The sequence below is a fragment of the Microtus pennsylvanicus genome, chromosome X, assembly GCF_037038515.1.
Source record: "Microtus pennsylvanicus isolate mMicPen1 chromosome X, mMicPen1.hap1, whole genome shotgun sequence".
In the NCBI taxonomy this organism is placed as follows: Eukaryota; Metazoa; Chordata; class Mammalia; order Rodentia; family Cricetidae; genus Microtus; species Microtus pennsylvanicus.
The window spans coordinates 53,886,185-53,958,273 of record NC_134601.1 but is presented as its reverse complement, the minus strand read 5'-3'; the positions used below and the strand labels follow the sequence as shown (position 1 = coordinate 53,958,273).

Below are 72,089 nucleotides of genomic sequence, written 5' to 3'. Positions count from 1 at the left end.
AAAATATGCCAGAGTAGATTCAGAAGTACTGGAAGAGAAGGAGAAGATGCTGGAGGGAGAAAAAGGGGAGGACAATAACAGGGAAGAGGAGAAGGTGGAGGAGGAGGAAGAGGAGTAGGAGGAGGAAGAGGAGGAGGAGGAGGAGGAGGAAGAGGTGGAGGAAGAGCCTGGGAAAGAAGGAGATTGTTTTCTTACAGTTAAGGGGAGGTAGGAAGCAGGTATCCCATTATCCTAAGTGGTGAATCTCACAGCACCCCTTGTCCTTCGTGATAAAGACCCCTTTGAGGAGCGTCAGTAGGAGTTAGGATTGAGGTGTCTTTCCAAGGCTGCACAAGAGAGTGTATTGTTGAATTGCATTGATTTCATTTTGATTTTTGGCCTTTTGGACAGAAAATAGATTTTGTTCCTTTAGAGTCATCCAGCACCTTTGGATCTTCCAGCTTTCTGCTTGCTCTTCTGCTATGTTTCCTGAGGCTTGAAGGGAGGAGGTTATGAACACATTCCAATTAGGATAGAGCACTCCATAGTTGTGAGCAGAGATGACCACTCACACGGTCTATAGCTAATAGAAAGTCTTTATTCCAGCTGAAAAGGAAGACACCCAGGTATCTGGGAACGTAGGCGTGGCCGCAGGTGTCCAGAACATGGGGGTTTTAAGGGCATCTTAAAACCTAGATGTCCTAACATCTAGCTCAGCAGATGCAGATGCCTGTGCAGAAGTAAGCAGTTTGAATCAAGCTGTTTACTGAAGCTAAGATAGCAGCTAGCTGAAGGAGGGGTTCATACAAACAGGAAGTTTAAGCACAGCTAAGTTAGATAGAATATCCCTGATCTTTGGTCCCTAGAATAGAATTAATTAATTTCCCGTGTATTCTCCATGACAGATATAAAAGTATATTTCTATTTGAAATGGCCTCAGCAAGAATAGAAAATTGAGGAACCTCTTCACTGGCTTAAACTCTCACATTTCCGACTAGGTCAGAGGGCTTGAGTCAAATCATTGACTCGTCCTGTTCTAGGACGGCATAATTGTTTCTAGGGACTAGCAACTTTAATGGGTTTATTTTCTGTTTGAGGAAGTTGGCCTTGCAGGTGAAGAGGCCGGGTGCCACTGTTATTCTGAGCAGGACAAGAATCAATGTTCCAGTTAATGCTGAAACTAAGGTATAGAAGTCCGGTCACCAGAGACTGTTAACAATATAATGATCTATATCTTCTTTCTTTCCTTCCTTTGAGCTTTTCTCTCTCCCTTTCTTTTCCTCCTGCCCTTCTCTTATCTTCTGCTTTCTTTCTTCTTTCTATCTACTATTCTTGTCCCCTAATTTACCCTTTCCACCTTTCTTCCTCATCATCCCCCAGTCCTTTCTCCTCTACTTATTTAAAAAGCAGTTACTCATGTATGCACTCCAGGGAATGGCAGCTAGTTCCCACCACCTCATCTTCAGTCTTCTTTGTGACCATAGACCAATAGGCTGCAGAATTTACAGGAAGCCTGCTGAAAACCAGACTTATCCAGGTAATGACACATCCACTTTCTTGCAGCTTCCTTTCCTGTGCATAGGAGATAAGAGGCCTCTATGGGAGGCCACAGAAACCTCCACAGTCACCCAGCAAGGGCCCTGCATTTTTGTAGATCTTTAATGGATAAAAGAGTAGAGGGTCATCCAGAAAAAGAAATTAGTAATACATTCAGCTTTCTGGCTCTTCAACTTAGATCAGAAATCTTGGGATCATCTAAAACAATCAAATTTGAGGAATCTATGGCAATTATTTCAGCTATTCCTGCACCTATTTAATCAGAACCAGAATTGGGACGTGTTGTGCCTTTGTTAACATTGATTCAAGGCCAAATATGAGCTCTCCCATCCTTTCTATTATAGGCATATATCATGAGGATTACATAGGCATGAATTGATGTAGTGGTGTGTGACTTTCCAGAGAGTCAGAGGAGATAACTTTTTTATTTATTTATTTATTTATTATGTATACAATATTCTGTCTGTGTGTATGCCTGCAGGCCAGAAGAGAGCACCAGACCCCATTACAGATGGTTGTGAGCCACCATGTGGTTGCTGGGAATTGAACTCAGGACCTTTGGAAGAGCAGGCAGTGCTCCTAACCTCTGAGCCATCTCTCCAGCCCCAGAGGAGATAACTTAATTCTAAGCAGTAGTTCAAGTAAACCAAATAATTCAAGGGCATGATGAGTTACCTTGTCCTTGGCAGAGAGTGTGTAGATTGTAATCCCTGAAGACCCTTTGATATCGGGTCTTCTCCATATCCTGATTTACTGATCCCCATTCTCTTTGTTAGAGTCATATTTTCCCATTTCCTTAAAAGGACATGAGACAGGAAAGGTACTAGCTAACGGATTTACCATTTCCGGTTGTTCTGAATTCTGACTTCCTGGGCTGGCGTTGCTAAGGGTTTTGTGTGTCCTTGGTTAGAAAAGTCTGGTCAATCTAAAGCCTCACCGGCATTTACTGTTACACAGAGTTGTGTTTTCCACTTGTGATACTGACTGTTAAATACACTAAAGCCATCTCTTTCACCATGTTATTGCAGAGCTGGTTTAAGAAAAGAAGAGCCCAATACAGGAAACATCAGCAGACTCAGATTCTCCAGTGTGCATCTGCTGATGGCCAGGACACATTTCAGTAAAGCTTTTGTAGGAGTGCTGAAGCATCATCCTGTCCAGGCACCAGATGAATACAGGATCTTCAGGTGTCACTGACACCTTCTGATGGCTGTGACACCTTATCCCTTCAGCAATAAAGAGTTATGTATTCAAAATATTTCAGGTCCTCTTTGGGGGTCAGAAGGGGGGGATGTCTATTATTGAGAAAATATCTAACAGAAGATAAAAGGAAGGGATCAAACCCTGAGTTCACCCTTGTACTACAACAAATACAAAAGACTACTTTCTGAGCATTCATCTGAGGGTAGACTGACCAGTCACCTAGGCTGCCCCCAGGTCTGTTCACTGTCCCTCCTTTCAATGGCACAGTTATGGTACTAGGAGTCCTCCTGACACAGGTCCTACTGTTTCGAATGAAACACAAGAGCCCATCCCATGCCCATTAGAAAGAGGCTTCCTCTTTGCTCCCACACCTAGCCTGAGATGCACAAGAGGCATATTGATCGATCTTCCCAGTTCAGGCAGGAGAGGAGAAGGATTCTCAGCAGATACACTAGGCCAGGTTAGTGGAAGACATAGGATGCAGACTTCAGAGCATGCAGGGAGCAATGGGCTGTGTTATACCAAGGGTGATTGGAGAAGAGGCAGTGTGGAAAACCTATAGAGACGGTTATGCCTAAGTTCTGGCAGGGAGGACTCATAAGGGTGGCATTAACATGGTGCTGTATGTCGTGGGGTTAGAACACATGACCTGTGAGAAATTGGCCAAGGCATGATCTGGTTTTGATGCTGTGACTACTTGTGACATATGGCAGACTCTAGAAAAGGGGGTGCAGCAGGATGTGTTAAAGCCTCTTTCTAAACTGAGTACCAGTAAAGTGGGAATCCGGACTTTGTAATAGAGAAGATGCATAAACAGGTATGTGTACCGAGGAAACACATCTAGTAGTTTGGTGTGACATAGGAGGCACAGATAGACTGGTTGTAGTACAGCCTTGTATTTAGTAATGTTTGTGGATTTTACAGGCACTGCAGAGAGATGGAGGATGTGAATCCCCATAGCAAGAGTGTCCAGAGGACAGATAACATGTGTACTGAGTGTTTTGTGTGTCATCTTGACACAGGCTAGAGTCATCAGAGAGGAAGAAGCCACTGTTGAGGAAATGCCTTCACTAGGTTCAACTCAAAGTCATTTTCTCAATTATTCATCAACAGGCAAGAGCCCAGCTTACAGTATAAGGTGACATTCCTGGGCTGGTGGTCCTGGGCTCTATAAGAAAGCAGACTGAGTAAGCCATGGGAAGCAAGCCAATAAGCAGCTCTCCTCCATAGCATCCTCATAAGATCCTGCTTCTGTGAACCTTCCCTGTTTGATTTCCTGTTCTGATTCCATGAGTAATGAACAGCAATGCTGAAGTGTACATAAAATAAAACCCTTCTTCCCCAACTTCCATTTTTCATGGTGTTTTGTCAAAGTGACAGAAACCTTGAGACAACATCCTTCTACTCAAAGAGGAACTGGGAACTCTGGTGCTGGGATTATAAGCACCAAGGTAGATGCTGTATTAGGGACATATACAGGACCTAGAAGGAAGGTAGATTCATTGGGGTGTGTGTGAGGTGGAGCTGGTGAGAAAGACTGCCTGGGATACTACCACAGATTGCAGTCAGGCTCTTAGTATAGTCCTGAGAAACTGACAGGGTCTGGCTACACAAAGTAGGCCTGTGGATCAGAGCCCTACAAATGTAGAGGAAGTTTCCTCTGTAGAGACCTAAGAACAGTGAGGGAAGGGCCCATTGCTCCTAATTAGGTCCTGGTGTGGGGCCAGAGAGAGGACCTGCAGCTTCACATTCCAGGAGAGGAGGGCACATATGTGTCTAATATACACATAAGGTGATGACCCCAATTGGGATCTGTGTTCTTATCCCATGACTGTCATTCCCACAACAAAACGTTCCAAACCAACACACATCTCTTGGGGCCAAACAAATCCCAGAATAAGGGCATAGAAAGATGGCACAGCAAATATGTGATGATGTGGGATTCCCCTCTCGATGTTGTTAAAAAGGAACTATAAGGGCCTATAGCAAGTTATTGGCAACAGAGCTAGGTGGGGAAAACTAAACTGAATGCTGGGAGAAAGAAGAGCAAACCCAGAGAGAAGCTATGTAGCTCCTCCAGAGAGGGATGCCAGAACTTTAGCTGTTAATCCAAAGCCACATGGCGATACACAGATTAATAGAGATGGGTTAGATAAGGATGTGAGTTAGCCACGAATATGATCTGGCTATTGGCCCCAAAGCATTGCAAATCATATGGTTTCTGTATGATTATTTCTGGGCTGAGCAGTCAGGAGACAGACAAGTGGCCTTCTTGCAACAGCTATGTACCAGTCATGCTCTTTCATGGTACATTTTTCAGAACCTATGGTGTCTTGCATTGTAGTGGCGTAATTGAATGCAGGCAGATTGTAAAGAATATATACAGCTTTAATGAAGAAATGATCTTACAGGACCAGGGTTCCAGAAGAGCACAGGAAGCAGAAGGAGTGTGCATGCTCCCATGTGCCCGATTTATAATTAAACTTTCGCCCAAGGCAAGCGTGCCCCCTAAGGGGCTGGCTTAACCCTACATTGCATCTTCCTGTAACTCCAGCTCCAGGGAAGAGGACACCCTCCTCTGGCCTATACAGGCCCTGGCATGCATACATGTACAGACTCATACACATTATGAAAAATAACATAAGATTTCAAAAAGAAGGCCCAGATTGACAATTCTAGGAAACAGATTTTCGTCCATGGGTCTTTGTGTACCAGGATCCTTCCAGCTCCTGCCACCATCAGCAGGTGCCTAGTGCACCATGGTTTTGATGTATGTATCTGGACATGGGCACGGCTGTTGTGGAAGTTCAGAAGGTAATTCAATTCTTTTGTATTATTTCAGCTCAACATTCCACATCACACACCATTCTAGCAAGGAACTTGAGGCAACAGGACTGTAAAATAGCTGGACACACTAGTTTCATATTCAGGTGTAGAGAGAGGGAAGTACATTCATGCTTACTACTTGGCTTCGCTGACTGAAATTTATTCAGTTCTATACAGTTCAAGATGCCCTAGCTAGGGAATGTTGTCTCCAAGGTGGGGCAGATCCTCCTATAACAACTAACTCAGAAGACTTGAATCAGATCATCCAGTGTAGATAATCTCTCATTGAGACTCACTTCCCAGGTACTTTGTCTAAAGATGACAATTAAAACCAACTATCGCAGAAGGTAAAGGTGCTTGTCACCAAGACAGCAGACCTGAAATTCATCCACAGGATTTACACGGTGGAGGAAAAATCAGCCCATGAATACTGTCCTCTTCTGTCCACACTGGGAAGGGGGAGGTCCCAATAACCAGCAACAATAATAAAATAGTAATGACTAATAATGCTACTCCACACTACAATTCATGTGCTGTATGACAGAGCTTGCCTAGTTTGCAACAGGTCCTGATTTAATGTCTAGTCCCTCAAGAAAGCTGAAATATTGCCATTGGCAGGCATAGGTTTCAAACGTTAAAGAAGGTATCAAGGAAAAGTATCGATGTTTCTGATGTTCACAGGCTCTGTATCTGCCTCTAGCCCCAAGCTTTGTCAAGACCCACATAGCAGCAAAGCATAGGGCCTGCCTGGATTCTAGGGATCACAATTCCAGCAGGTTACCTTCCTTCCCATTTGATCTAGGCAGCTCAAAGCACTTCAGACAGTGGCCCCCTAATATATAGAAACCCATAAATGGTTTGATCTTGGATATTTAGAAGCATGCGTGAAATAGTCATCTGTATAGCAACTCGATATTGCACACAGTTGCCCAGTTATTACTAGGGAGGTATTTGGTTCCCTCTGGGTCTTGGAAGATGTAAGTCTCCACCTGTCCATTGCCTGGTTATTTAGGACATGGACTACAGGAATATAAAATGGACCCCAAAGCAGCCATCAGCTTAAGAAAGGGCCTGGAGTGTGTAATATAAGAATTAATTTTCCTGCTGAGTGCTTTTCAGTCTGTCCACTTTTACAAGCATTGCATGTAGTTTGGAGCTAGTTGAGTCCATCCCACTATCATCTCTGGACTGACTCCTTTATCTAACGTTCACGCTGTACAAGTCAATGTGTGAGGGAGGCTGTGATGAGATTAGTTTTTGCAGCAGGCAGTGGCAATCATGTCCAATAATAGAACAGACATTTCGGGTTCAGGAAGTAGTCCTTGGTGTTCCCCCTCTCACAGCTACTATGCAAGGGGTGGAGCACTAAAGTTTTCAGGAAGTTCAAAATCACATCCTAACCCAGACTAGAAACGGCCTCTCAAGGCAGCATGCAACTCAAACAAATTGGAAATTCAATCTCCGACATGCATGTATATGAGCCCTTGAAATGTGCTTTTGCAAAAATAAATGGAATGTCTAGACCACAGTGTTCAGGTACCACCAGTCTTGGAGCAAAACTGGTCTCCAGGGCCCCTTGTTGGAGGGTTCAAGTACCAGCAGCTGCTCTCCTGTCTGGGAAAGTTTCTCCAACTCCCTCTGGCCAGCTCCAAGACCCAACCTGCATGTTTGTGTGATTTCCCCACCTTAAGGTCACCCCAAACATCTCCTGCAGCAGTTGTCCCCAAGTATGGGCCCTGAACCAAAGAAAAGCTAAGCTACAACCTGATTTTGGCCATGGCTGCTTTCAGGCCCGTACATCCTGCTGCATCTATACCTAACTTCCAAGAGGAGCCGGCCCCATGAAGTGGCTGAGCCTGGAGCAAATCTGCATGAGGCCTGGAACAGGACATCTGACTGCATGGCACCCACAGAAACAGGAATAAGAGCTGAAGCCAGAGGCATTTGTCTCCCCCGGGAGGACCAGATGTGATACAACAAGGCCAAGAAGAACAAATACAAATCTCCTGGTTGGAGCCAGACAGCCTCAGGGGGTTTCCTGTTTTAGTCATGCCCTTCCTCCCCAGTCATATGGCACATTACCTGAGCCACAGAGCAAACAGTGGTGTCCTCTGGTACAGCATCAGAGAACACATGCCTCTCTGCAGTATTCCTTCCGCAGCCCCCATTGGAGCCTGCCAGCCTGAGACTGTTCTTACAGATGAGTGGAACTAAATGGAGATCCTGTACCTGGGCTGGGCCGGGTTCTGAATGTCCAGCGCCTTTTCCCACTTCTAGTGACTCTGAGCCATTGTCGTCCCCTCTGACTCCATGGATGGGAAGCCTGAACAGGAAGAGAAGCTGCCAGTGTTGCTGAACTCCAAAGCCTAGTTTTACTATCTTTGTCCTGCTGCAGTTCAGGGCTGTGATCATCCATGGGAGGGTGTGTCCCATCCTTTCCCATGAGTACCCTGTCCACTAGTGGTGTACCCCAGTGCAGTGAACCCTGTTTTATAAGGAGAACAGCTTGGAGATGGTAGGGGGACTGCCAATCCTGATATACAGGTTCTTGTCCCGACAGCTTCAGTTAGGGGTCACTGTCATCCGAGAAGTTACCTTCTGCCTTGTGGTATGGGCTTCCTGGGCAGCAGATCCCCCTGCCCAAGTTTTCCTGGATTGCCAGTGTTATCTGTCCCTCACTGTGACTTTCACAGGTGTGAAGGTGGCCTGGGACATGATTTTAGGAATCTTGTTCTCTTTTCCTCCTGCATCCTATAGTTCCCATAGTTTCCTTGTCACCTGCCTGTCCCTGCTTTTTTCTCTTGATTAACAGAAATAAATATTCTAAATCTCCATTGAAACTTCAGGGCAAGAAGAGGGACTGAACAGAAAAAATGTTCCAGGACAATGTCCACCACGGAGATTGGTCAAGTTCAGAAGAGAGGATACACAGAAAATTCCTGGGAGGCCTTTTCCGAGGAGCAAGTCTCTGCTGTTTAATCTCTGAACTCCATGAAATTTTAGTCATGCAAAAGAAGCCAGAAGATCATTCAGGCAGGGGGTACATTAGAGAAGCAAACACCACTATAAATAGTGGAAAGCTGGAAGGCACCTGAAAGAAAACTGAACTTGAAAACTGAATACATTATTGGATGTGAGACATCATTTTTATGTGTAGTCACATGGTCGTGTGCACGGATACACATTGTTGGTGTGAGTTCATGTATGTGTATGCTTCATGGATGTGGAGAGGAAGGGCAGCTTTTAGTATCACCCTTCTGGTGCAATCCACATTGAAAACGTTTTATTGAAAATAGATTCTTCTCTCATACAGTACATCCTGACCACAGATTCTCCTTCCTCCACTCCCTAACTCGTTGATGTCCTGTGTCCCCCAGATCAGCTATCCTCCATTTCCTCTTCAGAGAAGAGCAGGCCTCTAAGATAGAAGAGCCAGACAGAATAAAACAAGATATAATAAGACTAGGCAAAAGCCGTCATACAGATAATGGACAAGACAGCCCAACAAAAGGAAAACATTCACAAAAGCAGGTCAAACAGTTTCCCACTCATAGGAGCCCCATCAAGAACACTAAGCTAACACCCACAACATTCACACAGAGGATCTATTACAGACCCTTGCAGGCCCTATGCTTGCGTTTTGGTATCCATGAGTCCATGTGAGCTATGCTTAGTTGATTCAATGAGCCATGTTCTCCTGGTGTCGGCCATCTTCTCTGAGAGTCCACATTCTTTTCAGACAGGGTTTCTTACAGGCCTCCTGCTGTGTTTCCTTCTCAGCTTGCTGTGTGATTTTGGAAACGTCACTTGACTCTCTGTTTTATTCTCCTCATGCATAAGATGAGTGTATGAAGGCATCATTCTCATGCCTGGCTACATGATACTAGTCAGGGCTTCAGCCAGGCTTACTGCTCCATCCCCTAATATTCCTTGGCACTCTGACAAGGCTGGCCTTTACCTGTTCACTCGATATACCCTTATAGCTCTCAAGCAGAGCTACATGTACAGACTGAGGCTAATTTTGAGCTTACTATGTGTTTCACTTCTGGAAACAACGGATGCAGGTGCAGGAAATAGGTCTACACACATCTGTCCACTGTAATCATGACCTTGCCTCTGTTGAAAACTCACCTGACTTTGGTGATCAAGTGCTGTCTCTTGGCCCTTGTTACTCTAAAGTCCAAGTAGATTCATTTCCTTTGACTTATTCTCTTGAGACCCCTGAATTCTTCTGGGAACTGTGACATGTGGGAAAGAGCCATGTTGGTGCTCTTCTGTCATGGGGATTCACAAGTCTGTAGTATTCCAGAAGAACGATCCTCTGGGTCTTCCCTGCCTGCAGACCTCTGTTATAGGACAGACTGATGCCAGCATTCCAATTTCCCTTCACCATTGATTCCCTTTATCAACATGGAGTAAGCCATGCTCATTCACAGTGACCATCTCCATACACTTGTTTCTAAATCAATGAATCAACACCAGCGCCTTCTTTTAAGGATTTGTTTCTTTTCATGTGTCTGAGTGTTTTGTGTGTAGGTGTGTGTGCCATGTGTCTGCCTTGTGTCTCTGGAGATCAGAAGAGGGTGTCAAGTCCCTTGGAACTTGAGCCTAACTGGAGCAAAAGCTCACTGTAAGTAACCATGTGAGTGGTGGGAATGAGCCTGAGTCCTCTGCAAGAGCAGTTATTAACCACAGAGCCATCTCTCCAGTCCATCATATCGTTTACAAAGATGTGTAAACTGCGACATGAAATCCAGGACAATTGCTCAAGGACCATTGATGATTCCTTTACTTTGGTGTAGTTTTTTTGTTCCCATCCGAATTATTCCCTCTCCTCCAAGTCCATAGCCTATAATGTGGGCCTGTTCTCTGCTACTATGCATGAGGAAACTTCAGGATTTCTTTACAACTTCACCTGCCTATTGTGGAACAATCCTTTTCACTGTGGACATGTGTCACTCTCACAGGTTCAATAAAAATCAAAGTGACCAGTCTCTGGGCAGGATTTTCAGGGTAGAGAGAATGCTAGAAGAAGAAGGGCAGAGACATGTGAGTCACCAGTCAGATGCATAGGAGGCATCATGGGCACTACAATGCACAGGCAATTGAGCCACATCAAAACGGTAGATTAAAAGGAGTGGGTTAATTTAAGTTGTAAGCGCTAGTTAGAAATAAGCATAAGCTATTGGCTGGGGTTTCATAATTAATAATAATTCTCAGTGTTGTGATTCAGGAGCTAGCAGCAGAGACAGGAAAATATTCCTACACCTACATGCCTTTTCTGTTTCTTCTCAGTACTGTCATACTGGATCAGAGCAGTGTGGATGAGGATGCTGATATTAGAGAGGCCTACAGCTGCTGTTCTCAAACTGTGTGCTACGACTCCTTCAGGGACCAAAAGCCTTTTCACAGAGGTTCACTGTGTAAGACCATTGAAAACTACAGATATTTGTATAACAATTCATAATAGTATAAAATGACAGTTATAATGTAGAATTGGAGTAATTTTATGGTTGGGGGTCACAACATGAGGAACTGTATTAAAGGGTCACAGTCTTAGGAAGGTTGAGAAGCCCTGACCAAACACATATAAAGTCAATTCCTGTTTCTCAACTTCAGTTCCTTATTAGAACCGTACTTACTTTAACTATGTGTGTGAGCATGACACACCTGAACATGTGGATGAAGAGGGAAATCTGGGAGTCTGTTCTCTCCTTCCCTCATGTGAGAACCAGGGGTTGGGATCTCATCTTCAGGAGTGCCATCGGGTCCTTCTAAGCACTAAGTGATCTCCCCAGGCTGCACTAGGGGTTCTTTTTCTGTTAACAATTAATTATCATTTTTTTCACAGCCTGACCACATTTTCCTCTCCTACCCTCTACTCCTCCCAGTGCCTCCCTTCAACCCTCGCCCCTCCCCCTGTCCTTTCCCTTCAGGAAAGGGCAGGCCTCCCATGTATATCACCAGCAATGGCATAACAACTCTAGTGGGTCCTTAAAACAACCTTTGATGTTTTCCCAAGATGAGGTCACTTCTAAACAGTTCTCTCTGAAAAATTACAAAATTAGAACATGCTGGAAGATGGTCAGAATAACACTTAAAAATGGGAGAGATTATACGGTGTACTTTCCTTACCTGCCTGCCCACGGAGGTGGGCAAAGGTAGTAACCACCAACCAGCCCTTCCCTTCCTCCGAGTTTCCGGTTCCTTATTTTGTCCTGGATTGGTCTGTTTTATGTGGAAGGTTAGCTGCTTAGACACACACAGCTGCAGCTGCCACTGCCCAGTGCTCATGGCCATGGTCTCCTGATGCTGCTCACACCCCCTTCCCCCAAGACCCTCTACACAGACACCATGCCAGAATTGGTAGGCTAGTTATCTTATCATACAAGTCTCGGGAGATTTCTGTACAGGCACCTAGGAGGCTGCAGCAGAATGTGAAGCCAGAGAAGTACTGCCTATGAATGCTGCTGAGACAGAGCCTTCCCTTGAGGTGGGAGTGTCATATAGCAATCTGTTGATTTATTGGTTAAGTAATAAAGAAACTGCTTGGCCCTGATAGGTTAAAACATAGGTGGGAGGAGTAAACAGAACAGAATGCTGGGAGGAAGAGGAAGTGAGCTCAGAGGCCATGCTCCCCTCTCCCAGGCAGACACAATGAAGCAAGCCGCCAGGTCAGACATGCTGAATCTTTCCTGGTAAGACTGATGCTACACAGATAATTAGACATGGGTTAATTGGGATATGAGAATTAGCCTGTAAGGGCTAGAGTTAATGGGCCAAGCAGTCTTTAAAAGAATACAGTTTGTTTGTTGTTATTTCGGGTAAAGCTAGCCGATGGCAGGAGCTGGGTGGCGGAATGCAACCTGCAGCTCCTACTACAGAATGGTGCCCAACGTGGGGATAACTGAATCCACAGAAAGCTTGAGAAAGAATGGAGTGAAGCATGTTTTCTTAGTAGCAGCAATTTCTCGGGTCTGCTCTGCTTGCTAGAGGCAAGCAAGCGCTCTCATCTAAGGGAGGCTTCCTGACTCAACTTTAGCTGCAAAGCTTGCAGATCTTTTAAGAGGTCCTGCCACAAAACACTTAAATGGTGTTGATAAAAGCCGACTGAATGCTTGTTTGTTTCAGCAGTAGCAGGAAAAATCCTGTGTTGTTTTAAAATGCCAGCTTTCTGGGCCGTCCTGCCAGAGCAAACTCTGACTGTTTGAGGCAGGAGGGCCAACTACAGAGAGAGGACTTGTGTGTTGTCTGTGGACATAATGTTGCAGCTTACTTACTGGCAGGGACCTTGAAATGCCATAGACTTGTGGCAATAAACGTGGCTACAGAGGTACCTCCGCCATGAGGCTGGGAAGCTAAGGAATGGGCTTGATCCTGCTGCCAAAGCCACAGCTTTAGTCCTACCAATATTGCTTGGTAAATTAATGACTCATGTGGTCAAAAAAGAGACATATACAGTAAAAGAAAGATTCAAAGTCAAAGAAAATGTTTAAACGATTTACAGTGTGTTAAAAATATATGCAGGCTAAAAGTTAAAGTTCTTAAAGTTAAAAACAAAAAAAAAGAGAAGAAAGAGAGTAGTTGGGTGTGGTAGTACACACCTTTAATTCCAACACTTGGGTGTCAGAGGGAGATTGACCTCTGTGACTTCAAGGTGTGGTAGCACACGCCTTTAATCCCAGTGCCTAGAAGGCAGAGAGAAACAGATCTCTGTGAGTTCAAGGTGTAGTAGTGTACACCTTTAATCCCAATGCCTGGGAGGCAGAGACAGGCGGATCTCTGTGAGTTCAAGGACATCCTGGTCTACAGAGTTATTCCAGGACAAAGATATACAGAGAATATAAAATAAAAGTAAAAATAAACAAAATATAGTTAAAATAAAGTCATACAAAGATGGAAAATGAACAGAGAATTTTGATACTGTATGCTATTACACTCTCTTTGAATTGTTTGAATGCCGAGGAAGGAGCAACAGCTGCTAAAAGATATTTGTTTATAAATGCTGCTGAACTAATCCAACATAGATATTTTGAAAATGACTTGAGTTTGAAATTTGGATCTAAGGACATGATGCTTTGGAAAGGAGTTTCTTATTTTGTTTTCACAGAGGGTGGGAGTCTGTGGATTGCCTCTATCCCAATATGGTATGATGGACCACGCCCTCCTGAAGGGTTGCTGTGAACACCTTCAGAAAATTGCTTCGCTCAACTGCCAACTGAGATTAAACTAGCCCACAGGATATACCATGAAAGACTTAATTAACGACACCCCATTCAGCAGGAAGCAGTTTGGAGAGAAAAAGCTGTGCCCATGTTCCCAAATATGGTTTATAAATGTTCTTTTACATTTAAAGTGGGATATGATATAGATATGAACAATTTGCATTAGTATAGATTTTGCTTTATTGATAGAGATTTAAGGTCAATTTTGTTATATGTATATGTATTTCTGATCTTGATTAAGGTATTGTGATTGTGTAGTTCACTTAAAATGTAATGTATATAGGTTATTAATGGATAATCAATAATAGTCAAGCTTGTAGTCATGTTAGTTAAGATTTTCTAGTTGTACATAGATATATTTTAGATAGGCATTATTCATATTTTTCAAAGATTATAGAATATGTCATTTTCAATGTCTTAATAACTTAGGGTTTTTCATGACAACGAGACACTCTGCTCCTGGCAGCACCAATTTACTTCAAGAAGAAGATGGGCATCAAAAAGGATCCTTATGGAGTTTAATAGTCATTTGGGCAAGAAACTGCTCTTGCCTGGACTGTTGCCTGGACTATTGAACTTGCCTAAATGTGAGATGACCTTTCAGGGTTCCTGATTCATGAAGGAGTCTGCAAGACATTCTGCAAGATACAACAGATAGTGACTGAACTGACTGTGAAATTTCTTGCTTCATGGAAATATCTGCTGGATACTATGGGCCTGTAGGCCGAAGATGGATGCCCCAATGGTACAGAGAAACTTTGGGTTAATGTCCAGGCAGCAAGATGTCCCTTTCATTTCTAGAGTTTGATAGTTTCTTATTTCTTGTTTGTTTGTGTAATATTGTATCTTTCTGGAGTCTTTGATGGAGTTAAAGAATAGTTATAGTTTTCCTTCTTTATGATAAAGAGAAAATAGATGTAAATATTGTAATTTTTACTTGATAACTATTTTGTTATATGTAATTTTGCTATGTTAATTAAAGCCTTCTTTTATTTTGTTTAAACAGAAAAAGGGGAAATGATGTGGGAGTGTCATATATCAATCTGTTGATTTCAGTGGTTAAGTAATAAAGAAACTGCTTGGCTATGATAGGTTAAAACATTGGTGGGGGGAGTAAACAGAACAGAATGCTGGGAGGAAGAGGAAGTGAGCTCAGAGGCCATGCTCCCCTCTGCCAGGCAGACACAATGAAGCAAGCCGCCAGGTCAGACATGCTGAATCTTTCCCGGTAAGACTGATGCTACACAGATTATTAGACATGGGTTGATTGGGATATGAGAATTAGCCTGTAAGGGCTAGAGTTAATGGACCAAGCAGTGTTTAAAATAATACAGTTTGTTTGTTGTTATTTTGGGTAAAGCTAGCCGATGGCAGGAGCTGGGTGGCGGAATGCAACCCGCAGCTCCTACTATATTCCTTTGTTCTGCCATGGACGTGTGACAGCTATGTGTTCCAGTGTCCACTATGTGTTCCAGTGACTGCTTCATATTCTAGTGACCACTATGTGTTCCAGTGACCGCTGTGTGTTCCAGCGACTGGTATGTGTTCCAGTGTCCACTATGTATTCCAGTGATCACTATGTGTTCCAGTGACCGCTGTGTGTTCCAGCGACTGGTATGTGTTCCAGTGTCCACTATGTATTCCAGTGATCACTATGTGTTCCAGTGACCGCTGTGTGTTCCAGCGACTGGTATGTGTTCCAGTGTCCACTATGTGTTCCAGTGACTGCTATGTGTTCTACTGACTACTTTGTGTTCCAGTGACAACTGTGTGTTCCAGTGGCCACTATGTGTTCCAGTGACCACTGTGTGTTCCAGTGACCACTCTGTGTTCCAGTGAACGCTATGTGTTCCAGTGGCTGCTATATGTTCCAGTGACCACCATGTGTTCCAGTGACCACTGTGTGTTCCAGTGACCACTATGTGTTCCAGTGACTGCTGTGTGTTCCAGTGAACGTTATGTGTTCCAGTGACTGCTATGTGTTTCAGTGGCTGCTATGCATTCCAATGACCGGTATTTGTTTCTATCCCTCACCTGCTCTGAGCTGACTTCTGTACAAATTGTAATAAAACACATCCTTTTCTGTGGAGGGCACACACAAGTTGTAAATGGATAAACTGTGCTTTATTGCTAATATAAGGAGAGAAAGATAGGAATGTCCTGGCCAGTATGGGTGATAAACTTCCTGCGACACCAGAAGAGCCCATCTCCTACTTGCTCTCAGAGAATGAATTTATTCTTGGTCTCCACCAGAGTCTTCATGTCAAGGTTGTCCTTGATAGCAGGGGAATGCTTTTTTCTCAGTATTGCCCTCTGGTTCTTCCCTTGTAGTTAAACCAGTCCTGAAATAGAGGGAGAGAGTTGTTAGACCACTATTAATAGTTTCTAAAATATTAAATAGTTTCTTAAATTTAGTTCAAATATTTTCTCTCATAGGGCTTCCTTTATCCCAGAGACACATGTTTTGAGCATATATTTCAGTGTTTCATAATGTCTGGCAAATCAGGTTTCCGTCTAAAAATATTTACATGTAATTTTCTATCTTTAGAGACATGATCACCAATATTCAGAGTAATAAAGGATTTGTCTCCTATCCAATTTCTGGCTATCTCAGAATCTTTAATGTAATACCCTTTCTGTTAGTCGGTGTGATGAAACAGGACTTCAGCCATTTAAGGTCAAAAATTAGCCAATGGAGTATCTTAGAATTTAAATGCTTCTATAGCAAGGGAAAGTGTCAATTGAGTATAGAGGAAATCCTAAAAGTTGGCAAATATCTTTGTCAGTTATATGTCTGATAGAAGATTAATATTCTGAATACACAAAGAACTTTAAAAAATAAATAATCAAGAAAACAAACCCAATTAAAATGAAGCTATGGAACTAAACAGGGAGTTATATTAGGAAGAAATAAAATTCACAAAGAAATATTTCAGATGTTTTCAACATCCTTAGGAATTAGGGAAATGCCAAGTAATATTAATTCCATATTTTCTTAGAATCTTTTTAAAAATTGTGTAAACACAATGACCTCCATGGCTAGATATCCCTAATGATATAATAATTGCACTTCTATTTTAGCAGTAACCGAAAGTTGTCTAAATAGACTTAAGATCTTCTTAACAGGAGAGAAATCATACTTTCTACTACTATAGATCCACTCAACTATGTCTTTCTGTTGAGCTTAAATCTCTTAGAGGATAACGTACTATTGTCACTTTGTTAAACTAGTATATTTTTTTTCAATTTTCTAGACAAGGTTTCTCTGTGTAGCCTTGGAGCATGTTCTGGAACTAGCTCTTATAGACTAGGCTGGACTCAAACTCGCAGAGCTCTGATTCCCTTTGCCTCCCAAATGCTGGGATTAAAGGAGTATGCTACCAGCACATGTCAAGCTAGTATAATTTCTTTTTATTCACATATATATATATATATATACAAATTCCCACTTTCTCCCTTCCTTCCATACCCCTCCCGTCTTTTTTCTTTTTTTCCTTTTTTCAAATTTATTTATTTATTAAAGATTTCTGTCTCTTCCCTGCCACTGCCTCCCATTTCCCTCCCCCTTCCCTGATCAAGTCCCTTTCCCTTGTCAGTCCAAAGAGCAATCAGGGTTCCCTGTCCTGTGGGAAGTCCAAGGACCACCCACCTCCATCCAGGTCTAGTAAGGTGAGCATGCAAACTGCCTAGGCTCCCACAAAGCCAGAAAGTGCAGAAAGATCAAAAACCCATTGCCATTGTTCTTGAGTTCTCAGTAGTCCTCATTGTCCGCTATGTTCAGAGAGTCCGGTTTTATCCCAGGCTTTTTCAGACCCAGGACACCTGGCCTTGGTGAATTCCTGATAGAACATCCCCATTGTCTCAGTGTGTGGGTGCACCCCTCGCGGACCTGAGTTCCTTGCTCGTGCTCTCTCTCCTTCTGCTCCTGATTTGGACCTTCAGTTTTCAGTCCAGTGCTCCAATGTGGGTCACTGTCTCTGTCTCCTTTCATTGCCTGATGAAGGTCAATATTCAGGAGGATGCCTATATGTTTTTCTTTGGGTTCACCTTCCTATTTAGCTTCTCTAGGATTACGAAGTATAGGCTCAATGTCCTTTATGTATGGCTAGAAACCAAATATGAGTGAGTACATCCCATGTTCCTCTTTTTGGGTCTGGCTTACCTCACTCAGGATAGTGTTTTCTATTTCCATCCATTTGCATGCAAAATTCAAGAAGTCCTTTTTTTTACCGCTGAGTAGTACTCTAATATGTATATATTCCATACTTTCTTCATCCATTCTTCCATTGAAGGGCATCTAGGTTGTTTCCATGTTCTGGCTATTACAAAAAATGCTGCTATGAACATAGTTGAGCATATATATACTTTTGTTGTATGATAAGGCCTCTCTTGGGTATATTCCCAAGAGTGGTATTGCTGGGTCCAAGGGTAGGTTGATCCCGAGTTTCCCGAGAAACCGCCAAACTGCTTTCCAAAGTGGTTGCACAGGTTTGCATTCCCACCAGTAATGGATGAGTGTACCCCTTTCTCCACAACCTCGCCAGCAAAGGCTATCATTGGTATTTTTGATTTTAGCCATTCTGACAGGTGTAAGATGGTATCTTAAAGTTGTCTTGATTTGCATTTCCCTGACTGCTAAGAAGTTGAGCATGACCTTAAGTGTCTTTTGTCCATTTGAACTTCTTCTGTTGAGAGTTCTCTGTTCAGCTCAGTGCCCCATTTTATAATTGGGTTGATTAGCCTTTCACGGTCTAGTTTCTTGAGTTCTTTATATATTTTGGAGATCAGACCTTTGTCAGTTGCGGGATTTGTGAACATCTTCTCCCAGTCAGTGGGTTGCCTTTTTGTCTTAGTAAGCTAGTATAATTTCTAACTTCACTTTAAATACTTATTTTTCTACCCACAGGTAAGGGTAGATCTCACACATCAGCAAAGACACATCTTTTGACATCAGGAAATAATTATCATCAGGAGATCATTAAATAAAGCCACAACTGATCAAATTGCAGATAATAACTCAACATGTGGTGCCCATCCCAAACTTACACATTTGTAATGGTTAAGGCTTGGGAAACATGGACGTTAGGGAACAGAAAGACTGTAAAATCCAGAAGACCTGGAAGTCTGTTGTGAGATTGTTTCTTCTAACTATGAAAAGGAAGCTATACCCGTGAAATCTCAACAAGACTGCTCTATAAACAATATTCATTTTCAAATTCCACCATCAAGTGACATCCCTATATAGATGGGTGAAATCTTACCAAACTTCACTCCTAAATGAAGAGCTTTAAGTAATTATCAATGGCTGATAAAAGCAGAATTAGTCTTCTGCAGTATTGAGGCTGTTAATTGGCTATCCAATACCAAATAGTCATCCCTAAATACATATACATACGAGCAACACTAAACAGACTCAGCAGGTTGTATTTATATACCTATTTACCAGTATGTAACAACAATTTTTGAAAAGAGTTGGAGTGGAGTCAGTCAATGGATGAGAGAGGAACAAGAATGGGAGACACTAAGTAACTACATTTCAATTAATTTTAACTGAAAAAAAACTGCAAACTTCAGCATGAAGCTCAGAATTCCTGTTCAAAGGACCATATTCATGCATATAGCTTAATGTGGTTTTATGTTTCTCAAAATATCCAACTGTCAAAAGTCCTTTTACATAATTCCAAGACTTCTGCTCATATGCCTAAGAAAATCCAAGAATTTCTTTAAGGCTACAACACCCTGTATGGGTCTCCTGAGGTATCAGTATAGTTATATATCTGAAGGCAAAACTGGGTGGTGACATTTGGCCCTGAGGGTCGTCAGCCTTGTATTGGTGAAAAACTCCTTCCGGAGTGGCAGGGCCATATCTATTGACTCTACAAGATGAATTCCCCTCCACCAGCGTTGAGGAGAATTGAACCGTCAGAGTGCAGGCAAGGGCGCAGATCCCAGAAAATGAAGAAAAACTCCTTCCATGCCTAAAATAAAATCTTGAGAAATCAAGCAATTCAGTATCCTAGGTTTCAACAGTGTCTTAGGTCTCATTGGGGTCCTCCCTTATATCTCTACCCCACCATACAGAATCCCGTCTGTTTACAGTCTAGTCCTGATGCCAACCCCCTGTCCCCTTCAAGTCTGAAATTTATTAATATAACATTGTAAGTCAGACGGTCTCACAATAAAGGCTTTCTTTTTTATTTTCTTTGCTTTTTTTTGGACAGTTTTAGGTCTGGTTTCTGAATGGAGGTTGTTTATAGAATTAGATTGTGTATGTGAATTTGGACCTAGGAAAAGGCATCTCTCTACATTTTTTTCTTTTCTTTGTTACTTTATCTAGATCTGCCAGAAACAACTACCCAACATCTTTATATACCTTAGGAATACTTTTTCAGAAATGTTCAAACGTGTTGTATATACAAACCTTAAATCCTCTGTCTCTCCCAGTGGTGAATCTATAGTATGGAGTGTTTTGTCTTCTGTATTTCATTAAACAGTTTTTTTTTCAATGAGAAATCACTCATCTCCATACTATCTGGAGAGAAATTTTGCTAATTTAAGTATACCCAAATTAGGTATGCAGCTCCAGACACCATCAAGCCTGGTAGAGAAAATAGTAATTAGCAATTATTTCTCTAGTAGCAGATCAGATCTAAAGAAAACTTCCTAAATTGACTTACAGAGCAGAAGTGGAGTAATCCAAAAAGGCTATCTTTACACTGGAGAGGCAGAAAACTCAGCAGCTTCTCAATCCAAGAAACTGGAGCCCTGAGCAATTCTAATCTGTAGCAGGAGGCCACTTGTTGATTCCCAGCCACTTAGCCCTGAAATAATCACACAGAAACAGTTTAAATCACTACTTGTCCCATTAGCTCTAGGTTCTTATTGGCTAACTCTTATTTATTAATTTAACCCAGTTCTAGTAATCTGTGCTTCGCCATGAGGCTGTGGCTTACTGGGTAACATTCCCAGAGTCTGTCTCTGGTGGAGGTTCCATGGCTTCTCTCCCAGCCCTTCTTTCTCCCAGCATTCAGCTTAGTTTTCCCCACCTATCTAAGTTTTGTCCTGCTATAGGTTCCAAGCAGTTTCTTTATTCATTAATGGTAATCACAGCATACAGAGGGAAAGCCCACATCACTAATCTGAAAATCTAAAAGGTCTCTGGAAAGCCTTGTGTTGCGTATGCTTTCGAAGACTGAAGAATCTATGGTCTGTCAGACAAGGCCAGAGCAGAATTGATAGACTTGCCCAGAAAAAAAAAAGGAAGTGAATGCTTTTCCTTTGACCTCATTTTATCTTGATTTCCAGTTGGAACATGTTACCCATATCAAGGGGTAAGTCTCTATAGAATACCCTCACAGCCTCCCAGGGGTGTGCTTCCTAGGTAATTCTGAATCCAGTCAGGTTAACATCTATCACAGGGGTCCCAGAGAAGAAAAATGCCTCTGAAGACTTCAGAAAAGCTATCTAGCCGAAGAGTCAGGAGTAAATCCTCCTTCCCTGAAATGACATTTCTTTTTTTTAATTTATTTATTTATTAAAGATTTCTGTCTCTTCCCCGCCACCGCCTCCCATTTCCCTCCCCCTCCCCCAATTAAGTTCCCCCTCCCAGCCTGAAAAGCAATCAGGGTTCCCTGTCCTGTGGGGAGTCCAAGGAACCCCCACCTCCATCCAGGTCTAGTAAGTTGAGCATCCAAACTGCCTAGGCTCCCAGAAAGCCAGTACGTGCAGTAGGATCAAAACCCATTGCCATTTTTCTTGAGTTCTCAGTAGTCCTCATTGTCTGCTATGTTCAGAGAGTCCGGTTTTATCCCAGGCTTTTTCAGACCCAGGCCACCTGGCCTTGGTGAGTTCCTGGAGAGGTTGTGGAGAAAGGGGTACACTCATCCATTGCTGGTGGGAATGCAAACTTGTGCAACCACTTTGGAAAGCAGTGTTTCGGTTTCTCAGGAAATTCGGGATTAACCTACCCCTGAACCCAGCAATACTACTCTTGGGAATTTACCCAAGAGAGGCCCTATCATACAAGAAAAGTATATGCTCAACTATGTTCATAGCAGCATTGTTTGTGATAGCCAGAACCTGGAAACAACCTAGATGCCCTTCAATGGAAGAATGGATGAAGAAAGTATGGAATATATACATATTAGATTACTACTCAGCAATAAAAAACAAGGACTTCTTGAATTTTGCATGCAAATGCATGGAAATAGAAAACACTATCCTGAGTGAGGTAAGCCAGACCCAAAAAGAGCAACATGGGATGTACTCACTCATATTTGGTTTCTAGCTGAAATGACATTTCAAAGTAAGCCAATGGCTATTATCCAACACTCTGGGTGGACTGAAGAAAAGCACAGAAAAGGCACAAGGCACAAAGACACAAAAATGGTGAGAGTAAGCTTTGTAATGCTAGAACCCAGATTATGAGTTTGGTAACCAACTCTACAGACTGTCTTGTCATTGCAGGCCAAGTTAGATACTTCTCTCAGATAGGGACACAAGAAAGAATGCTAGTGAAGAGTCACCAGTGGACACTGTCCAGTTCATAGATAGTGAGGTAGTATCATCCAGGTTGCTTTAGCAAGATTTGACTGAAGTCACCCTGCAGCCAGGAGTAAGAGTGGTAGGCAGTGATGATCCCTCATAATCCCTGTGTATCTATCGACTGTGGGGCTCTTTACACAGATGCAGACAACTCTGGATACCCAGACCCTGCTGAAGGTGATAAGTCTGATCCATAAAAGAGTCCTAGAACTTTCACTTCTGAAAGGCTGCATAGAACACTAAACATTTTAAACTGTGACCCATTTTGGACCTAAAATTTTATGTCATCAAAGGTAGACAGGCATGAAACACTTGTATCCAAATCGAATACTTACTAATAATAAATCATGAAAGTTTTTATTTTGAAATGATTGTGTATAAAACTATAAGGGAGGCCAAGACCTTAGTAGGACCCTAGACGCCATGATGGATGTATCATTCAGGTTGCAAAACTCAGCATGCAGATGGCAACACCTGACACTATGAAAACAAAGACCTAAACCGTCAAAGTCCACAGTTCTGGCAAAGTCTCTAAATGTACTAACCTTGCCTTTTGACTCCTGTAGTTCTGCTTCTGGCTAACTCTTCTTATTAACTGAAATGTGTCAACCCAAGACATGGGTTTTGTGTTTAAAATGTCACCCTGATGAAGGTTTGGGGTTTAGGGTAGCAAACACTTAAACTCCTGTCCAAGCAATTGTCTCTGGTGGCTACCCTACAACATGTACATACATACATATATATGATTATACTACTTGTTAAAATTAAAAATAAATCTTCAGAGTTACACATATGTGCTTTTTTGTTCTTTTTACAGATAATTAAATCATAGCCTAATTTGATTTTCCAGAATGTAATAAATCAGCCAATATTTTTCAGAGTTGATCATTATTTGATTTCATAATTTCCAACAATGAAAATGATGCTTCAAATAATAGGTAGCACAAAAAGATTAAGGTTTATTTAGGGCCATATCAAAATGTGAAAATTATGTCCTAATATGATAGTTTATTTAATTATCTTATTTTTATTCATATCCTTCCTCCACCTCTAAATCACCTTTAAATGCATTCTCAAGCATCGTCAAGATTTGCTCGTAGATCTAAAAGAAACTCCTCAGCTCAGGACCAACTGCTGGTTTCTTTCTCAAGCAAGTCAGAAAACTAGTGATCTCCTTCAAGCAGTCTTTTTTATTTATTTCTATTTTTTTTATTTTTTCCCCAACACTACTTATTGCAACTGTCATTATTCCATGTACAAGTTCGTGCCCACACTCCACCCCTTGTATGCCTAAACTAGAGCCTCACCCAGGGCTGTGAGTTGAAAGCCAATAGCAGCGATAGCAGTCTGGAGTAACAATTTTAGCCTGAAAATCCCAGACAGTTCCTCAGGGGGCTTCAAGGCGCACAGCCATTTCAGAACCCACAAGGGGGCGCTTTCTGATGCGCTCAGATCATGGCCCGCAAGTACTTCTACTTCGACTATGACTTTTACCGGGTGAACTTCTATGAGGAAGAAATAATGACTGAACCTGAGAAAACAGTGGCCTACACGATAAACAGTGGCAGCTTTGACCAGGGAGTCATAGAGGCCCTGAATAATCTGTTCTGTGAGGGCCAGAAGAGCTCTGTCGACGACCACAGCTACCAGGACTGGGATATAAGTAACAGCCAAGACATTGAGCAAGAAGAGATGGAGATGGCCATGAACATGGTCGAAGCCAGTGAACAGCCATTAGTCAAGATTCGCCAGAAACCATACATATTCACGCCTGGACAGCTGTGGGAACTGCGAGCAGTCTTTGAAGAAACTCAGTACCCAGACGCCATCAGACGGTATGTATCGGGTCTGTCCTTTAGGACTTTGGGCTCCTTCTCCTCTCCCCTGGCCTCTCCTCAGTCTTGTTGAAAGTTTGTAATATTTTTGAGATTCAGAATACTGACTCATAATAAGCATAGCTTTTTGCCACTGAGGTACAAGCTCCTCAGGGAACCTCAGCGCACGGGAGCCTAGGTGGGAGCCACAGGAGTGCGCCCTCTGGCGAGCTAAGGGCATTGGCCTCACTCTGAGGAAGAAAGCCGCGAAACTTGAGGGTGACCCATGCAGCAGACAGAGGTGGCTTTTTTTGTAAAGGAATCTCAGGCTCCCTGCATGAGCTGTGTTGCATGTAGGGGACCACAGCCTCTTTTTAGTTTTGTTGAATCGGAGTCTGAGTTGTACAGGCTGGACTTGAACCGACTTGGTAGCCCAATCAGTCCTTGAAGTTGTGATCGATCCTTCTGCCACAGCTTCTTCAGTAGCTGAGATTACTGGTTTGTGTCATCAGGCTTGACTTCCTATCCATTCTTGGCCCTGAATCCACAATCTTCACCTGACTCTTTGATGATGTTTAAGGGGAGTTGTTGTCTAGAAGTCCTAAGTAAAGTCTGTTTTCTCCATCCATTAAAGAATTCAAAGGCAGGGAGATCCCGGGCACAACAGGCGGCAATGGTACTTACTAAAAGTACTAAAAGTGAAGTAGGAAACACACACAGTGAGGCATGCGAGAGAGAGAGAGAGAGAGAGAGAGAGAGAGAGAGAGAGAGAGAGAGAGAGAGAGAGAGAGGGACAGAGAGAGAGAGACAGAGAGAGAGAGGAGAGAGAGAGACAGAGAGAGACAGGAGGAGGAGGAGAGGAGAGGAGAGAGAGAGATAGAGCGAGAGAGAGAGAGAGAGAGGAGAGAGAGAGACAGAGAGAGACAGAGAGAGACAGGAGGAGGAGGAGAGGAGTGGAGAGAGAGAGAGAGAGAGAGAGAGAGAGAGAGAGAGAGAGAGAGAGAAAGACAGAGACACAGAGGAGGAGGAGGAGAGGAGAGAGGAGGAGGAGGAGAGGAGAGAGACAGAGAGAGACAGAGAGAGACAGAGAGAGACAGAGAGACAGAGGAGGAGAGGAGAGGAGAGTAGAGGAGAGAGAGAGAGAGAAAGACAGAGAGACAGAGAGACAGAGAGAGAGAGAGAGAGACTCCCCACAAAGTAGAAAGGGGAATCTGAAAACGAAATGGTTTTCATTTGGAGAACTGGACGTTTTCAGCTGACTAGTCCTCTCATAAACTGAACCATGTTTAGGACAGACCTTGAACATAGGGGAGCAGGCTGGAAAATTAGCCAACGGCAGGAGAAAACGCCTACTAGGCCTTTGGCTCAGGTAAAGAGGGTGAGAGAGAAGCAGAAAGTTTGTTCTCTTAATAGTTTGAGGCCTCTTTCCCTGTATGTCTGCAGGTCAGGTCTAGCTCTTGGTCCCTCAAGACCATACCTCTTGGGTGACCAAGGTTAAACTTTCCATGCATCCTGGTGCAAACCAGGTCTCCAAAATGCTCACTGACCACTCCTTTGGTTCCTTTCTGTTTAAAAAGTGTCCAAAATTAAACACAGAAACATAAAGGGCATTGCTTAAATCAAATCTGAAGGTGAGAACTCAGCAGACTGAAGTCTTCTCAAGTGATTTGGGGATAGGTCCCTGGGAGTCTCTATGACGCCACAGCAAAACCTGAACCCATTAAATAAGTGCCCTTTCCATGCCCCTAGTCCCCACCTAACACCCTCTTGTTTATTTGTCCTCTCTATATGATTCCTCTAAGGACCTCATATAAGGAAAATCAGGCAGAATTTGTCCTTCCTGAACTAAGCTGCCTCGATTAGTATGTCTTTGAGCCTTGTCGGTGTGTTAGCATCAGACAAAATTTCTGCTTTCTCGGGGGTCAGTCATACCCAAACACCCCTATGCACAGCCATGTGAAAAGCTATCTGGGCAGATTTTCCCTGTGGCCCGTGTGGCTTGTGCTTCACTGGTGTGATCTAGTGGAGCAGACAAATGCTTTTAGAACTCCATCTCAGTCACTCGGGGTGCACACCCAGAATCAGACTTGTGTCATGGGATCATCCCTGCTCACTATTTGAGGAACCACCTCACCCTTCCTTTGCGCTGTACTATTTGACATTTCCCCAGAGGGAGCATCATGTTTCCAATGTCTTCAGGGACTCACCGTGCTTTATTCTGTGGGTGTTGTTAGTAGCCACCTTCTGAGTGTGAGGACCTTCTGGGTGTGGTTTGAACTGCTTTTCACTACTGCTGCCTGAATTTCCCTGTGTTTATGGATACCGTGACCTATGTTCGTGGTCAAATACATCTTTAGCAAGGTCTTTTTCTCCTATCTAAGTCAGGGTGTGTTTTGTGGTGAGTTATTGGTGTTCAAATTTGCTGTCTGATTGCATGTAATGTTTTCTTCCCAGAATCATTTCTTTCAATACACAGAAATACTAAAATCTGCTAAACATCCACATTTATCATTTCATTTGTATTGCCTGTGTGGGGCCTGCTTTTTGTGTGCAAAATTTTTCAGAGATCAAATACACGGAAGAATGAAGACTTGTGTGCCCTCACAAACATATCATTCGACCGTCACTTTGCATAGTTATCTGTACCTAGTGGCACAGATCTATAACCTCAGCCACATGGGAGTAGATCCAGAAAGAGAGACACTTCCAGGTTTTGCAGGGCTCAGGAGGATGCTCAAGGTCAGCAGAAGCAGCTTAGTGAAACTCTGTTTCAAAATAAGCCTGAAAAACACATAAATACAAATATAATTATAAAACCATACAGCTCAGTGGTAGACCCCTTGCCTAGCATATCTGGGATTGTAGGTTCAATTCCTGATGTCACAAAATATGTATAATTTGTATGTGGCAGATATAGATACATACAAATTTTCTTTTTTCTTTTGTTTATATATATTTTCAAATCAGGGTTTCTCTGTGTAATAGCCCCGTCTGTCCTGGAACTCTCTCTGTAGACTAGGCTGGTCTCAAACTCACAGAGAGCCACCTGCCTCTGCCTCCCGAGTGCTGGGATTAAAGGTGTGCACCACCACCACTCTCTCTCTCTCATACATTACATCCCTACTACAGTTTCCCTTCTCCCCACTACTCTCAGCCTCCCCAGACTCCCCAGCCCCCCTGTCCACTGCTCCCACACTTCCCTTCAAACCACTTCTACATAAAGCTCCTTCTAAAGGTTGCTGAAAAGTCTGCTTATAGAGGTGTGAGGGGAGATAGCAATTATTTACATTTTATTAAAATATTTTTCATGCAGTATATTTTAATCATATTCTTTCTCTCTCCCAACTCCTCCCATATCCTCCTTAACCATTCAACTTCATGAACATTCTCTTTCTCAAAAACAAAGGAAAAAAACAGAAAAAAACAACAAAACCAAAACCCAAATCAAAGAAGACAAACTTAAAAAAGAAAACAAGACAAGAAGTAACAGAACAAAACAAAAGGTTCACACACACACACACACACACAAAATACAGTATCTTTTGTGTTGGCCAACTACTCTGGACATGGGGCCTGCCCTGGAGTGTTGTGCTGATGATGGTGTCCTTTGCTGTCCAGAAGCATACAGAAGCTTTTCAGTTTCATGAGGTCCCATTTAGTAACTTTTAGTCTTAGTGCCTGTGCTACTGGTGATCTGTTCAAAAGGTCTTTTCCTGTGTCAATGAGTTCAAGGTTATTTATTACTTTCTTTGAGACAGGGTTTCTTACAGGCCTGCTGTGTTTCCTTCTCAGCTTGCTATGTGATTTTGGAAACATAACTTGACCTCTCTGTTTTATTCTATTAGGTTCAGTGTATCTGGGTGTATGTCTATAATAGTAATTTTTTTCTCTTGGTGGATTTTTTTCTTTAATGGATATATAGTGTTCTTTCTTATCTTGTCTGATTAGTTTTGTTTTGAAGTCTCTCAGATATTAAAATAGCTACACCTGCTTGCATCTTGGTTCCGTTTGCTTGGAATGCCATTTCCCATCCTGTTACTCTAAGGTAACATCTGTCTTTGCTGTCCTTGGTTTGTGAGCTGTTTCTTGAATGCAGCACAAAGATGGATCCCATTTTCTTACCAAATCTGTTAGTCTGTGTTTTCTGGTGTGTGTGGGGAAGAATATAGACCATTAAATTAGATAGTTTTTAATGATCGGTGTTTACTGATTTCTGTTATTTTGTTGTGGTGTAGCATTTTTCCATCATTTGATTAACTATTGTGAGATTATTTATTCCTTGTGTCCTCTTGGATTCAGTTAACTTTCTCTCTTCAGCCTGAAATTTCCTTCTAGTGCCTTCTGCCGAGCTGTATGGGTGGACAGAAATTGCTCAAATTTGCTTTTCTCTTGAAATGTTTTTTCTTTCTCTGTTAACTGTGGTTAGTAGTTTTGCTGGATCTAGTAGTCTGATCTGACATCTGTGGTCTCTTAGGGCTTCTACAACATCTAACCAATCCCTCCCGGCATTCAGACTCTCCAATGGGCCCATCTTTACATGTGACTTGGTCCTTTTCCCTTGAAGCTTTTAATATTCTTTCTTTGTTCTATATCTTTAGTGTTTTAATTATGTGGCAAAGGTATTTTCTTTTCTGCTCCAGTCTATTTGGTGTTCTGTATGCTTCTTGTACCTTAATAAGCATCTCTTTCTTTAGAGTGGGTGAGTTTTCCTTCATGATTTTATTGAAAAGAATTTTTGTGCTTTTGGCGTGTGTTTTTCTCCTTCTCTATACCTATTATTCATAGGTATGGTGTTTAAATATTGTCCCAGATTTCCTGGGTTAATTATGTCTGGATATTTATTTTTAATATTTAACACTTTCTTTGACCAAGATTTTCATTTTTCTACCTTGTCTTCAAGATGTGAAACTCTATCTTCCATGTCTTTTAATCTGTTGTTGAGACTTTCATATAAAGTTTTTGTTCGACATCCTGAGTTTTTCACTTCTCTTTTTATTTCATCCTGGGTTTTCTTTGGTGATTCTATTTCTTTGTTAAATTCTACTTTCATGTCTGGAATTGTTTTTACTTGTGTTTTTTTTTTTGGCAAGTTTTTGTGGTCTTTCAGACATTTATTTGGATCTTCTTTAAGGTATTTGAACATATTAATAATTGGTGTCTTGAAGTCCTTGTCTTATGCTTCAGCTAAATTGCTTTTCTTATAGCCTATCACAATAGAGTTGCTGACATCTTGAGGAAGCATGTTGTATTGATTCATGTTTGTGTTTGGCGCTGGGATCTAGGCATCTGAAGCTATGATGTTTGAGGTGTTTCTTAGTGTAGACATCTGGTGTCGTATTTGTTGGGTGGGTCCTTTGGTCCCAGTCAAGTGTAGCTGCTGTGGGTAGCTGTGTCCCAGCAAGTATGGTGGCTGAGGGTCCTTGGCAGAATTGTTTTGCACTTCAATGGGGAGTCACAAAGGGATGGAGCTGAGCTGAGAGGGGCAGTGGGGAAGAACTAGAGTTATTCTGCATCTGCACCAGGAGGCTGAGTACCTAAGGGATTACGTTGGGCTAGGCGGAGGGCCTCCTGAAGTCAGGCTGCAACAGAACTAATGATGGAGGAAGGTCATTGGCTAATAAAGGAACTGCCTTGGCCCATTTTATTGGTTAGAACATAGGTAGGTGGAGTAAACAGAATAGAACGCTGGGAGGAAGAGAAAGTGAGCTCAGAATCCACAGCTCTCCTCTCTGGAGCAGACGCCTCAGAGAGATGCCATGCCCCAGCTCCGACCCAGGATGGACTTAGGCTAGAATCTTCCTGGTAAGACTGGTGCTCACAGATTATTAGAGATGGGTTGATCGGGATATTAGAATTAGCCAGTAAGGGCTAGAGCTAAAGGGCCAAGCAGTGTTTAAATGAATACAGTTTGTGTGTTGTTATTTCAGGCATAAGCTAGTCAGGCGGCTGGGGTGTTGGGGACACAGCCCCGCCGCTCCTTATTACTACAAAGTAAGCCGGAACTGGGATTTGTATATAAAATAATATTGTTCTAAAAATAAAATAAAAAGAATAAGTATGGAGAGCAAGATATTAAATTTTAAAATATACATGGAATGTACTAATTATAGTTAATTCCATGCCTAGGATGGAATATTAAATATTTGTCTTTTTTCTCTTCACAGAAGAGAACTGGCAGAGCTCATGAATGTGGATGAACAGAAGGTGAAGGTCAGTCAGCCTGCGTATTTAGTTTACCAGAGTGCTGATCTCAGAGTTGCCTCCGGACATGGATGTCTTTGCCCTAGGCACATGAAACTACTTTATTTTTTCCTTGTGTCTTATGCTGGGGGAAAAGATCTGGAATATGAGACCTTGGCAAATGAAAAATGGAAAAGGAAAACTTTAGCTAATGTTTACTCCGTGCGGGGCAGTCAATTGTGATCCTAAAATAAAAGCAAAACCAAATATATAGCATCTACACCTCTGTCTGTCTGTCTCTCTCATGTATGTATAAATGTGTATATATACGTGTGTGTATATAGTATCTATGTTGCATAAATATTTTGCATGTGTGTGTGTGTGGCATAATTAACATTTGATTCCGTGTAACACAAAAGAGTGCTTCACAGGGGTCTCCTGGTGAGTATCATTTTGAAACTCAGCGTGACTTGGAAATGATCATGTGGCTGTAGGGAATATCTTGGTTGTAAAACAGAACATGTGCACTTGGTAAAAGAATGAATGAATGACAAATTAAAGGGGAAATGGGATAATTGAGCCATGAAATATTTTTTCATAAACTAAAGCATTTTCCTATCATGTGAGACAAATGTGGAAAGAGAACTTAAAGCTCAAGAGGGTAAATTTCTTTGTTTCTTTTAGAAGGTTTTGAAAAGGTGATTCAGACAGTGGTGGTTCTACATTTAGTTTCTGGTGTTATTATATCTCATATCCAGGAAAAATATTTCCCCAAGTTCCCACTAGGGCAGAGGAGTCAGTTCTTGAATACAAAGGGAGTTCATGACCACCAGGAATACAGGAGACTGTTTCTAAGGACAATTTTGAAAGAATAACTGTAAGCCTGTGCACATAGAGCTTGGTACATGACTCTAATTGGGTGTGCAGAATAAAGGGTTTGGTATTGTGCGTAATGAATTTTTCTTTGTTTTTCTGGTAGTGACATACAAACCAGGAACTATGAAACTGTAGGCAGGTCATTGGCCATGAAATGGCTAGTAGCTTCAGCCATACAAAGCATGTGAGCACTTAAAAACTGCATTGTGGGTTCAAAAGAGATTCATAGGGTCAAATGAGAGCAGCAACTGCTAAATATGTTAATCGAACCCTTCTCTCCATCGGATTTCAGGACTGGTTTAACAACAAGAGAGCTAAACTTAGGAAGAACCAGAGGGCAATACTGAGAAAAAAGCATTCCCCTGCTATCAACGACAACCTTGATATGAAGACTCTGGTGGAGACCAAGAACATCTTCATTCTCCAGGAGCAAGTGGGAGATGGGCTCTTCTGGTGTCGCAGGAAGTTTGTCGCCCATACTGGCCAGGATATTCCTACCTTTCTCTCCTTATATTAGCAATAAAGCACAGTTTATCCATTTACAACTTGTGTGTGCCCTCCACAGAAAAGGATGTGTTTTATTACAATTTGTACAGAAGTCAGCTCAGAGCAGGTGAGGGATAGAAACACATACCGGTCATTGGAATGCATAGCAGCCACTGGAACACATAGCAGTCACTGGAACACATAACGTTCACTGGAACACACAGCAGTCACTGGAACACTTAGCAACCACTGGAACACACAGTGGTCACTGGAACACATGGTGGTTACTGGAACATATAGCAGCCACTGGAACACATAGTGGTCACTGGAAATCACAGCGGTCACTGGAACACATAGAAGCCAGAAAAACACATAGTGGTCACTGGAACACATAGTGGTTATTGGAACACATAGCGGTCACTGGAACACACAGTGATCACCGGAACACATAGCGGTCACTGGAACACAGTGCTCAGTAGAACACATAGACACTGGAACACACAGTAATCACTGGAACACATAGTGGTCGCTGGAACACACTGCGGTCAATGGAACACACAGCGGTCACTGCAACACATAGCAGACACTGGAACACATAGTGGTTATTGGAACACATAGCAGTCACTGGAACACATAGTGGTTATTGGAATGCACAGTAATCACTGGAACACATAGTGGTCGCTGGAACACACAGTGGTCACTGGAACACACTGCGGTCACTGGAACACACAGCGGTCACTGGAACACATACCAGTCACTGGAACACATAGTGGTTATTGGAACACATAGCAGTCACTGGAACACATAGTGGTTATTGGAATGCACAGTAATCACTGGAACACATAGTGGTCGCTGGAACACACTGTGGTCACTGGAAAACATAGTGGTCACTGGAACACATAGTGATCACTGGAGCACATGGTGGCCACTGGAACACACAGTGGTCACTAGAACACATAGAAGTCACTGGAAGACACAGCGATCACTGGAACACATAGTGGTCACTGAAACACATAGTGGCCACTCGAACACATAGTGATCACTGGAACACATAGCAGACACTGGAACACACAGCAGGCACTGGAACACATAGAGGTCACTGGAACACATAGTGATCACTGGAACACATAGTAGCCACTGGAACACAGTGCTCAGTAGAACACATAGTCACTGGAACACACAGTTGTCACTGGAACACATAGAGTCACAGAAACACACAGCGGTCACTGGAACACATAGCAGTCATTGGAACACATAGCTGTCACATGTCCCTGGCAGAACAAGGGAAGGCTGTGCCTCAGCAGTATTCATGGGCAGTACTTCTCTAGCTTCATGTTCTGCTGCACCCTCCTAGGTGCCTATATAGAACTCTCCTGAGACTTGTATGATAAGACAACTAGCCTACCAATTCTGGCATGGTGTCTGTGGAGAGGGTCTTGGGGGAAGGGGGTGTGAGCAGCATCAGGAGACCATGGACATGAGCACTGGGCAGTGGCAGCTGCAGCTGTGTGTGTCTAAGCAGCTAACATTCCTGACAAAACAGATATGTCCAGGAAAAATATGGAACCAGAAACTCGGAGGAAGGGAAGGGCTGGTTGGTGGTTACTACTTTTGCCCACCCCTGTAGGGCAAGCAGGTAAGGAAAGTACACAGTATAATCTCTCCCATTTTTAATTGCTATTCTGACCCTCTTCAGCAAATTCTCATTTTGTCATTTTTCAGAGAGAACGGTTTAGAAGTGACCTCATCTTGTCAAAATATTAAAGGTTGTTTTAAGGACTTACTAGTGTTGTTATGCCATGGCTGGTGATATACATGGGAGGCCTGCCCTTTTCTAAAGAGAAAGTGGGGGAGAGTTTGAGGGCAGGGACTAAGAGGAGTCAGGGGTCTCAAGAGAATAAGTCAAAGGCAATGAATCTACGTGGACTACTACGTGGAGTAACAAGGGCCAAGAGACAGCACTTGATCACCAAAGGCAGGTAAGTTTTCAACAGAGGCAGGGTCATGATTACAGTGGACAGATGTGTGTAGACCTATTTACTGCACCTGCATCCGGTGTTTCCAGAAGTGAAACACATAGAAAGCTCAAAATTAGCCTCAGTCTATACAGATAATGTGCTTGAGAGCTATAAGGGTATATCCAGTGAACAGGTAAAGGCCAGCCTTGTCACAGTGCCAAGACTTATTAGTGGATGAAGCAGCAAGCCTGGCTGAAGCAATGACTAGTATCATGTAGCCAGGCATGAGAATGATGCCTTCATACACTCATCTGATGCATGGGGAGAATAAAACAGAGAGGTCAAGTGACGTTTCCAAAATCACACAGCAAGCTGAGAAGGAAACACAGCAGGAGGCCTGTAAGAAACCCTGTCTGAAAAGAATGTGGACTCTCAGAGAAGATGGCCGACACCAGGAGAACATGGCTCATTGAATCAACTAAGCATAGCTCACATGGACTCACGGAGACCAAAACAGCAATCATAGGGCCTGCAAGGGTCTGTAATAGATACTCTGTGTGAATGTTGTGGGTGTTAGCTTGGTGTTCTTGATGGGGCTCCTATGAGTGGGAAACTGTTTGACCTGCTTTTGTGAATGTTTTCCTTTTGTTGGGCTGTCTTGTCCATCATCTGCATGACGGCTTTTGCCTAGTCTTATTATATCTTGTTATATCCCATCTGGCTCTTCTGTCTTAGAGGCCTGCTCTTCTCTGAAGAGGAAATGGTGGATAGCTGATCTGGGGGACACAGGATATCAACGAGTTAGGGAGTGGAGGAAGGAGAATCTGTGGTCAGGAGGTACTGTATGAGAGAAGAATCTATTTTCAATAAAACGTTTTCAATGTGGATTGCACCTGAAGGGTGATACTAAAAGCTGCCCTTCCTCTCCACACCCATGAAGCATACACATACATGAACTCACACCAACAATGTGTATCCGTGCACAGGACCATGTGACTACACATAAAAATGATGTCTCACATCCAATAATGTATTCAGTTTTCAAGTTCAGTTTTCTTTCAGGTGCCTTCCAGCTTTCCACTATTTATAGTGGTGTTTGCTTCTCTAATGTACCCCCTGCCTGAATGATCTTCTGGCTTCTTTTGCATGACTAAAATTTCATGGAGTTCAGAGATTAAACAGCAGAGACTTGTTCCTCCGAAAAGGCCTCCCAGGAATTTTCTGTGTATCCTTTCTTCTGAACTTGACCAATCTCCGTGGTGGACACTGTCCTGGAACATTTTTTCTGATCAGTCCCTCTTCTTGCCCTGAGGCTTAAATGGAGATTTAGAAGATTTAGTTCGGTTAATCAAGAGAAAAAACAGGGATAGGCAGGAGACAGGGAAACTACGCGAACTATAGGATGCAGGAGGAAAAGAGAACAATATTCCTAAAATCATGTCCCAGGCCACCTTCAGACCTGTGAAAGTCACAGTGAGGGACAGATAACACTGGCAATCCAGGAAAACTCGGGTAGGCTGATCTGCTGCCCAGGAAGCCCATACCACAAGGCAGAAGATAACTTGGCGGATGACAGTGACCCCTAACTGAAGCTGTCGGGACAAGGACCTGTATATCAGTATTGGCAGTCCCCCTACCATCTCCAAGCTGTTCTCCTTATAAAACTGGGTTCACTGCACTGGGGTACACCCTAGTGCACAGGGTACTCATGGGAATGTATGGGACACACCCTCCCATGGTCATATGCCTGAACTACAGCAGGACAAAGATAGGAAAACTAGGCTTTGGAGTTTAGCAACACTGGCAGCTTCTCTTCCTGTTCAGGCTTCCCATCCATGGAGTCAGAGGGGAAGACAAGGGCTCAGAGTCACTAGAATTGGGAAAAGGCGCTGGACATTCAGAACCCGGCCCAGCCCAGGTACAGGATCTCCATTTAGTTCCACTCATCTGTAAGTACAGTCTCAGGCTGGCAGGCTCCAATGGGGGCTGCGGAAGGCATACTGCAGAGAGGCATGTGTTCTCTGATGCTGTACCTGAGGACATCACTGTTTGCTCTGTGGCTCAGCTAATGTGCCCTATGACTGGGGAGGAAGGGCATGACTAAAACAGGAAACCCCCTGAGGCTGTCTGGGCTCCAAGCAGGAGATTTGTATTTGTTCTTCTTGGCCTTGTTATAGCTATCTGGCCCTCCCGGGGGAGACAAATGCCTCTGGCTTCAGCTCTTATTCCTGTTTCTGTGGGTGCCATGCAGTCAGATGTCCTGTTACAGGCCTCCTGCACATTTCCTCCAGGCTCAGCCACTTCATGGGGCCGGCTCCTCTTGGAACTTCTGTATAGATGCAGCAGGATGTACGGGCCTGAAAGCAGCCATCGCCAAAATCAGGTTGTAGCTTAGCTTTTCTTTGGTTCAGGGCCCATACTTGGGAACAACTGATGCAGGAGATGTTTGGGGTGACCTTAAGGTGGGGAAATCAAACGAACATGCAGGTTGGGTCTTGGAGCTGGCCAGAGGGAGTTGGAGAAACTTCCCCAGATGGGAGAGCAGCTGCTGGTACTTGAACCCTCCAACAAGGGGCCCTGGAGGCCAGTTTTGCTCCAAGACTGGTGGTACCTGAACCCTGTGCTTCTAGACATTCCATTTATTTTTGCAAAAGCACATTTCATGGGCTCATATACATGCATGTCGGAGATTGAATTTCCAGTTTGTTTGAGTTGCATGCTGCCTTGAGAGGCCGTTTCTAGTCTGGGTTAGGATGTGATTTTGAACTTCCTGAAAACTTTAGTACTCCACCCCTCTCATAGGAGCTGTGAGAAGGGGAACACCAAGGACTCCTTCCTGAACCCGAACTGTCTGTTCTATTATTGGACATGATTGCCACTGCCCCCTGCACAAACTAATCTCATCACAGCCTCCCTCACACATTGACTTGTACAGCGTGAACGTTAGATAAAGGAGTCAGTCCAGAGATGATAGTGGGATGGACTCAACTAGCTCCAAACTACACGCAATGCTTGTAAAAGTGGACAGAGTGAAAAGCACTCAGCAGGAAAATTAATTCTTATATTACACGCTCCAGTCCCTTTCTTAAGCTGATGGCTGCTTCGGGGTCCATTTTATATTCCTGCAGTCCATGTCCTAAATAACCATGCAATGGACAGGTGGAGACTTATATCATCCAGGACCCAGAGGGAACCAAATACCTCCCTAGTAATAACTGGGCAACTGTGTGCAATATCGAGTTGCTATACAGGTGACTATTTCACGCAGGCTTCTAGATTTCCAAGATCAAGCCATTTATGTGTTTCTATATATTAGCGGGTCACTGCCTGAAGTGGCTTTGAGCCGGCAAAGATCAAATGGGAAGGAAGGTAACCTGCTGGAATTCTGATCTCTAGAATCCAGGCAGGCCCTATGCTTTGCTACTGTGTGTGGGTCTTGACAAAGCTTGGGGCTGGGGCAGATACAGCCCCTGTGAACATCAAAAACATCGATACTTTTCCTTGATACCTTCTTTAACGTTTGAAACCTGTGCCTGCCAATGGCAATATTTTAACTTTCTTGAGGGACTAAACATTAAATCAGGACCTGGTGCAAACTAGGCAAGCTCTGTCATGCAGCACATGAATTGTAGTGTGGAGTAGCATTATTAGTCATTACTATTTTATTATTTTTGCTGGTTATTGGGATGACACTTCCCAGTGTGGAGAGAAGAGGACAGTATTCATGGGCTGATTTTTCCTCCACCGTGTAAATCCTGGGGATGAATTTCAGGTCTGCCGTCTTGGTGACAAGCACCTTGACCTTATGGGATAATTTGTTTTAATTGTCATCTTAAGACAAAGTACAATAACCTGGGAAGGGAGTCTCAATGAGAGATTATCTACACTGGATGATCTGAGGAAAATTGTCTGAGTTAGTTGTTATAGGAGGATCTGGCCCACCTTGGAGACACCATTCCCTAGCTAGGGCATCTTGAACTGTATTCAACTGAGTAAATTTCTATCAGCGAAGCCAATTAGTAACCATGAATGCACTCCCCTCTCTCCACACCTGAATATGAAAGTAATGTGTCCAGCTATTTTACAATCCTGCTGCCTCAATTTCCTTGCTAGAATGGTCAGTGATGTGGAATTTTGAGCTGAAATAATACAAAAGAATTGAATTACCTTCTGAACTTCCACAGCAGCCATGTCCCTGTCCAGATACATACATCACAACCATGATGCACTGGGCACCTGCTGATGGTGGCAGGAGCTGGAAGGATCCTGGTACACAAAGACCCATGGATGAAAATCTGTTTCCTAGAATTGTCAATCAAGGCCTTCTTATTGAAATCTTATGTTATTTTTCATAATGTGTATGAGTCTGTACATGTATGCATGCAGGGGCCTGTATAGGCCAGAGGAGGGTGTCCTCTTCCCTGGAGCTGGAGTTACAGGAAGATGCAATGTAGGGTTAAGCCAGCCCCTTAGGGTGCACGCTTGCCTCTGGTGAATGTTTACTTAAAAATTGGGCACGCGGGAGCCCGCACACTCCTTCTGCTTCCTGTGCTCTGCGGGAACCTTGGTCCTGTAAGTCTATTTCTTCATTAAAGCTGTATATATTTTTTACAATCTGCCTGCATTCATTTACGCCGCTACAACGCAAGACACCATAGGTTGTGAAAAATGTACCATGAAAAATCATGACTGGTCTATAGCTGTTGCAAGAAGGCCACTTGTGTGTCTCCTGACTGCTCAGCCCAGAAATAATCATACAGAAACCATATTATTTGCAATGCCGTGTGTCCAATAGCCTAAGCGTATTTGTGGCTAACTCATATCCTTATCTAACCCAATCTCTATTAATCTGTGTATCGCCACGTGGCTTTGGTTTAACAGCTAAAGTTCTGGCATCCCTCTCTGGAGGAGCTACATAGCTTCTCTCTGGCTTCCCTCTTCTTTTTCCCAGCATTCAGTTTAGTTTTCCAAACCTAGCTCTGTTCCCAATAACTTCTATAGGCCCATATAGCTCCCTTTTAACGACATAGAGAGGGGAATCCCACATCATCACATATTTGCTGTGCCATCTTTCTATGCCCTTATTCTGGGATTTGTTTGGCCCCAAGAGATGTGTGTTGGTTTGGAATGTTTTGTTGTGGGAATGACAGTCATGGGATAAGAACATAGATCCCAATGGGCATCATCTCCTTATGTGTATATTAGACACATATGTGCCCTCCTCTCCTGGAATGTGAAGCTGCAGGTGCTCTCTCTGGCCTCACACCAGGAACTAATTAGGAACAGTGAGCCCCTCCCTCACTGTTTTTAAGTCTCTACAGCAGAATCTTCCTCTGCATTTGTAGGGCTCTGATCCACAGGCCTACTTTGTGTAGCCAGACCCTGTCAGTTTCTCAGGACTATACTAAGAGCCTGACTGCAATCTGTGGTAGTATCCCAGGCAGTCTTTCTCACCAGCTCCACCTCACACACACCCCAATGAATCTACCTTCCTTCTAGGTCCTGTATATGTCCCTAATACAGCATCTACCTTGGTGCTTATAATCCCAGCACCAGAGTTCCCAGTTCCTCTTTGAGTAGAAGGATGTTGTCTCAAGGTTTCTGTCACTTTGACAAAACACCATGAAAAATGGAAGTTGGGGAAGAAGGCTTTTATTTTATGTACACTTCAGCATTGCTGTTCATCACTCATGAATCAGAACAGGAAATCAAACAGGGAAGGTTCGCAGAAGCAGGATTTTATGAGGAGGCTATGGAGGAGAGCTGCTTACTGGCTTGCTTTCCATGGCTTACTCAGTCTGCTTCTTTTTATAACCCTGGACAACCAGCCCAGGAATGGCACCTTATACTGTAAGCTGGGCTCTTGCCTGTTGATGAATAATTGAGAAAATGACTTTGAGTTGAACCTAGTGAAGGCATTTCCTCAACTGGGGCTTCTTCCTCTCTGATGACTCTAGCCTGTGTCAAGATGACACACAAAACACTCAGTACACATGTTATCTGTCCTCTGGACACTCTTGCTATGGGGATTCACATCCTCCATCTCTCTGCAGTGCCTGTAAAATCCACAAACATTACTAAATACAAGGCTGTACTACAACCAGTCTATCTGTGCCTCCTATGTCACACCAAACTACTAGATGTGTTTCCTCGGTACACATGCCTGTTTATGCATCTTCTCTATTTTTGTTGTGAACAGTCTTCTCACTGGAGACTTGTCCTGTTTCTGTTCTTAGGTGTTTGTTCCCACAGGGTCGAGTTAAGGTGAGGATGGTACAATGTGACAACAGACAAGAATTATGTCTGTGCGAGATTGCCATCGGTCTTGAGAAACTTTTGTGACTTGTGGAGTAGTAAAGATGACTCAGGGTTTGTTCCCTTCCTTTTATTTTCTGTTAAATATTTTCTCAATAATAGACATCCCCCCCTTCTGACCCCCAAAAAGGACATGAAATATTTTGAATACACATCTCTTTATTGCTGAAGGGATAAGGTGTCACAGCCATCAGAAGGTGTCAGTGACACCTGAAGATCCTGTATTCATCTGGTGCCTGGACAGGATGATGCTTCAGGACTCCTACAAAACTTTACTGCAACGTGTCCTGGCCATCAGCAGATGCACACTGGAGAATCTGAGACTGCTGATGTTTCCTGTATTGGGCTCTCCTTTTCTTAAACCAGCTCTGCAATAACATGGTGAAAGAGATGGCTTTAGTGTATTCAACAGTCAGTATCACAAGTGGCTAAAACAACTCTGTGTAACAGTAAATGCCAGTGAGGCTTTAGATTGAACAAACTTTTGTAACCAAGGACACACAAAACCCTTAGCAACCCCAGCCCTGGAAGTCGGAATTCAGAACAACCGGAAAAGGGAAATTCATTAGGGAGAACCTTTCCTCTCTTATGTCCTTTCAAGGAAATGGGAAATATGACTCTAAGAAACAGATCGGGCATCAGTAAATCAGGGTATGGAGAAGACCAGATATCAAAAGGTTTTCAGGGATTACAATCTACACACTCTCTGCCAAGGACAAGGTAACTCATCATGCCCTTGAATTATTTGGTTTACTTGAACTACTGCTTAGAATAAAGTTATCTCCTCTGACTCTCTGGAAAGTCACACCCCACTACAACAATTCATGTCTATGTAATCCTCATGATATATACCTATAATAGAAAGGATGGGAGAGCTCATATTTGGCCTTGAATCAATGTTAACAAAGGCACAACACGTCCCAATTCTGGTTTTGATTAAATAGGTGCAGGAACAGCTGAAATAACTGCCATAGATTATTCAAATTTGATTGTTTGAGATGATCCCAAGATTTCTGATCTAAGTTGAAGGGCCAGAAAGCTGAATATATTACTAATTTCTTTTTCTGTATGACCCTATACTGTTTTATCCATGAAAGGTCTACAAAAATGCAGGGCCCTTGCTGGGTAACTGTGGAGGTTTCTGTGGCCTCCCATAGAGGCCTCTTATCTCCTATGCACAGGAAAGGAAGCTGCAAGAAAGTGGATGGGTCTTTGCCTGGATAAGTCTGGTTTTCAGCAGGCTTCCTGGAAATTGGTCTAAGGTCGTAGAGGGGACTGAAGATTAGGTGGTGGTAATTGGCTGCCATTGCCCGGAGTGCATACATGAGTAACTGCTTTTTAAATAAGTAAAGGAGAAAGGACTGGGGAATGATGAGGAAAAGAAGGTGGAAAGGGTAAATGAGGGGACAAGAATAGTCGATAGAAAGAAGAAAGAAAGCAGAAGATAAGAGAAGGGCAGGAGGTAAAGAAAGGGAGAGAGAAAAGCTCAAAGGAAGGAAAGAAAGAAGATATAGATCATTACATTGTTAACAGTCTCTGGTGACCGGACTTCTATACCTTAGTTTCAGCATTAACTGGAACATTGATTCTTGTCCTGCTCAGAATAACAGTGGCACCCTGCCTCTTCACCTGCAAGGCCAACTGCCTCAAACATATTAGAGTACTACTCAGCAATAAAAAACAAGGACTTCTTGAATTTTGCATGCAAATGGATGGAAATAGAAAACACTATCCTGAGTGAGGTAAGCCAGACCCAAAAAGAGGAACATGGGATGTACTCACTCATATTTGGTTTCTAGCCATAAACCAAGGACATTGAGCCTATAATTAGTGATCCTAGAGAAGCTAAATAAGGAGAACCCAAAGAAAAACATATAGGCATCCTCCTGAATATTAACCTTCAGCAAGCGATGAAAGGAGACAGGGACAGAGACCCACACTGGAGCACAGGACTGAAATCTCAAGGTCCAAATCAGGAGCAGAAGGAGAGAGAGCACGAGCAAGGAACTCAGGACCGCGAGGGGTGCACCCACACACTGAGACAATGGGGATGTTCTATCGGGAACTCAGCAAGACCAGCTGGCCTGGGTCTGAAAACGCCTGGGATAAAACCGGACTTGCTGAACATAGAGGACAATGAGGACTACTGAGAACTCAAGAACAATGGCAATGGGTTTTGATCCTACTGCACGCACTGGCTTTGTGGGAGCCTAGGCAGTTTGGATGCTCAACTTACTAGACCTGGATGGAGGTGGGGGTTCCTTGGACTTCCCACAGGACAGGGAACCCTGATTGCTTTTCGGGCTTGGGGGGGACTTAATTGGAGGAGGAGGAGGGAAATGGGAGGCGGTGGCGGGGAAGAGACAGAAATCTTTAATAAATAAATAAATTAAAAAAAACAAAACATTGTTGTGTATGTGATAAACTATGTGGACTTTTGAATAAAAAAAAAAAGAAAATAAACTCATTTAAGTTACTGGTCCCTAGAAACAACTATGCCCTCCTAGAACAGGATGAGTCAATAATTTGACTCATGCCCTGTGATCTAGTGGGAAATGTGACAGTTTAAGCCAGTGAAGAGGTTCCTCCATCTTCTATTCTTGTTGAGGCCATTTCAGGTAGAAATAGACTTTGATCTCTGTCATGGAGAATCCCACGGGAAATTAATTAATTCTATTCTAGGGACCAAAGATCAGGGATATTCTATCTAACTTAGCTGTGGTTAAACTTCCTGTTTGTATGAACCCCTCCTCCAGCTAGCTGCTATCTTAGCTTCAGTAAACAGCTTGATTCAAACTGCTTACTTCTGCACAGGCATCTGCATCTGCTGAGCTAGATGTTAGGACATCTAGGTTTTAAGATGCCCTCACAACCCCCTTGTTCTGGACACCTGGTGCCATGCCTACATGCCCAGATACCTGGGTGTCATCCTTTTCTGCTGGAATAAAGACTTTCCATTAGCTATAGACCGTGTGAGTGGTCATCTCTGCTCACAACTATGGAGTGCTCTATCCTAATTGGAATGTGTTCATAACCTCCTCCCTTCAAGCCTCAGGAAACATAGCAGAAGAGTAAGCAGAAAGCTGAAGATCCAAAGGTGCTGGATGACTCTAAAGGAACAAAAATCTATTTTCTGTACTAAAGGCCAAAAATAAAAATGAAATCAACGCAATTCAACAATACAATCGCTTGTGCTGCCTTACACAGACAGCTCAATCCTAACTCCCACTGACGCTTCTCAATGGGGCCCATCTCACGAAGGACAAGGGGTGCTGTGAGATTCACCACTTAGGATAGTGGGATACCTGTTTCCTACCTCCCCTTAACTGTCAGAAAAAAATCTCCTTCTTTCCCAGGCTCCTCCTCCTCCTCCTCGTCCTCCTCCTCCTCGTCCTCCTCCTCCTCCTCCTCCTTCATTCTCCTCTCCTTTTTCTCCCTCCAGCATCTTCTCCTTCTATTCCAGTGTTTCTGAATCTACTCTGGCATATTTTTCTTCATCAAAACACGTAATTTCTCTGCAGTAAACCGCTATACTCCCATGATTTCAGCTCATCATTTATCGATGGACGGCTTCTTATTGCTCCATCACCTTAAGCAGGTATGGTGATTACAAGGAATCACACTTGCCAAAAGAGTGTGAAAAGTCACAGCCTATCCACAGCTCAAACAAACAAACAAACAAACATACATCCTTCCCAAATTGACTTGGGAGAGTTAACACTTCTGCAAGGGAGGCCTGCACAGAGATGTGATGTTGTCATCTATAGTATTAGGGAAATGAGCCAATTCAGACAATTCATTCAGATAACTTGGGATTCACTGCTTCCATCATGTAAGTAATAAGGGTAGGTCACTGTCACCTATGGACTTTTGCCCTGGCCCTCTTCCATGCCCTCTAAAGTTTTCTGGGCTAAGGACAAAAGCCATGGTCTCAATGAGAGTTGAAGCTTGATAGTGATCCCCTACTTTTTGCCAACATGAAGAGCATCCTGGTCTCCATTCTTATACCAGGAGATGCACCGTTTTTAGGCAGAATCTCCAGACAGCAATGTGATCTGTAACAATGTGGAGAGCAGTTAACAAAACCGCCTCTTCCTTAATACATAGCCAGCTATGGAAATACAGTCACAGTTACCTGTTAGATGTCACCATCCTCTCAGGCTCCTAGGGAATAAGGGTCCATTATATTGGGAAATCATTAAACTGCACATCTTTGTGTCCATGCCATTTCTCTCCATCCCTGCTCCTTCTATTATGTGGATGTATAGTCTAAAGAAGACCAACAAAGGACGAGAAGCCATGAGGGGAACTCAAACATACCAACATGATGCCTCCATGAAATAAATAAAAGCCCCAGTGTGTTTGGTGGAGGCCACTTGTTGGCTCTCACCTGTCCAGTTAGCTTAGCCCCGAAACAATCACAAAGCAACTATATTAATTAAGTCACTGTTGGCATATTAGCTCTAGCTAATCTAGCTAGTTCTGCAGTGTATCAGCCTCTAGAGATGCACTGCATCAGCCCCTAGAGCTTATGTAAATGAGCCTCTCTGGAGCTGCAATGCATTAGCCTCTCTCTGGTGCTGCAGTTCATCAGCATCTAGAGCTGTAGTGCATAGGCCACTAGAGTGATAGTGCATCAGCCTCTATATATGAAGTACATCAGTATCTCTAGAGCTGATACTCCTCATCCTCTAGAGCTGTACTGCATCATCTTCTCTGGACCTGCAGTGCATCAGCCTCTAGAGCTGCACGGCATCAGCTTCTCTAAAGCTGCAGAGCATCAGCTTCTCAGGAACTGCAGTGTATTACACTCTAGAGCTGTAGTTCATAGGCCTCTAGAGGTGCAGTTTATCATACTCTCTGGAGCTCCAGTGCATCAGGCTCTCTGGAGTTGCAGTCCATAGGTCTCTCTGGAGCTCCAGTGCATCATCAGTCTCTCTAGAGCTGCAGTACAAATGGCTCTGGAGTGATAGTCCATCAGTCTCTCTAGAGATCCAGTGCATCATCAGTCTCTCTAGAGCTGCAGTACAAATGGCTCTGGAGTGATAGTCCATCAGTCTCTCTAGAGATGCAGTGCATCATCAGTCTCATTGGCGCTGTGATTCATCAGCATCTCTAGAGCTGCAGTGCATCAGGCTCTAGAGCTGTAGTGCATTGGCCTCTCTGAACCTGCAGTGCATCTGTGTCTCCAGAGCTTCCTCACATCAGTCTCTGGGGCTGCAGCACCTCTGTCTCTCTGGTGCTGTAGTACAGGGTCCTGTCAGCTCAACAGGGGGATAATGCCTCACTCCTTCAGCCTTTCTTTTCCAATCTCTCTTCCTCTCCATCCTGGGGGAATCTCCCTCTTCTCTACCAGTTTCTCCAACCTGAGCCTGGTCCTACTGTAGTTTACACCTTGTGGTGATAGGATGTCAGCCATCAGGTTCTCCTAGGCAGGACTGCTATTCTGCACAAGCTACTGCTGCAGGTAGGGAGTTTGCCTACATTAAGACTGCCCGATTCTTGCTGAAGGAAGTTAGCATGAATAGCACTCTGCACTGCCTTTCCCCTTTCTCATTTGCTATGGAGCAGTCAGTTTCTCTGGGCTCATGGCCTCAGGTTTTATCCCATGATCTAAACATTAGTCTTTACGGTCTGGAGGAAAGAAATTCATTTGAAAATAAGATATCTACATCTCTTCCTAAAAGTGAGCTCTATCTTTTCCCACATTCAAAAAACCCACATGTTCAACATAGTCTCCTTTAAAGGAAAAGAATATTTTCAGATTTCAAGTTAGTCAACAGAAGACACACTTGACCATGGCTTGGCACCTTTGCTTTTTATGTATTTGCAAACACATAAAAACTTACAAAGGTGTGCGATTTGCATGTGTATCTATGTGCAAATGCACACTCGTGCATGCAGAGGACCAAGGTCAGAGTCATGCATCTTCCTAGCTTGCTCCCCACATGATTTACACTGGCAGAGTTGTCCATGAACCTCAGCTCAGCAACTGAGCTAATCTAGGTCTCCCTAAGGATCCGCAGTCTCTGCCTCCTGAATAAGAGATTCTGACTACAGGTGAGCTGACACCTGCTAAACTTTATGCTGAGGGTCCCAACTCAGATCCTCAGTCTCATTTGGCAAGAGCTTTATCCTTCGGGCCGTCTCCTCAGTACCAAACTGCATTTAGCCTTTCAATAACATCCCCTGATCTTTTTCTCTTTTACTCGATTAACTTAAATGAGCTCAATGTTATTCTTTTTGTTTAATTGTAACAAAATTAACCCTTTAAAGCTGTCAGCCCCATACATCTCATAACACTGACATGACAATTTTGCATTGTTTTTAGATAATCTAAACACAGCATCGGGGAACATGAAGGTTCAACTTTGTTGCTTTCTACATTGGCTTTCCACAAACTTACAAAGGTGGAGGGCCAACCATCTGCACTTGTGAGTGTCTTCCCACATGACTCTTGGACAAATTATGAAGCACTGAATATCTCTCTGGCTTCACTTAATCCACATTATAACTAAGTGTTTATTTGTTGAAACAGAGCCTTGTTTTTCTCCTACTGCTTGCTACATCAATTAGAATGTCCCCAAGGTCACTTAGAGTCCTACTACAACAGTACACATAAGTTCCCTGAAATGACCTGAGTGTCCGGACTTCAGTATTAATCACTGTACACATACCAGTTAACATTAATGTTTTCCTATATGCATGACCATATAATACTCAATGCTGTCTATATATATGATGTTCCCATACTGATTATAAGTGTTCTGTGAATCTCAAATGGCTGAAAGACATTTGAGGAAATGTTCAACATCCTTAGTCATCTGAGAAATGCAAACCAAAACAACTCTAAGAGTCTATCTTACACCTATAAAAATGGCCATGATTAAAACACAGATGACAACCTATCTGGGGAGGATGTGGGGTAAAGGGAACACTCCTGCATTGGTGGTGGGAGTGTAAACTTGTACAGCTGCTTTGAAAATAAGTATGGCGATTTCAAGAAAATTAGGAAAAAATCCACCTCCACATCCAGCAATACTACTGTTGGTAATACACCCCCAAATACTCAATCACACCACAAGAACATCAGCTCAAATATGTTCATAGCAGCATTATTCATACATGTGCACAACAGTAAAGAAATAATAATGACATCTTGAAATTTGCAGTCAAATGGATAGATCTAGGAAACACCATATTTGGTTATGTAACTCAGAAACAGAAAGACAAATATGATATATACTCACTCATACATAATTTTCACACATAAAGCAAAGAAAACCAGCAATACCGGGAAACCGAGACAACAAAGAGGACCCTGAGACAGGCATAAATCGATCTACTTAGGAAGTAGGAAAAGACAAGATCTCCTAAGTAAACTGGGATTGTGGGGGTCACAGGACAGTGAGACTGGGAGAAGGGAAAAAGGGAGGGGAGCAGAGAAAAATATAAAGCTCAATAAAGACAATTAAATAAAATAAAAATGCTAAAAAATTGTGTGCATTTTTTATTTTTATTTTTTTCAATTAAGAGACTACGGTGTCTCCAATAATGGGAAAAGACACTTAATGGCTGCCCGTTCCATTTTAACTCTGGAAAACTTCAAGAGTCAGTTGTCAGTCATTATTATAACCCATACAAGGACACCTCTCACCCACGCTCGCTTTTCACAGTGGATACAAGAACATGGACCATGACCTGAAGCAGAGTGTCCTGCCCAAAGCCTTTTCAGACATACTAACCCGCACTCTGGATTCTCCCAGAAACAAGCGCTTTGCAAGATCCTTCCTGTGAGAAGAAAATGGAAAGTGGAGCTGTTAGGGAAATAAAGCATTTCAGCTTGGCAAGATGAAAGTCATTTCTGGAGATGAATCACACCCAACACAAAACTATGTAGAGATGGTAAGCACTAAATTATGAAAGTGGCTTTTCATAGATCTCCATTTCATTGCAAAAAAATAACCACATTAATCAGCACCAGGATCATATGCTATACTAGTAGAGGGATTGCTAAGAAACTACTAGGTCTTGAGTTCAATTACCATTATAAAACGGGGGCCATGAAGAAGAAGAGGATAAGAAGGAGGAAGAAAAAAACAAAAAGAAAACTTAAAGAACAAATTGAGAGGCACCAACCAGTTTCTAGATTCAACACTGCGTGTGTGTGTGTGTGTGTGTGTGTGTGTGTGTGTGTGTGTGTGTGAGAGAGAGAGAGAGAGAGAGAGAGAGAGAGAGAGAGAGAGAGTAGGTTGACTTTGACTTCTCAAACATCCTTCCCATACCCAGCAACTAAACAAAGACCTAATGCTTGGGCTCAAAGCAGATAGGACCCCAAGTGTGAAGAACACACCTCCTAATTAGATGCTGATGGATGGGAGCTGGAACAGCTACTGAAACAAGTCACATACCTTATGATCTCATCAGGGTACTTAGTTTTTTCAAAAACATCTTCCAACTAATTCAGCTGCCTGGGTGTGAGACCAAACTGGATCCTGTGGCATTGTACGCCAGACCTGAGGCACTCTGGCAGCAGCCACGTTCTCCTGCTCCTTCAACTGTGGTTTTCTGTACCCTTGGTGGTTCCCATGGCTCTCATGCCTGATGTCATCACCAACGTAGTTGAAGTTAACAACGTGGGTCACTTCATTTTTGTGGTGTGGGATGTCCTGGTTCTTTGTCGGAACCGTTTAGAGAACCTTCACCATAGATGACAATTTCTGTTGCTGCAGTGGCCTCATGTTCAAAATCAAGGCTCATCTCAATCTTATTTTCATTCAGTTTGTAGAAACTGTGTTCCACATGTTGGGATTGGAAAGCCATGATGAGACCTAAAAGAGAGTAGTGTCATCTCCATAAATGGTTTGTGGATAGTAATGATTTTGTAACCTGTGGGTTTTTAGCAAGTTTCACATCCGTCCTCTTTCCATCACACAATCCCTATAGGAGATATGTGCCCACTGAAAGTGGCTCTAGGGAGCATGTGCAGAATGGATCTAACATGGATCCAACCAAGTACACCAAAGCCTCTAGGAATGGAGTGGAGGAGAAAGAAAGCTGTTGCAGGTGCACAGGTAGGGATGAGGACATGCATTTATACTGAGCACATAGCCTCTGGGTGAACCCCTGGAGAACGCTAGCTTCTGTATCTCACTGGGTGCACACTGCAAGATCTGGGAATTAAGTGGACATGGTTATGTCAGCTAGTGTTTGTCCCAGTTTCCTTGAGAGGACATTGAAAACACACCAACACTGTCCTCTACCTGAAGGAGTGTCATGCTTGTGAAGTGGAGTTTATGTAGCATTCTGGGGGGACAAGTCGCTGCAAAACACTGGACGTCACCATTGAAACAATGAAAATGCTCCAGATGGTTGATTGGGACTCTCCATCAGAGTCACTGTACGATGTCCTGCCCAGTACTTCTCATGTCTGACTAGGCTGACACTGTGTGGGTCTCTGCCCTTTTCACAGTGTCAGCAAACTCCTGAAGCTTGAAAGTGCTCTCAACAGTATTTGAGCTGAGAAATCACCATATATACAGTAAGTATACAAAAGTGAAATAACCTCGGGCTAGCTTCCATTCAAACAATTAATATTCTCAAAGAAATTTCCTCAGTGGGCTGAGATGTTGGAAAATATCAAAAGGATCTCATTAAGAAACTCCAATCCTTCACCCAGCGACTGATGAAAACAAATGCAGAACTACAAACACTGGTGAACCTCAGAGAATCCTGTGGAAGAGGTGGAGAAAGGATTGTGGGAAACAGAGAGGCCAAGGGCACCAAAAGAGAAACCACAGAATTTACTAACCTAGGTCCAGAGAGGATCACAGAGACTCGGCTGCCATTCAGGGAGCTTGTAAGGGGCTGACCTAGGCCCTCTACCCATATTTTACAGTTGTGTAAATTATGGTCTTGGTCTTCTGGTGGGGCTCCTAACAGTGGGGATGTCTCTGACCCTCTGATCTGCTTTGGGAACCTTATCCTCCTACTGGATTGTATTATCAACCTTAATAGGAGATGACGTGCCTAGTCTTGCTGCAACTTGATATGCCACAGATGACTGATATACATGGGAGTGCCGCTCTTTTCTGAAAAGAGAAGAAGTAGATGGGGGAAAGAGGCAGGTTATTAGATGAGTCTGGGAAGAGAGAAAGAACGGAGAGGAAATGTGATTGAGAAAATAATTAATTAATAAAAAGAAAAGTAGAGTTTAACATTGCTTTTAAAAATTAATATTAAGGGGATGGCTTAAAGGTTAAGGGCACTACCTGTTCTTCTAGATGTTCTGAGTTCAATTCCCATTAACCACATGGTGGATCACAACCGTCTATAATGAGATCTGGTGCCCTCTTCTGGCGTGAAGGCATACATGCAGGTAGAACACTGTACACATGAAAAATAAACCGATCTAAAAATTGATATTAAATTTATTGAAGTTACAGGTTAAGAAATTACAAATTGTGATTGTCAGATTTTTTAAAAATCTTTTTTAAATACAAGGTCACTATTAGTTAGTGTGGTTGTACTTATGCATGCCTACAGGGGGCACTGGATCTCCTGAAGCTCTACTTAGAGATAGATGGTTACCGAGGTGGATCCTGGGAACTGTACTCTGGTCCTCTGAAAGAACAACAAAATCTCTTAGCCATTTAGTCGTCTGTCCACTCTCCTCACACAAATGCAAACTATTTCTTTCTTCCTTTTAATTGTAGAACCCTAGAGTGCTGTGATATCAGGACAGCTAGCAAGATTCCTAAGGAAGTTGTAGTGCAATTATTTTGACTTATAAATGTGAAAATCAACGTTCGTAAACACAAAATCATTGTTTAATACCTGTATAGTTAGTAGGTAAGTAAATTAGGATTCCTTCTAATTGTTGAATTTATTTGTTATGTGAGTATGGACCTTTACCGTTTTGTGCATGTCAGAGCACATGTTTGGATGTCAGAAGACAACTTGGGAAAATCAGTTCTCTCTTTCCATCATGCACTTCCCAGAGATCAGGTTCAGGTCATCTGTGGTGCAGGAGATCCTTCTGTTTATCTGTTCCTTTCATACGTAAATGAATAGAGAAACTCCATTGGCATTTTGATAGGACAGTACTTAGGTAGGCAGGGAAGACAGAACTGAATGCTGGGAGGGAGAAAGCAGAGTCAGAGAAACACCATGGAGCTGCCACCAGAAATAGATGTGCTGTAACCTTGCTGGTAGGGCAAGACCTCATGGTGATACACAGATCAATAGAAGTGGGTTAAATTAATATGTAAGAGTTAGCCAATGAGAAGTTAGAGTTAATGTGCCTATCAGTGATTTAATTAATACAGTTTCTATGTGGTTATTTCTGGGCTAAGCAAGCTGGGCAGCCAAGAAGAACAAGCATCCCCCCTTACAACAATCAGGCTTGCAAGCAAGCATCTTTACCAAGGAATCATTGCAGAAAAACACCCCCATGGCTTCATTTTTATGTATAAGGAGTGAGGGATTGTCATGACCCCATAACAGTATGGTTGATTAACATCTTCAAACAACATTAAGTATATTTTTACCAGGATAAGGTGGCACAAAACTTTAATGCCAGCACTTGGGAGTTAGAGGCAGGTGAACATCTGTGAATTAAAGCCCAGCCTAGTCTGCAAGAGCTAGAGTCGGAGCAACCTCAAAAAACTACAGAGAAACGCTGTCTCGCAAAACAAACAAAAATATCTTTTTTTTTAATTTTTTTATTGATAAAAGGAGAATAAAGAAAAGAAAGAAAAAAAAAACAAATTTCCACCTCCTCCCAGCCTCCCATTTCCCTCCCCCTCCTCCCATTCTTCTCCCCCTCCTCCCACCCCTCTCCCTTTCCCCCCACTTTTCTCCCCCTCCCTCTCCAGTCCAAAGAGCAGTCAGGGTTCCCTGCCCTGTGGTAAGTCCTAGGTCCTCCCCCCTCCGTCCATATCTAGAAAGGTGAACATCCAAACTGGCTAGGCTCCCACCAAGCCAGTACATTGCATTGGATCAAAACCGCGTGCCATTGTCCTTGGCGTCTCATCAGCCCTCATTGTTCGTCATGTTCAGAGAGTCCAGTTTTATCCCATGCTTTTTTTGGTAACAGTCAAGCTGGCCTTGGTGAGCTCCCAGTAGATCAGCTCCACTGTCTCAGTGGGTGGGTGCACCCCTCGTGGTCCCGACTTCTTTGCTCATGTTCTCCCTCCTTCTCCTCCTCCTTGGGACCTTGGGAGCTCTATCCAGTGTTCCAGTGTAGGTCTCTGTCTCTATCTCCATCCATCGCCAGATGAAAGTTCTAGGATGATATGCATGATATTTGTCAGTATTGCTCTAGGATAGGGTCATTTCAGGTTCCCTATCCTCAGCTGCCCAAGGAACTAACTGGGGGCCTCAGCTTGGGCACCTGGGAGCCCCTCTATTTGAATATTCAGCTTACTGAACATTGAGCCCTACATACACTATAGGGGTTCATAAATCATAACAGTTTCCCCAAAGACTCTTGACCTATGTAAATCCCATCAAATCCCTCCTAAACACCCTATCAGCAGAAAAGCTAGAATAGCCACTCTGAAGACAATACTTTCCTTCCTGAAGTTTTATTACCCTTTTTAATATACTGTGTGTTTTTATAAAGATGAGTTCTTTTGTAGATTTGAGCCATAAAAATAAAAAGCAGAGTCTCTGAGTCTGTATCCTGCTAATGCCAGAAGCTGAGGTCTTCAAGGGTGATGCCTCACACAGCAATCCCCTAATATGTGCATCGTGTGAGCATCAGCAGAACAGGACACACTCACCTTAACTTTTCACTCACTGCTAGGAAATCCTTGGATTCTAACCTCTGAGAAGGAAGAGAGGGGAAAAGACAGAAGAATGGGCATAAAAGGATTGGAAAGGGCAGGCTGCTGTGAAGCAAGGAAATGCTTGACAGTGGGAGGTGGCACACGGTGGCCAGCTCCAAAGCCTGAGCTTTGTGTCTTAGGACCCTAGACGACTGTCTGATTATCAGTTACACTGGCCTCCTGTATTGCTGCTTCACCTACTCCTTTTGCCTCTGGCAACATCTTACTCTCAGCTGCTGTTGTGAAACACACTTTTTCTAAGGAAACAACACACATTTACTACTGCAGAAAGGAATCCTGCCCCAGACAGGAGGAACAACAATACCAGAGTCCACCTGGAGAACAAATTGCATTTACCAGACTTCCTTACAGGAATATGGGTGAGGGGTTGCTTACAGGAGAGAAATGACTTCAAATCAGCTTTGTCACGAAAGCCTACCAAGGTAGGACTGATGGGTCACCAAATCTTGAAACCTGAGCCACACTGTGCAGTCCACAGACAGGACAGCAGGCTGCAGTCTTTCCAGACAGTTCAGCTCCTCTAGCCTCTTCCAGGCAGCTCACCTGGTCTCTGTTCCTGCTGAGCTGTTCTACTGGTTTCTTCCAGACTGCTCTGCTGGTTTGAGAATACTCCCAGCAGTCTCTACTATTTATCTACTCTTGGGAGTACAGAGACTACTGGATACATTCAGTTTGAGGCTCTTCCTGAAGTTACTCACAATTGGTTACCCCATAAAGAGCTTTTCTGCTGGACTGAATGCTTTAACACTAGAGGACACTGCTAAGGAACTACATAACAAGAGACAATGACAGAAATATGCACTTGAGCCTGTCATGATCCTCATGACATTCTCCCCATGAAGTCACATGTTGCTTGGAAATCCACATGGCCTTATAGCTTACATGTACCTGGGGACAGAGCAGAGCAGGCCACAAAGGAACTCCTGTCATCTTCGTTAAACATACATGTTTCTGGCACATTTTGGATATAAGAGAGTATGTTGTTGTTCCCGAGCAACTAATCAGGTCATATTTACAGAGCAAGACAGTTGGGGAGCAGAAGAAGGCACAGGGTTAGGGATACACTTCCCCGGGTTCACAAAACGATCCCAGGCCACAGAACACCTAAACTTGTGGAGAGGCCAATGTTGGCCAATGATCCAGAATGACCCAAGGACTTCATTTGAGGAATTTGCAGGCAGAATTGTTATAGACATTGACTGTAATGACACTGGTTCCATCTGACCTGGCACAGAGAGAACAGCTTTCTATATGATTCTAAAGCAGTGGTTCTCAACCTTCCTGATCGTTCAACACTTTATTCAGTTACTTATGTGGTGGTGACCTACAACCATAAAATTGTCTGTTGCTACTTCATGACTATAATTTGTTATTGTTATGAATTATAATGTAAATATCTGACATGCAGGATATCTGAGAAGCAACCCCAAGTGGGTCAAACTTGTTGAGAACCACTATTCTAAGCTAAGGTGACTTTCATCTGAATTGCATGTACCTGGTTTTCCTCAAGCGAACCTCAGGGAATTTGCGGTCATCTGGCACCTTCAACACTACAGTCCATTTCAAAGTTCCACATCCCTAATCAAATACATATTTGATGCTGCCTATTTGTGCTCATGGCAAATTCACAACAAATTTTAGGAGCCAGAAGTACAATTGTTGATTCAGAAAAAGCCAGTAGTTTTTTGGGTACTGCCAACAGTCTCCAGTTCAAATATTTTCTAATACCCACCTAGTTAGCTACCCTTAAGTTCTCATTGCAAGACACAGTGAAAATGTGTACTTGAGAAAAATATAGTTTCCTTTCCTTGTTTCTGTGAGATGTGTGAATATTTAATTATTGTAAGGGCTTATTTATTTCTAACCCAATGTAAGTGCAAATGCTTTAAGAGAGTGGCGCACTCAATAAGTACTTGCAGCCACATTTAGGAACTATCTAGTATGTATTATGTATGTGCTACTATGATATAGATATGAATAATTTGCATTAGTATAGATTTTGCTTTATTGATAGAGATTTACGGTCAATTTTGTTATATGTATGAATGTTTCTGATGTAATTTTTACTTGATAACTGTTTTGTTATATGTAATTTTGCTATGTTAAGGTTAAAGCCTTCCTTTTTTTTTGTTTAAACAGAAAAAGGGGAAGTGATGTGGGAGTGTCATATATCAATCTGTTGATTTCATTGGCTAAGCAATAAAGAAACTGCTAGGCCCATTGGATAGGCCCACCCTTAGGTGGGTGGAGTAAACAGAACAGAATGCCGGGAGGAAGAGGAAGTGAGGTCAGACTCCACAGCTCCGCTCTCTGGAGCAGACGCAGGAGAGACGCCATGCTACCTGCTCCAGGGAAGACGCACACCATGCCCCAGCTCCGACCCAGGATGGACTTAGGCTAGAATCTTCCCGGGAAGCGCACCTAGGTGCGCTACATAGATTATTAGAAATGGGCCAGAGCAGTGTTTAAAAGAATACAGTGTCCGTGTAATTATTTCGGGGCATAAGCTAGCAGAGCCGGGCAGGCGGCTGGGGTGTTTGGGGACGCAACCCTGCCGCCGCCCATATTACTACAAATGACGCCCAGACGTGTGGCTAACTGAGTCCACAAAAAACCTGAGAAGTCTTAAAAATAAGGGAGAGAGAGTTTAACACAGATTTTTGCTGTTTGTTGGTGGCATGCTGTAGAGAGATTTCCTGATTCGGCAACAGCAGCAGAAAAAACACTGTGTCATTTTAAAGCACAGCTCCTTGGGGCTGTGCCGCCAGTGCAAACTCTGGCTTTATGTTTGTGTTCCCGCTTGGGATCGGAAGGAGAGTGCTCTGAGACCTTGACGATGACTCTGAGCTCCCCGCCTGCTCCTGGGCAGAAGGCAGAATCAGGCTTAGGCAGGCGGAAGAGCATGGCGGATTCCTGCTGCCATACAGGGACGTGTTTTCAGACTGCGTAGTGCTCTGCGTCTCAGATTTGGATGTAACTTGGATGAAAAGAATTTTTGTGCTGCACGCTCAGTCTCAGAATTAAAGTGCTGAGTGCCGCTCCTACCTGGTAGCCACAGAGCTAGCACAAAATGGTACGTCCTACATTTTGAAATTTTCCTGACTCAGCAGCAGGAACAAACCTGTGTTGTTTTAAAAATGCCGGCTTTCTGGGCCATCCTGCCAGGGCAAACTCTGACTGTTTGAGGCAGGAGGGCCGGCTACTGAGAGAGGACTTGAGTGTTGTCTGTTGTAGCTTGCTGGCTGGCAAGGACCTTGAAAAGCCATAGAGGTGTGGATATAAACATGGCTGCAGCCTGTATATCCGCCATGAGGCTGGAAAGCTAAGGAATGGACTGGATCTAGCTGGCAAAGCCACGGCTTTAGTCCTACTGAGATTTCTTGGTACATTAAAGACTAATGTGGTCAAAAAACAGAGAGATATACAGTAAAGAGAGATTCAAAGACAGAGAAAATTTCTGAATGGTTTACTGTGTGTTAAAAATATATGCAGACTAAAAGTTAAAATTCTTAAAGTAAACCTCTGTGACTTCAAGGTGTGGTAGCACACGCCTTTAATCCCAGTGCCTAGAAGGCAGAGACGAACAGATCTCTGTGAGTTCAAGGTGTAGCAGCAAACACCTTTAATCCCAATGCCTGGGAGGCAGAGACAGGCGGATCTCTGAGAGTTCAAAGACAGCCTGGTCTACAGGGTTATTCCAGGTCAAAGATATGCGCTCAAAAAGCAAAAAGTTAACATAGGAATTTCACAGCTTAGATTCTTAAGCGCCTAGTGATTTAAAGGCGCAAATCAAAAGTGCTCCTGGATAGTAAAAAATTGCAGATTCACAATAGGACAGATTCAGACCACTGAATGAGTCACACTGTTGGATGAATGTACGTAGGATTGGGACAGAGAAGAAAAAGAATATAGAGAATAAAGTTAATGGTTAAAAAAATAAAGGTAAAGTCTTTAAAGAGACAGAATAAAGTAAAGTGATAGAGTAAAAATAAGCCGCGTAAAGATGAAAAATTCACAGAGAGTCTGGATTCTTTGTATTATTGTGTTTTCTTTAAAATTTTTGACTGTGAAGGAGCTAAGTACAGAGAGACATTTCATTACATGGGCTGCCAAGCTAAACCAGAATGGATATAAGGGTATTACGATTTCAGAATTTGGGTCTAAGGATATGATGCTTTGGAGAGAGTCTTCTTTTGTTTTCACAGAGGATGAGACTCTATGGATTTCTTCTATTCCGATTTGGTATGATGGACCACGTCCTCCTGAAGGTTTGCTGTGAACACCTTCAGAAAATTGCTTCGCTCAACTGCCAACTGAGATGAAACTAGCACACAGGTTATACCATGAAAGACCTAATTAACGACGCCCCCATTCAGCAGGAAGCAGTTTGGAGAGAAAAAACTGCGCCCATGTTCCCAAATATGGTTTATAAACGTTCTTTTACATTTAAAGGGGGATATGATATAGATATGAATAATTTGCATTAGTATAGATTTTGCTTTATTGATAGAGATTTACGGTCAATTTTGTTATATGTATGAATGTTTCTGATGTAATTTTTACTTGATAACTGTTTTGTTATATGTAATTTTGCTATGTTAAGGTTAAAGCCTTCCTTTTTTTTGTTTAAACAGAAAAAGGGGAAGTGATGTGGGAGTGTCATATATCAATCTGTTGATTTCATTGGCTAAGCAATAAAGAAACTACTAGGCCCATTGGATAGGCCCACCCTTAGGTGGGTGGAGTAAACAGAACAGAATGCCGGGAGGAAGAGGAAGTGAGGTCAGACTCCACAGCTCCGCTCTCTGGAGCAGACGCAGGAGAGACGCCATGCTACCTGCTCCAGGGAAGACGCACACCATGCCCCAGCTCCGACCCAGGATGGACTTAGGCTAGAATCTTCCCGGTAAGCGCACCTAGGGGCGCTACATAGATTATTAGAAATGGGCCAGAGCAGTGTTTAAAAGAATACAGTGTCCGTGTAATTATTTGGGGCATAAGCTAGCCGAGCCGGGCAAGCGGCTTGGGGTGTTGGGGACGCAACCCTGCCGCCGCTCATATTACAACAAAACATATAACTGGAGAGACAGATCTTGTAGGTGTCATTCTAATTGTTAGATCATATATAAATACATACACAAAAGCCAATGGTACAATAACACTCCTTTACACACACACACACACACACACACACACACACACACAAACACAATGAATATCTGTAAAAAAAACCTATACAGATTTTGTTGGATGCTAATATGAAATTTTCTGTAATCTGTAGACTATATATTAGGTGAGGGACTAAGGCTGTATTTGAATGTCTTCTAAGCCCATCTGAGGGTATGAAATACTCTGTATTTGGCCAGTGGGATTTCTTCCATTAGAGGTTCATGCTAGTGCTGTAGACAATATGAATCCCTTTAGAAAAAGAGGGCATACATGGCCAGTGACTGTAGACAGCACAGTATCTGATGTGGTAAGGAAATAGTATGGAAGGGTAGGGCATATGGAGAAGGGAAGGCTTTACAAGGAGCATTGACAGGGTCAAGAATGGAAAAGAAATGGATTGAGGATGACCAGCTGGGGAAGGGGACAGAAACAGAAAACAGAACCTGGTATATCCAATGTGGCAACTACTGTATCTCAATTTCTGCAATGAATGTTCAAGTTACCTTCAACAAATCCTGCCAGAAAGTATGTCCGTGCCCATAGGGGCTCATGAATAGGGTTCCATTTAGATGAGATCTATCCTACAATGTCACAGAACAAAAATACCCCTTTTTTCACCGGAAAAGGCTTCCAAGAACAAGGAATATGGGACTGATGCCCACACAAGGTAAAGCTACAAGAGAAAAAAGTTTGTGCACAGGAGGAGTCTATCAAAAGAAGCTTAGCATTCTAACCCATCCTCGGAGAGCCAGCCTCCCAGGTGTCTTAAGACTCCAGAGTTAAGTCCACCTTTACCAGCTTCACAGAAGCTGCCTGAAGCAAGGTTTCTGGAATATGATTCATGATCGATGTCAAGTATATAGGTCAGGAGTGAAGGCTCATCGTGGAAGTATGAGTACCTAGGGTCCCATAGGACAGGCCTAGGACCTCAGGGATGGTGAAGTTCCAACATCACAACTATGAAAGGAAAACATTGACTGAATTCTCTAGTGGTAGAAACGAGGCTTTTCCCGGGTCGGGCAGGGGGGGGGTCTTCCAGACAGAAACAGGAAAAGGAGATGAGATCAGGTAAAGGGTGGGACAAAGTCAACACAGCTTGGAGGGAATTGTTTTCTTTGGCCTTAACACTGAGCAACCAGGGCTCTGACCCCGACTGTGGAGGAGTAAGAGAATTTTAGCTTCTTCTTCAGTTATGTCTTGCATTTAGGGCTATAACTGAGGTCACTGTCACTACAATGAAGCCTGGTTTGGACTAGAGAGATGACACAGTGCTTAACAGTACTTGGTGCTCTTGCAGAAGACCCAGGTTCAGTTACTGTTACCAACATGGTGGGCCTCAGCTATCTAGAGCCCCATTTCCAGGGTATCCACTAACTTCGTCTGAGCTCCACGGACATTAGAAAGGAACGTAGTACACATACATAAAGGCCGCCCAAACAGTCACACACGTAAAATAACAGAAATAGATCTAAGAACAATGGCAACCTGGGAATGTGGGAATTCACAGTTTAAGAGAGGGTTAGAGTAGTGTCTGGAAACTCTATTCACAGAAATACTTTCAATAAGGAAGAATTCGGTTGACTAAAGATAATAAGACTTTGACGAAGTAAGGCCATGCTGTGCAGACTTCTGCTGGGTGTGCACAAGGATGTGGATGCAGAGCAGACATCGGCAGTGCTAGGGTATGTGGGACGGCTCAACTGACTGAGTGTGAGCTTTGCTAAACCTGCAGCAGGCAGACACAAACTCATAAGTTCAGAGTCCACCCCCAGTCTCAAAGAACTCAGGAGAGTCTGGATGTCAGGCTTCTTTCCTCAATGACCTCAAGATTGATAGCAGTGACACAAAAGAACACTGTGTCGTAAAATTGGAGGAACATTCCAGTGAGTCTGAGGTGATAGACATGGCTGCATAGACAGGACTGTGAGGGAGAGCAGGGGGAGCGGGACACATCCTGAGAGAGAGAGAGGAAGCTGAGAATGTTCAGGAGTAGGGTGGAGAAAGGGCTGCACCCTCATGGAGTAAAGGGAGGTAAGGAATGTGTCAGGAGGCAGGGGGAGACAAATATCAAGACTCAGAAGTGTGATGTCAGAAGCATGAAATGAGCCAAGGAGTGGGAAATAAGGTCTGAGCCCAGCCCTTGCTCAGGCCATGAGCTTGATGCTTATCCCACAAACATGAGGTCTAGGAACATTAGGAATATTAGGGAAATATTCTCCCAGCCCTGGAATCACAAGCTGAAAGCATGAAGTCCCAGTGCTTCTGGACTGACCCCAGGTTACCTGTGCTCCTGGCCACTTCCTCGTTCCATTATGTTCCATTGCTACAGCTACTATGGCAGGGCTCTTTGTTCCTGACAGGATTAACACTCATGGTCTCTCCGGTCATCCACGACCAGTTCATCATACAGAAAATAAACACATTGCCGGGCAGTGGTGGCACATGCATTTAATCCCAGCACTCAGGAGGCAGAGGCAGGCTGATCTTTGTGAGTTCAAGGCCAGTCTGTTCTACAAGACCTAGTTCCATTACAGGTACCAAAAGCTACATAAAAAGCCTATCTCAAAAATACATAAAAAAGAAAAAGTAAAGAAAATGAACACAACACAAGCACACACACACAAAAAAAAATCACACAAACACACACACACACATACACACACACTGGCTGTGGAAGGTATTGGAACGCTGGGTCCCAGAGTGTGTGATGGGAAACCAAAAGTTGCAGATTTAGAACAGGAGAAGAACACTGAGCTATCCCCAGAGAAATGTAGTATCTGGGAGTTAATTGGGACACCTGCCATCATCCGGGCTCTGACCACAAAGCACCTCCATGTCCTCTTTCATGCTCAGATGGACATCCATGCATCAGCTCTCACTTAACTGTGCAGACTCCATGGCCTGAATGTAGTGAACAAAGCACTGGCCTCCGCAAAGCATGTCCTTTGGACCTCTGCTGTTGTCATGTGGGTCGGTGGGTTTTGTCCTTAGTAGGAGCTGCCCCTCTAGACATGTCTGTTTCTGGTGTCAGCATTTCTGCTACAGGTTACAAATATATTTACTATCCCTAGATGAAGAGACTGCCTTTCTGTGACGAGTCACTTTCATTGGGCTATTTACAGTACTACAGAAGTCAGCAGCTTCCAGGCTGACGAAGCTCTGAAAGTATTATCCTAGTGCTGAGACTGTCATTCAGGTAAGGTACTCTGATTGGGAGCAATGTCTGCCACTCTGAAGTGCACATGTGGACCTCAGCATGGTGCTTCATGCATCCACCAATACCCACACTGCATGAGCTCTGTGTCCCACAGCATATGACCTGATCTGTGTTCCATTAGGGCACTTCCGGTTGTAGGCTGACTCCCAAAGCTTGTGGGGTTTCCTGAGCAGGGCTCCTGCAACAGAACTGGCTGACTTTCAATGCTTCCTCTGCCTTGTCCTTCTATCTAGCTGCTCTAGGTGTGAGAACTGCCAGTAACTCTGCCAGGAAGTCATCTCTTTGACACACTTGGTACAGTTGCTTTTGTGGCCTACTACATGTTTTATTATATCCATGAAAATGATGGGGCCGAACTCCGTTGCAAATATTAAGTGCCTCTCCCAAGCACAAGCCAAAGACAAACATCGTAAGGTGTAATAAGGTGCAGCAACAGGGCTGAATCCATAGGCCCATCCTCCACCAGTGTTGAATGGAAGGAGGTGCAAGGAAAAAAAGGTCCAAGCCACAAAATGGAAGCTAATATAAAATCTATCTAGGTGGCGAGTTACTATGCTTTGTGGAAGACATCAAGAGCTTTGAGGATGTGCTTCCCAAGGGAAGGAAACTGTAGTTGCTGGTACACTGGTTTGTGAAGCTGAAGTAAAAGGATGCCAAAATTCTGCAAGTAATTCATGAACCCGGACGGTATCCCGGTCCTATGCCATTGATGTCATCCCCATTCATGGTTTAGGAAGCTGTGAATGAAGCATTTCATTCAGGGTCCCAAGATATGTAGAGCTCAGGCTTTGGGATTTAGCTTCCTATTAGACAAAGCTGGCACTGCCCATCCCATTTTCTTTTTCTTATGCTGCTTCTTTCTTTGCCATCTACTCTCTTCTTCCTCTGAAGTTATAATCCAGAGGTCTCCTAGAAAGTGCTTGGTACTCAGTGAGAGGGGGAAACTGTTCTGAGGCCCATGTATAAATGTCAAGTATCATCCCATGATTCCATGTCATCAGAAAGATTCAGCTTCCTGCACTGGCATACTGCAGGCTCAGGGTCCCTGTCTCTTCATCTACACTGCCAAATCTACAAACAGTCAAGTAATCAACTTGTATAAACACACAAAATAAGGCATATGACACCTTTTCGGGAAAATAATCGGTGCCTGAGCTAACCACGGGGGGAAATGGGGAAGGGTCACTACCCTTCTTCCTGACAGATTCCCTAGGGTTTTCCCAGTTCTTGGAAGATTCAGCTCATTTTTAGATATAGTTTAGGTTTTATTAATGTGTATGTGTGTGTGCTTTCACGAGGAAGTATTTGTACATGTGTGTGGGTGTCTGCAGTGCCCAGACAAGGACACTGGATACCCTGGAGCTAGAGTAATAGGTGGTTGTCAGCTTTCTTATGTGGGCTCTGGGAACCGAACTCGAGTCCTTTATTAGAGCAGCAAGGGCTCTTGATCACTGAACCATCTATCTATCCAGTCCCCCATTGTGCGTTTTTAGAAAAACTTTGTTGTAATTGATTGAAAGACTTCCATCTTTGCACTTACTCAAAAGAAAACTCTTTCAAAAATCTAATGATTCACAGAGATTCCCAAGAGAAAAAACATGAAATGATTCAAAGACATCTGCAGACAGGCACTGGGTTGAGCTCTGGGAGTCCCCTGAGGAAGGGAGAAGGGATTGTATGAGCCAGGGGTTTCAAGGTCATGATGGAGGAACCAAAGGCACAGCTGATCTAAGCTTGTGGGACCACATGGGCTCTGGACTCACAGTTAGGGAGCTTGCATGGACCCGACCTAGGCCCTCTGTATGTGTGGGACTATTGTGTAGCTTGCTCTGTTTGTAAGGTTCCTAGCTATGAGATCAGGACCTGTCCCTGGTGCTTAGCTGACTTTCTGGAACCTATTCGCCATGCTGGATTACCTTACCCAGGCTTTATACAGGGTGAAGAGCTTGGTCCTCCCTCAACTTGATGTGCCCTGCTATGTTCAAGTCCAGGGGAGGCCCGCACCTTTCTGGATGGAGAACTAGGAACAGTGGGTAGAAGGGAAGGGGGATAGATGGGAGTCAGGGTGGGTGAGAGGTTGAAAAAAGAGGAAGGAAAAAAAACTGTGATCCTTATGTAAAATAAAGGGAAATGTTAATTTCAAAAGAGATTTTAGCCTCTTCCCCTGTATAAAGGACTGCAAGCCGTAATAAAGACATTAATGCTAAAAAAAAATAAATCGAAAGAAAAAAATTAAATGATTCCCTATTCTATATCTGTAAACAGATTTAGCCATTCATTTTATATCTATATTGTGTATACAGTGTAAAAGGATATGACTACTGATCCCAAAAATTCTAAGAGCAAGGAAAACCCTAAGAAATCGGTCAGGAAGAATGGACTGAACCTCCCCAACTTCCAACCTTGAATAACTCTGACACCTATTCTTTTGTTGAAAACGTGTCACATGCTATATGTCATAGGCCAAGTATTATTCTAAATATTGCCTGAATATTTGTGTGTTTACCTTCAGTCAAACAGGAGTAAGGGACTGACCAAATCAATACCTCGGTGTTAAGAGCTGATGCAAATATTACACCTGAAATTTAACAGAAATTATTAAATATCTGAGGTGACTATAATCATTATTATTATTTTGGCTTTTTGAAACATGATTTCTTTGTGTAACAGTCCTAGATGTCCTGGAACTAGCTCTTTTTTTTTTAATATTCGAGACAGGGTTTCTCTGTAGCTTTTGGTTCCTGTCCTGGAACTAGCTCTTGTAGACCAGGCTGGTCTCGAACTCACAGAGATCCGCCTGCCTCTGCCTCCAGAGTGCTGGGATTAAAGGCATGTGCCACCACCGCCGGGAGAACTAGCTCTTTTTTTCTTTTTTTTAATTTTGTTTTGTATTGTTTTGTTTTTTTGACACCGGGTTTCTCAATAGATTTGACGCCTGTCCTGGAACTAGCTTTTGTAGCCCAGGCTAGCCTAGAACTCACAGAGATCTGTTTGTCTCAGCCACTATTGCCAGGCCATGTAATAACTTCTTAAGCAGATCATTTTTCTTTTGGATGAACACACCGTTTGTTTTAATTGGACAGTGTCGTTAGCTAGAATTGCATTCCAACCCAGTCCCAAAACCTTGATGTTGTACTTGAAAAGCAATGTCTGGCTAGCATTCAGTGTGCTAACAGGCACTCCTGAACTAGCAGCCACTAAAGCTGACCATGTCCACTTAGTTCTAAACCCATTCTCTGAGCTGCTAGTGCTGGGTGGCAGGTGAGGGTCACAGAAATTTTTACATGTTCACTCGAGCATCCTGGAGTCAAGCGTGTGCCTCTCTCCCATGCTCCATACCAAATGATCTTGCACTTCCACACAATCCACCCATCATCTCCTCCCTACAACCTAGGAGGAACGGGCAGCATGCTGATACACATTAAAGCTCATTCTGGAAGCATGCCCTAGGAAAAAGATGTAACTCCCTGCTACCTTTTCATACCCCCATCAGTCTCCCTCAGGTTCTCCTCATTTGGGCCACAACCATCATTTGTGAGCTAAAACACACAGCACTTACCTCAGCAAGTGGGCAGAAGGGTCATCGCAGTCAGTCAGGACAGCAGTGAGTGACGGGCTCGCGAGTGTACAGCTTCTTCGCGCAAGCGAGTGCCTGGATGTCGTGCGTGACGACCCTGGAGAACTGGGGAGCATGCGCGGACTTGTGCATTGACGCATTGACGTCATCCTTTGCTTCAGTCCTCTCGTTGTTTGGTCGGTAGCCCTGCCGAGATTCTAGACCTAGAGGTCAGTCATTCCCGGAACCCGAGTGCTGTTTGAGGTCCACAGTTGTAGTTATGGCCAAGAAGCTTTATTATGAGCATAAATATTATACTCGGAAAGATTATGAGGAGGAAATAGTTTGTGAAAACGGAGTTGTGGCCTCCATGTCATCTGCGGCCATGGAGGCAGATGGTGGCCATAGCCACCCGGATTCTTCTTTGGAGCTTGACCTGGAAGAACTGAACACCTCACAGGCTGGTGTGGCAAGGATTCCTCAGCGGCACCAGGGTCATCAAAACCTCTTCCATTTCACACCGCGCCAGATCAGAAAATTGGAACGCGTCTTTAAAAAATCCCAGGACCCAGATTTGGCTGCCAGGTATGTGGTTTGGAACAAGAGCTCCGCAACCTCCCTGGCCCCTGGCTCATGTTGAGGTGCCTTTGGTTCTTTGAGGCCCTGTATTCCTTATCTCCCCTCTCCAAGTCACAGGGTTCTTCTCCTTTGGTGGTGGGCACAGGAGGATGCCCCGTATGGGGCCCGAGCACAGTAATTACATGTAGTGCTGGCATGAAGCAAATGTCCATAGTCAACACCTCTCATTCCGGGTCATATTTTAATTTCTGTGAAATATAGAGACCAGAGTTTGTGGACCCATACAACTTAATAGCATCAAGATCACGAGTGCTAGGAGTTTATAGTTTGTTGTGTGACCTCCTCATCTTTTAAGAGACTGTGTACCTAGCCATCAACTACTTTTGGTTTCTCTTTCCCCTACCCTAGTGCTGTTTTTAATTTAGCATACTTTGCTCAGCATAGACTTTGACATTTATTTTTAATTTTCAATAGTTGGTTAAAATTGTTTGTCTCTATCATTTAGAAACTTTTGCAGGAGATGAATTCATTTCAAAAGTGAGACTGCCTCTGAGAATAAATGTTAATGCCAAGTGTGAGGGAGGACGGTGATATTTTAAAAGGCATAGAATTCATGTATGACATTGTATTGCATGTAAAACCCTGCATGATAAACATCCATGGTTGTCTTTATACAGGAAAGAACTTGCAAGAGCTCTGAAAGTGCCTGAAGCGAAACTGAAGGTCAGTGAATCCAAGCAAAGCAATTGGAAAGACAATCAATAGCCTTCCTTAGGCATTAGCTAGCCTTGTCCTAGGCACTTTTAAATGAATGGATTCCATTTTATTTTTTTTCCCTGTTTGAATGTTGGTTTTTGGCACAGCATTTCTCTGTGTAACCCTTGCTGTCCTTGAACTCATGATTCTTTTGCCTCCACCTCAACCCCCCAAGTGCTGAGATTACAGCACTTGACAAACTGAGCGGTCTTTATTTTAACCTTAATTGAAACAGCTCTACATAAAAGGGACATCATTTCTAGGTGGGCAATATTCATAGCACATGGTTTTCATTGTGATGCAGTTTTGGACCCCCAGTTGGCCACACACTTAGCCTCCTATGGAAATACTCCTTGCCCCTTTAACTCTTTAATTGTCCCCGTCTTTCTATTTTGTGTCTGGAATATCAGGGTTAAAAGTCCTACACTGCATAAAGAAAAAAAAATGATCCTAAATAGGGATGACGGTTAAGGGTTAATAGTGACAACCCTTAATGTTAATTTTTCTGGGATTCTGTGTGAGGCTAGGCAAACACATTGCCAAATAGTTATATTAGGGTTGAGAGGAGGCATGGAGTGATAGGTATGGAGGAACAACACTTACAACACAGAGATTAATATTGTGCAGGGCAGGATTCTGGAAATCTCGCTGAAGCAGAGATAGTATTCTTCATCCTGATGCTGGAGAACTTTGTATAACATGAAAGAATATGCTGGTCAGATTTACCATGCGTGGAAGTCCCCACTGAAGTGTATATACTGCGGGAAAAAGACAAAATCATGGTCCTGTTTGCAGAAGTTGACACACAGCCGGGGCTTGCTTTGTGAGCTGAGTAGGAAGTCCCATGTTAAATGCCTTAAAGTGACTTCTCTCTCGGCGCTGGGTGTGGAAGCCAATGCTAAAACAATCTTGTCTCCCTCTGATTTTAGGTGTGGTTCGCCAACCGAAGAGCCAAAGAGAGGAGGGAAACACTTGTACTTTTAGAAAACACACCTCCTGTTGAAGAAATCATCATACTTAGGGACTTTAAGGAAGATTCTTCCTAGAATGGCATCATCCTTCATTCAGGAGCCAAATGGCTAATTGGTGACCCATGTGCCCATTGCCAACATTAACTAAAATTGAACACTCATGTTAACAATAAACACATAAGCTCCGCATGCTTTCTGGTATTTTGTAGGATAAGATGTACACTTTTCAGGAAATTCCATTTAAACAGAATGACAAAGTCTAGTTACATAGATTAGCATTTTAAGTCATGAGTGTTGGATGCATAGATGAATATTCCCAATACATGGAGATTGGGGGAAAGTTGGTCACATGAGCCTTCTTGATTCAGATTAGTAGATCCTCTGAGCAAGTGATTCAGAAGTAATCCTGCAAACAAGAAATCTAAGGAGAAGTTGGCACAGACGATATTGATGGTGATGAAAACTTTTATTTGGGGGATTATACCAATACTTTTTCATTCTTAAAGAAATTAGATTTTTTGTCATACCTGTTTATGGTTTTCCTTCCTCCCAGTTCCTCCCCACTTACCCTCCCATCTGGATACATTCCCCTTTCTGCCCCTCTTTGAAAACAGCTCAGGTGGGTGGAAGCCGCACATAGGCCTTCCTGGACCTGCTGAAGACATTCATGGGCAGGAGACGGTCACTGTGATGAGCAAATGTGTGGTGGAGAAATTGGAAGGAACGTATCAGAATGATTCATGTGCTGTAGAAAGAGGGAGAACAGAAGGAGCAAAGGGGGTGAGGAGCAGGCTGCTGTGGGCGACCTGCTAACCACCCAGGGTTGAGGTGGTATCCAGACCTGGCCGGGTTGCTACCAAGGTTCTGTGGGTCCATGGTCCTACTGCGGGCAGGGACTGTGTGGACATGCATGGGTTGTGCCATCATCAAAGACCACTGGACGCCCTGTGTCTTTATTTTCACCTGTTGGAGGAACATGCCACTTCAGGGGCTGTACTGATCTGAGTGTCCTGCACTGCCACCGGTGCCATTGTGACATAAGGGTCTGAGATGCTGCTGAAGGACATGTCTGAGAGAGTGGCCAGGGTCTCTGTGTTGATGTCCATGGCTCCTGCTACCACTGAAGGCTATGTGTATGCCTGGCGTCTGGGCTACCACCTGAGGCCATGTTGGTGTCCTGGGTCACGCTGCTGATGGAACCATGCCAATTTGAGTACCTCTGCTTCTACCTAGGGTCTTAGTGGCATCCACCTGTGCCTACTGCCGAGGACCATTCTGGGTCCACGTCAGAACTGCAGCCAGGGTCTGTGTTGAGGTCCATGTCCTGTGTTGTCACCAAAGGCCACAGGGATGCTCAGGGCCTGGACTGCAATCTGGGACCTTGTTGGTGTGCAAGCTTCCAGAGCCATGCTGATCTGAGTTACCTGTGCAGCCACCCAGGGCCTTGGTGTCATACAGGTCCACGTAGCTGCTGAGTGCCATGTGTGTGTCTGTGTCCCCATGGCAGGCAGGGTCTGAGTTGATATCCATGGCTCCTGTTACCACCAAGGGCCATGAAGTAGTCTGGGGTCTGGTCTGCCACCTGAGTCCATGATGGTTTCCCAGGGTGAAGTTGCTGCCAGTGACTGATCTGAGTGACCTGTGTCACCACCTGGGGCTCTGGTGATGTCAAGGCCTAAGTTTCAGCCTAGGGATATCTCTGGGTCTGTAATCGTACAGGAGCCAGGGTCTGAGTCAATGTTCAAATCTTCCTTTTGTATGTTCACAGGAGTCTGGTGTTATTATGTTTTTTTCAGATTGTTGGAGGAAATCTTGCATTGACGCCTGCCCATCTCTTACTTCAAATGCTGTTAGGAGAATCTTGGTGGCTTGGTCCTATCTTTGCTATGGCTGCCTGTGTACTTGGGTGTTTTTCTTGGTCTGCTCTCTCTTAGGTCCCCTCAGTACTGGAGTCTCTCAGATCCTCTTCACTCTGTAGTATGCTGTGGTGGTGGATCTAAGGACCCCGCAGATGGAAAGAAGTGCTGGGGGGGAGGGCAAGCTGTGATGGGGTGAGCAGAAAAAGGTAGTAGCCAGAGAGTAGCCTTGCTGGATGGTCAGAAGTTTAGGGGATTGTCGGGACCCTGTGCTCCATTCCAAGAGCAACTGCTTAGCCAGTCTGTCACTCACTTACCCCTCCTGAGAGATGGAACTTCTGGTACAGGATAGGCCAGAGACCTGGCAGACAAAAGGGCATGCTTGCTGGGTGCAACCTCAGAGGGACAAAGAAACTCCTGCAGTAGTTGTCCTCACCACTTTTTCCCCAGACCCTCAGCCCTGAAGCAGGCTGAGTTGGGGGATCCTATGACCCCTCAGATGGTAAGGGGTGCTTGGGGCCAAGATGGGAAGGGATTAGAAGAGAAAGGCAGTAGCCAGAGAGAAGCCCTGCTGAATGGTGAGAAAGTTTAGGGGATGGGGGGGTGCCTGTGCTCCATTCCCCGGGTATGGACCTGTCTGTCAGGCACTCACTTCTGATATCTCAGTCTTGTAAAGAGACAGGTCATACAAAAACTAAATGTAGAAATGCTGGTGCTAAATGACATGATGATCCAAAAGGACTTAATAGATATTTACAGAATATTTCACCCAAGCAACAAAGGATGTACTTTTATTTTGTGAGGATATATATACCTTCTTTTGGGAGAACCTAGTGGAACTGTGTCCAAAACTAACCACATATTTGTACACACAGTATCAACAGATGCAAGAAAATTGAATAACTTCCTGCCTTTTATCTGAATTCCTGGGCTGGTTCAGCGTGGCTCTTGGCTTTCATCATGCATGACCTTCTATGATAACATAGAGCAAAGACATCATGACAGAGCCCAGATGCGGTAAAACCATGGATCCAGACATGGCCTTCTGCATTGTCTCTGGCTCAGATGTCACCATGGCACCTGTGGCAGCTCAGGTCACTCAGATCAGTATGGCCCCAGCAGCAGCATGGCTCTCTGACGCCAACATGGTTTGAGATAGCTAACCAGACCCTAGGCATCATCACGACCCTTGGTGGCAACAGAAGCCATGGGCATTGACTCAGACCCTGGCTGCTGTAGGACCACCATAAATAAAGGACATTGAACATACAATTTGTGATCCTAGAGAAGCTAAATAAGAAGGTCAACCCAAAGAAAAATATATAGTCATCTGCCTGGATATGGGAAGTAGACAAGATTGCAGGGCAAAACCTGGGAACTTGGGGGTGAGGTGGCATGGGACTAAGCGGAAATGGGGTGAGAAATGTGAGAAGGGGAGAATGGGAGGGGTTTGGGGGAATGAGGTGGTTGGGATAAAGTAAGGATGGACACGGGAGCAGAGAAATATATATCCTAATTAAGGGAGCCATCTTAGGGTTGGCAAGAGACTTGACTCTAGAGGAGCTCGCAGGTGTCCAGGGAGATGTCCCCAGCTAGTACCTTGAGTAACTGAGGAGAGGGAACCTGAAATGACCCTATCCTATAGCCATACTGATGAATATCTTGTATATCACCTTAGAACCTTCATCTGGCGATGGATCGAGATTGAGACAGAGACCCAAATTGGAGCACGGGACTGAGCTCTTAAGATCCAAATGAGGAGCAGAAGGAGGGAGAACATGAGCAAGGAATTCAGTACCACGAGGGGTGCACCCACCCACTGTGACAGTGGAACTGATCTATTCGGAGCTCACCAAGGCCAGCGGGACTGGGACTGAATAAGCATGGGATGACACCGGACTTTCTGAACGTGGCGGACAATGAAGGCTGATGAGAAGCCAAGGACAATGGCACTAGGTTTTGATCCTAATACATGAACTGGCTTTGTGGGAGCCTAGCCTGTTTGGATGTTCACCTTCCTGGTCCTGGATAGAAGTGGGAGAACCTTGGACTTCCCACAGGGCAGGGAATCTGCACTGCTCTTCATTCTCGAGAGGGAGGGGGAATGGAGTGGACGGGGAAGGGGGAGGGTTTCTCCTTAGCTCTTATAGCCCAGGCTAGCCTAGAACTCACAGAGATCTGCTTTTCTCAGCCACTATTGCCCGGTGATGTAATTACTTCTTAAGCAGATTATTTTTGTTTTGGATGAGCACACCATTTGTTTTAATTGGACAGTGTCTTTAGCTAGAATTCTATTCCAACCCATTCCCAAAACCTTGATGTTGTACTAGAAAAGCAATGTCTGGCTATCATTCAGTGTGCTAACAGGCACTCCTGAACTAGCAGCCACTAAAGCTGACCATGTCCACTTAGTTCTAAACCCATTCTCTGAGCCCCTAGTGCTGGGTGGCTGGTGAGGGTCACAGAAATTTTTACATGTTCACTCGAGCATCCTGGAGTCAAGCGTGTGCCTCTCTCCCATGCTCCATTCCAAATGATCTTGCACTTCCACACAATCCACCCATCATCTCCTCCCTACAACCTAGAAGGAACTGGCAGCATGTGGACACACATTAAAGCACATTCTGGAAGCATGCCCTAGGAGCAATATTTAACTCCATGCTACCTTTTCACACCCCCATCAGTCTCCCTCAGGTCCACCTCGTTTGGGCCACACCCATCCTTTGTGAGCTAAAACAGACAGCACTTACCTCAGCAAGTGGGCAGAAGGGCCAGCGCAGTCAGTCAGGACAGCAGTGAGTGGCAGGCGCGCGTGTCCTCAGCTCCTTCTTGCAAGCAAGAGCTTGGACATTGTGCCTGAAGACCCGGGAGAACTGGGGAGCATGCGCGGACCTGTGCATTGACGCATTGACGTCACCCTTTTCTCCCGTACTCTCATTGTTTACTCAGTATCAGTGCCGAGATTCTAGACCTCGAGGTCAGTCATTCCGGGACCCTAGTTCTTCTTGAGGTCCACAGTTGTAGTTATGGCCAAGACGTTTTATTATGAGCGTAAATGTTATAGTCCGAAAGATTATGAAGAGGAAATAGTTTGTGAGAACGGAGTTGTGGCCTCCACATCAGCTGAGGCCATGGAGGTAGATGGTGGCCATAGCCACCCGGATTCTTCTT

At 43.6% G+C, this 72,089-nt stretch overlaps 1 protein-coding gene and 1 pseudogene across 1 annotated transcript; one reads left to right on the top strand and one right to left on the bottom strand.

Annotated features, from left to right (window-relative positions):
* The first annotated feature begins 23,789 nt into the window (after positions 1-23,789).
* On the top strand, positions 23,790-31,721 carry LOC142840342 (uncharacterized). The gene is made up of 3 exons (XM_075956904.1): positions 23,790-24,169; positions 30,313-30,358; positions 31,497-31,721. The coding sequence occupies exons 1-3, from the start codon at positions 23,790-23,792 to the stop codon at positions 31,719-31,721; spliced, it is 651 nt and encodes a 216-aa protein (XP_075813019.1).
* An 8,514-nt stretch (positions 31,722-40,235) lies between these two features.
* LOC142840787 (rhox homeobox family member 1-like) lies at positions 40,236-48,786 on the bottom strand (annotated as a pseudogene).
* Positions 48,787-72,089: the final 23,303 nt, after the last annotated feature.

Bases quoted from the DNA above. Each gene is read 5' to 3' on its own strand.
- LOC142840342 (XM_075956904.1), top strand. From the start codon at position 23,790: ATGGCCCGCAAGTACTTCTACTTCGACTATGACTTTTACCGGGTGAAC. The intron at 24,170-30,312 runs GTATGTATCGGG...TTCTCTTCACAG, and splicing joins TACCCAGACGCCATCAGACG to AAGAGAACTGGCAGAGCTCA. The intron at 30,359-31,496 runs GTCAGTCAGCCT...ATCGGATTTCAG, and splicing joins TGGATGAACAGAAGGTGAAG to GACTGGTTTAACAACAAGAG.